Source organism: Schistocerca cancellata, chromosome 3, assembly GCF_023864275.1.
Source record: "Schistocerca cancellata isolate TAMUIC-IGC-003103 chromosome 3, iqSchCanc2.1, whole genome shotgun sequence".
Lineage (NCBI taxonomy): Eukaryota > Metazoa > Arthropoda > Insecta > Orthoptera > Acrididae > Schistocerca > Schistocerca cancellata.
The window spans coordinates 648366486-648438574 of NC_064628.1; the positions used below are offsets into that span (position 1 = coordinate 648366486).

Here is a 72089-nt window from a genome sequence, read left to right on the forward strand (position 1 = left end):
ACGTCTCCATTCGTCCCTCCATTCAAGCCTGTAGCGACACCACTGGAGGCGGGCTGCACGATGTTGGGGCGTGTGCCTAACGGTGTGCGGGACCGTAGCCTAGCTTCATGGAGACGGTTGCGAATGGTCCTCGCCGATACCCCAGGAGCAACAGTGTCCCTAATTTGCTGGGAAGGGGCGGTGCGGTCCCCTGCGGCACTGCGTAGGATCCTACGGTCTTGGCGTGCATCCGTGCGTCGCTGCGGTCCGGTCCCAGGTCGACGGGCACGTGCACCTTCCGCCGACCACTGGCGACAACATCGATGTACTGTGGAGACCTCACGCTCCACGTGTTGAGCAATTCGGTGGTACGTCCACCCGGCCTCCCGCATGCCCACTATACGCCCTCGCTCAAAGTCCGTCAACTGCACATACGGTTCACGTCCACGCTGTCGCGGCATGCTACCAGTGTTAAAGACTGCGGTGGAGCTCCGTATGCCACGGCAAACTGTCTGACACTGACGGCGGCGGTGCACAAATGCTGCGCAGCTAGCGCCATTCGACGGCCAACACCGCGGTTCCTGGTGTGTCCGCTGTGCCGTGCGTGTGATCATTGCTTGTACAGCCCTCTCGCAGTGTCCGGAGCAAGTATGGTGGGTCTGACACACCGGTGTCAATGTGTTCTTTTTTCCATTTCCAGGAGTGTATTTCCAAAGTTTTTGCTTAGCTTTACTGTGACAATATTTCGTAGTGCAGTGAAGTGGCAAACGAACTGAATTTAAATACAAAGAAATGTAAACAGGCAGAATACGGCGCTGCGGTTGGTAACGCCTATGTAAAACTTCAAGTGTCTGGCGCAGTTGTTAGATCGATTACTGCTGCTACAGTAGCAGGTTATCAAGATTTATGTGAGTTTGTTATAGTCGGCGTACGAGCTGTAGGACATAGCATTTCCGAGATAGCGATGAAGTGGACATTTTCCCGTACGACCATTTCACGAGTGTACCGTGAATATCAGGAATCCTGTAAAGCATCAAATCTCCAACATCGCTGCGTCCGGAAAAAGATCCTGCAAGAATGAGATCAACGACGACTGAAGAGAATCGTTCAACCTGACAGAATGCAGCCCTACCGCAAACTGTTGTAGACTTCAATGCTGGGCCATCAACAAGTGTCAGCGTGCGAACCATTCAACGAAACGTCACCGATATGGGCTTTCGGAGCCGAAGCCCCGCTCGTGTACCCTTGATGACTGCACGACACAAAGCTTTACGCCTTGCCTGGGCCCGTCGAAACCGACATTGGACTGTTGACGACTGGTAACATGTTGCCTGGTCGGACGAGTCTTGTTTCAAATTGTGTCGAGCGAACGGACGTGTACAGGTATGGAGACTGCCTCACGAATCCATGGATCCTGCATGTCAACAGGGGACTGTTCAAGCTGGTGGAGGCTCTTTAATGGTGTGGGGCGTGAACAGTTGGAGTATTATGAGATCACTGATGCGTATACATACGAGTCTGACAGGTGACACGTACGTAAGCATCCTGATCACCTGCATCCATACATGTCCATTGTGCATTCCGACGGACTTGGACGATTCCAGGAGGGGAATGCGACACCCTACACGTCCAGAATAGCTATAGAGTGGCTCCAGCGACACTTTTTTGAGTTTAAACACTTCCACTGGCCATCAAACTCCCCAGACATGAGCATTATTGACAATATCTGGGTTGCCTTGCAACGTGCTATTCAAAGGAGGTCTCCACCCCATCGTACTCTTATGGATTTACGGACAGCCCTGCAGGGACTAATATGGGATTCCTGATACGTCTAGATGCGACTCGGACAGGTGATACGTATGTAAGTATCCTGCCTGATCACCTGCATCTACACTCCTGGAGATTGAAATAAGAACACCGTGAATTCATTGTCCCAGGAAGGGGAAACTTTATTGACACATTCCTGGGGTCAGATACATCACATGATTACACTGACAGAACCACAGGCACATAGACACAGGCAACAGAGCATGCACAATGTCGGCACTAGTACAGTGTATATCCACCTTTCGCAGCAATGCAGGCTGCTATTCTCCCATGGAGACGATCGTAGAGATGCTGGATGTAGTCCTGTGGAACGGCTTGCCATGCCATTTCCACCTGGCGCCTCAGTTGGACCAGCGTTCGTGCTGGACGTGCAGACCGCGTGAGACGACGCTTCATCCAGTCCCAAACATGCTCAATGGGGGACAGATCCGGAGATCTTGCTGGCCAGGGTAGTTGACTTACACCTTCTAGAGCACGTTGGGTGGCACGGGATACATGCGGACGTGCATTGTCCTGTTGGAACAGCAAGTTCCCTTGCCGGTCTAGGAATGGTAGAACGATGGGTTCGATGACGGTTTGGATGTACCGTGCACTATTCAGTGTCCCCTCGACGATCACCAGTGGTGTACGGCCAGTGTAGGAGATCGCTCCCCACACCATGATGCCGGGTGTTGGCCCTGTGTGCCTCGGTCGTATGCAGTCCTGATTGTGGCGCTCACCTGCACGGCGCCAAACACGCATACGACCATCATTGGCACCAAGGCAGAAGCGACTCTCATCGCTGAAGACGACACGTCTCCATTCGTCCCTCCATTCACGCCTGTCGCGACACCACTGGAGGCGGGCTGCACGAAGTTGGGGCGTGAGCGGAAGACGGCCTAACGGTGTGCGGGACCGTAGCCCAGCTTCATGGAGACGGTTGCGAATGGTCCTCGCCGATACCCCAGGAGCAACAGTGTCCCTAATTTGCTGGGAAGTGGCGGTGCGGTCCCCTACGGCACTGCGTAGGATCCTACGGTCTTGGCGTGCATCCGTGCGTCGCTGCGGTCCGGTCCCAGGTCGACGGGCACGTGCACCTTCCGCCGACCACTGGCGACAACATCGATGTACTGTGGAGACCTCACGCCCCACGTGTTGAGCAATTCGGCGGTACGTCCACCCGGCCTCCCGCATGCCCACTATACGCCCTCGCTCAAAGTCCGTCAACTGCACATACGGTTCACGTCAACGCTGTCGCGGCATGCTACCAGTGTTAAAGACTGCGATGGAGCTCCGTATGCCACGGCAAACTGGCTGACACTGACGGCGGCGGTGCACAAATGCTGCGCAGCTAGCGCCATTCGACGGCCAACACCGCGGTTCCTGGTGTGTCCGCTGTGCCGTGCGTGTGATCATTGCTTGTACAGCCCTCTCGCAGTGTCCGGAGCAAGTATGGTGGGTCTGACACACCGGTGTCAATGTGTTCTTTTTTCCATTTCCAGGAGTGTATTTATGTCCATTATGCATTCCCCCCCATGAACCATGGACCTTGCCGCTGGTGGGGAGGCTTGCGTGCCTCAGCGATACAGATGGCCGTACCGTAGGTGCAACCACAACGGAGGGGTATCTGTTGAGAGGCCAGACAAACATGTGGTTCCTGAAGAGGGGCAGCAGCCTTTTCAGTAGTTGCAGGGGCAACAGTCTGGATGATTGACTGATCTGGCCTTGTAACATTAACCAAAACGGCCTTGCTGTGCTGGTACTGCGAACGGCTGAAAGCAAGGGGAAACTACAGCCGTAATTTTTCCCGAGGACATGCAGCTCTACTGTATGATTAAATGATGATGGCGTCCTCTTGGGTAAAATATTCCGGAGGTAAAATAGTCCCCCATTCGGATCTCCGGGCGGGGACTACTCAGGAGGACGGCGTTATCAGGAGAAAGAAAACTGGCGTTCTACGGATCGGAGCGTGGAATGTTAGATCCCTTAATCGGGCAGGTAGGTTAGAAAATTTAAAAAGGGAAATGGATAGGTTAAAGTTAGATATAGTGGGAATTAGTGAAGTTCGGTGGCAGGAGGAACAAGACTTTTGGTCGGGTGATTACAGGGTTATAAATACAAAATCAAATAGGGGTAATGCAGGAGTAGGTTTAATAATGAATAAAAAAATAGGAGTGCGGGTTAGCTACTACAAACAGCATAGTGAACGCATTATTGTGGCCAAGATAGACACAAAGCCCATGCCTACTACAGTAGTACAAGTTTATATGCCAACTACCTCTGCAGATGATGAAGAAATAGATGAAATGTATGACGAGATAAAAGAAATTATTCAGGTAGTGAAAGGAGACGAAAATTTAATAGTCATGGGTGACTGGAATTCGAGTGTAGGAAAAGGGAGAGAAGGAAACATAGTAGGTGATTATGGATTGGGGGTAAGGAATGAAAGAGGAAGCCGCCTTGTAGAATTTTGCACAGAGCATAACCTAATCATAGCCAACACTTGGTTCAAGAATCATAAAAGAAGGTTGTATACCTGGAAGAATCCTGGAGATACTAGTAGGTATCAGATAGATTATATAATGGTAAGACAGAGATTTAGGAACCAGGTTTTAAATTGTAAGACGTTTCCTGGGGCAGATGCGGATTCTGACCACAATCTATTGGTTATGAACTGCAGATTGAAACTGAAGAAACTGCAAAAAGGTGGGAATTTAAGGAGATGGGACCTGGATAAACTGAAAGAACCAGAGGTTGTAGAGAGTTTCAGGGAGAGCATAAGGGAACAATTGACAGGAATGGGGGAAAGAAATACAGTAGAAGAAGAATGGGTAGCTCTGAGGGATGAAGTAGTGAAGGCAGCAGAGGATCAAGTAGGTAAAAAGACGAGGGCTAATAGAAATCCTTGGGTAACACAAGAAATATTGAATTTAATTGATGAAAGGAGAAAATACAAAAATGCAGTAAATGAAGCAGGCAAAAAGGAATACAGACGTCTCAAAAATGATATCGACAGGAAGTGCAAAATGGCTAAGCAGGGACGGCTAGAGGACAAATGTAAGGATGTAGAGGCTTGTCTCACTAGGGGTAAGATAGATACTGCCTACAGGAAAATTAAAGAGACCTTTGCAGAGAAGAGAACCACTTGTATGAATATCAAGAGCTCAGATGGCAACCCAGTTCTAAGCAAAGAAGGGAAGGCAGAAAGGTGGAAGGAGTATATAGAGGGTTTATACAAGGGCGATGTACTTGAGGACAATATTATGGAAATGGAAGAGGATGTAGATGAAGACGAAATGGGTGATAAGATACTGCGTGAAGAATTTGACAGAGCACTGAAAGACCTGAGTCGAAACAAGGCCCCGGGAGTAGACAACATTCCATTTGAACTACTGATGGCCTCGGGAGAGCCAGTCATGACAAAACTCTACCATCTGGTGAGCACGATGTATGAGACAGGCGAAATACCCTCAGACTTCAAGAAGAATATAATAATTCCAATCCCAAAGAAAGCAGGTGTTGACAGATGTGAAAATTACCGAACTATCAGTTTAATAAGTCACAGCTGCAAAATACTAACGCGAATTCTTTACAGACGAATGGAAAAATTGGTAGAAGCCGACCTCGGGGAAGATCAGTTTGGATTCCGTAGAAATGTTGGAACACGTGAGGCAATACTGACCTTACGACTTATCTTGGAAGAAAGATTAAGAAAAGGCAAACCTACGTTTCTAGCATTTGTAGACTTAGAGAAAGCTTTTGACAATGTTAACTGGAATACTCTCTTTCAAATTCTGAAGGTGGCAGGGGTAAAATACAGGGAACGAAAGGCTATTTACAGTTTGTACAGAAACCAGATGGCAGTTATAAGAGTCGAGGGGCATGAAAGGGAAGCAGTGGTTGGGAAAGGAGTAAGACAGGGTTGTAGCCTCTCCCCGATGTTATTCAATCTGTATATTGAGCAAGCAGTAAAGGAAACAAAAGAAAAATTCGGAGTAGGTATTAAAATTCATGGAGAAGAAGTAAAAACTTTGAGGTTCGCCGATGACATTGTAATTCTGTCAGAGACAGCAAAGGACTTGGAAGAGCAGTTGAACGGAATGGACAGTGTCTTGAAAGGAGGATATAAGATGAACATCAACAAAAGCAAAACGAGGATAATGGAATGTAGTCAAATTAAGTCGGGTGATGCTGAGGGAATTAGATTAGGAAATGAGACACTTAAAGTAGTAAAGGAGTTTTGCTATTTAGGGAGTAAAATAACCAATGATGGTCGAAGTAGAGAGGATATAAAATGTAGACTGGCAATGGCAAGGAAAGCGTTTCTCAAGAAGAGGAATTTGTTAACATCGAGTATAGATTTAAGTGTCAGGAAGTCGTTTCTGAAAGTATTTGTATGGAGTGTAGCCATGTATGGAAGTGAAACATGGACGATAACTAGTTTGGACAAGAAGAGAATAGAAGCTTTCGAAATGTGGTGCTACAGAAGAATGCTGAAGATAAGGTGGGTAGATCACGTAACTAATGAGGAGGTATTGAATAGGATTGGGGAGAAGAGAAGTTTGTGGCACAACTTGACTAGAAGAAGGGATCGGTTGGTAGGACATGTTTTGAGGCATCAAGGGATCACAAATTTAGCATTGGAGGGCAGTGTGGAGGGTAAAAATCGTAGAGGGAGACCAAGAGATGAATACACTAAGCAGATTCAGAAGGATGTAGGTTGCAGTAGATACTGGGAGATGAAGAAGCTTGCACAGGATAGAGTAGCATGGAGAGCTGCATCAAACCAGTCTCAGGACTGAAGACCACAACAACAACAACAACATGCATTGTGACGAACTTGGGCGATACCAGCAGGACAATGCGATACCCCAAATGTCCAGAAGTGCTACAGAGCGGCTCCAGGAACACTCTTCTGAGTTTAAACACTTCCTCTGGCCACCAAACTTCCCAGACATTATTGAGGATATCTGGGGCGACTTGCAAACGTGCTCTTCAGAAGAGACCACCACCTCTTCGTACTCTCAAGGGTTTATGGACAGCCCTACAAGATTCATGGTGTCAATTCCCTCCAGCACTACTTCAGATATCAGTCGAGTCCATGGTACGTCGTGTTGCGGCACTTCTGCGTACTGGCGCAGGTCCTACACGATATTAGGCAGGTGTACCAGTTTATTTGAGTCTTCATTGTTTACAGGGTGTATTTGTTCAGAGGGCAAACAAGTAATGCGAAGTTGGCACAATGCCTCGAGAATATAAAAGGGCGACTCTTTATGTCACACAAACTAATCGCGAAACAATGGTGAACATTTGGCATAAGGTTTAACAGTTTTTTAAGTTTACTTGTGACATACTACATCGGACAAATTACGACTATTCGCAGCTACACAATACTCGAGGCGTTTGACCTACTTTTCGTACACAACTTTTGCAACTGCTGCAGCAATTCTGAAAGTTTCATTGCGAATTCATTCTTTAAATTACTGCAAACTTCTCGGTCGGTCGGAATACATTCTCGCCTTCAAGTAACTCCTTCTGTAAAAGATTGGCAAAGTGAAAACAGGTGAGCAGGGCGACCGCCCCACACAAGCGGGTTTGGAAATTGTGCGATAACCAGATGCTTCACAAAGAACTTACAAAGTCCTGTTGGAATTGTGGCCTGGCGCGTCATCTTCTTGGAACCAGGTTTTCATAACGAATGAGTGAGCTTGCTTGCAACCTGCTACACCCACGTTCGATGTTCTCGGGAGTTTGGACTGTTGTCCGAGGGCCGATTGACTTTCGATTCGCTGGTAGTTGCACGGAAGTTTCTTAACCAATTCAATATTTAAACTTCCTAAAGTTTGGAAGGTAGGAGACGAGATACTGGCAGAAGTAAGGCTGTGGGTACCGGGCGTGAGTCGTGCTTCGGTAGCTCAGATGGTAGAGCACTTGTCCGCGAAAGGCAAAGGTCCCGAATTCGAGTCTCGGTCGGGCACACAGTTTTAATCTGCCGGGAAGTTTCATATCAGCGCACACTCCGCTGCAGAGTGAAAATCGCATTCTGGCAATTCAATATTGTGCCACGATCAGGAATCCAATGTCACGCCTAACCTTGAAATACTCGCGTTGCACGCTCAGGACAAATACTCCTGTGGGGAAAATAGCATTCAACCGTAAACGCACGATTTTGCTTCGGCCAGTACGACATAATTACTGACCTATTTGTGGGATGAAATTTGACAATGCGTACTACTAATATACGGCGCCACCATTACTGTACCTTCTTTTTAGCGCCTTTTATTCACATTTGAAATAGTCAAAACGTTGTGAAACACCCTGTGTACATTGGTGCGTAGAACATAACGACGAAAATAATTTTCGCACACTGTGTCGCTGCCAAGTAAGATATCTCAATGAAACGTGGACAATGCATGGTAGGAACTGCAACAGTATAATACAGAAGAGAGGCGGAACAAATTAGCAAAGAGACGAACAGAAATGCCACGTTTATTCAAAAACAATATTTACACTGATGACTCCCTGCACATTACAAAGGTGGGACGTGGTTCTTAATAGGGTGTCTGACCACTATGGATGGCGGAGCACGCCCTGCAAAGTGCTCCCACACAGGCCACAAGTTTGATCAGGAGTTTCTGCGGCAGGGAGTTCGAATGCTTCACCAGCCCGATTGACAGCTGCTGGATGTTCGTTGGTACCTGTGGACGTGCCGAAGTAAGTATCCCCAACGCATCCCACACGTGTTCGATGGGATTTAGGACGAGGGAACGGGCAGGCCAGTCAATTCCCCAAATATCTTATTCCGAGAGTTGCTCCAATGCAGTCGTGTATTATCCATATCCATACTAATATTCTAAATGCGATAGTAACTCTGTTACGTCCTTACGACTGAACCGTCCGTCCCCGTTAGCTGAGTGGTCAGCGCAGAAGAATGCCACGCCAAGGGGCCCGGGTTCGATTCCCTGCTGGAACAGGAGATTTTCTCCGCTCAGGGACTTAGTGTTGTGTTGTCCTCATCATCATTTCATCCCCATCTCCGACGCGCAAGTCGCCCAATGTGGCGTCGAATGCAATACGTACTTTCCCTCGGTGGCCGAAGTTCCCCGAATGGGAGACTCTCGGCCCACAATGCCGTACGCTCATTTCCACGACTGAGCCACCGAACCGATTTTGACGAAATTTGGTATCCAGATAACCCGAACGCTGAGAAAGAAAATAGGCTACTCTAGAAAGTGGGTCGTGAAAGATGCTTTTATTTCAAAGACTATAGCGAGAAATATGGGCCAATAATTCCGCTTTGAAAAAGCTATTGGCTTCTGAACTTAAATCATATTTGTGAACATGCTTTATTGTTTGATGATGATGATGAAGTCGTGTGACAAGGGCCTCCCGTTGGGTAGACCGCTCGCCTGGTGCAAATCTTTCGATTTGACGCCACTTCGGCGACTTGCGCGTCGATGGGGATGACGTGATGATGATTAGGACAACACAGCACCCAGTGCCTGAGCGGAGAAAACATCCGACCCAGCCGGGAACCGAACCCGGGCCATTAGGATTGAGCCGGCCGGAATGGCCGAGCGGTTAAAGGAGCTACAGTCTGGAACCGCACGACCACTACGGTCGCAGGTTCGAATCCTGCCTCGGGCATGGATGTGTGTGATGTCCTTAGGTTAGTTAGGTTTAAGTAGTTCTAAGTTCTAGGGGACTTATGACCACAGCAGTTGAGTCCCATAGTGCTCAGAGCCATTTGAACCATTAGGATTGACAGTCTGTCGCGCTGACCACTCAGCTACCGGGGGCGGACTTTAATGTTTGATATCCTCTATTTAATACTATTCAAGTACTTACACAAGGTTCAGCACGTTGAATTCATACTTCTATTATCAGCCACAAGCCCGTCACATTTTAGCTGCTGAGTCATGCGTCTCTTATAGCTACTGAGCCGATTGAAGACTCACGACAGCAACGTCCTTTAAATTCTGTACGATAAACAGGAAGAAGTTGTCCTTTTACATGTAGAACGTAGGAGGCTTTTAGTGAGGCTGTATTTGATTGTGATATGTAAGCGCTGCCGCAGGTAACAGGGAGAAGCGTGAGGGCAGCTGACGTTATTGCACGTACGAATGTTACAAAGTTTGCGCAACACCGAAATACAAATTATTTATTTTTCTTTTTCGATAGTTTAACGCTATTTAATAATTTTATAGAGACCACATTCTATCTTAGAATTATATGTATTAATACCTTCAGCTGCTGACGGGCGTTGATATATACCAACGGGGACAGGTGAAAATGTGTGCCCCGACCGGGATTCGAACCCGGGGTCTCCTGCATAAATGGCAGACGCTCCATCCATCTGAGCCACCGAGGGCACAGAAGATAGTGCGACTGCAGGGAATACCTCGCGCACGCCTCCCACGAGACCCACAGTCTCACTTAGATGTCCACACACTACATTCGTAGTGTCCCTACCCAACACACTCATTACTCATGTAAGACATTCTTACCAAGTCCCGTAAGAGTTCCGGTAATGTGTGTGCATCCGCACAGAAGAAGAAGGTCATAGCAAGTATTTCCAGAACTATATACTTATATATACATGTCCGAAAGAACAGACACCATATCCGTACATTTTATTTTAGTGCCGTCACCATCACTCATCGTTACAAAATTGCTGATGAGTGTCAAAAGGCATTGGTTTTTGGTTACCATTGCTGATGCATAATCATTGGATCACGTGTTCGATTCCCAGTCGGAGGGGATTTCCTCTGCCCGGGAATGTGTGTGTGTGTGTGTGTGTGTGTGTGTGTGTGTGTGTGTGTGTGGCAAAACGTCATTTCTTCTGATGAATCCAGGTTCTGTTTACAGCATCATGATGGTCGCATCCGTGTTTGGCGACATCGCCGTGAACGCATTGTGTATTCGTCATCGTCATTCGTCATCGCCATACTGGCGTATCACCCGGCGTGATGGTATGGGGTGCCATTGGTTACACGTCTCGGTCACCCCTTGTTCGCATAGACGGCAATTTGAACAGTGGACTTTACATTTCAGATGTGTTAGGACCCGTGGCTCTACCATTCATTCGATCTCTGCGAAACCCTACATTTCAGCAGGATAATGCACGACCGCATATTGCAGGTCCTGTACGGACCTTTCTGGATACAGAAAATGTTCGACTGTTGCCCTGGCCAGCGCATTCTCCAAATCTCTCACCAATTGAAAACGTCTGGTGAATGGTGGCCGAGAAACTGGCTCGTCACAATACGCCAGTCACTACTCTTGATGAACTGTGGTATCGTGTTGAAGCTGCATGGGCAGCTGTACATGTACACGCCATCCAAGCTCTGCTTGACTCAATGCCCAGGCGTATCAAGGCCGTTATTACGGCCAGAGGTGGTTGTTCTGGGTACTGATTTCTCAGGATCTATGCACCCAAATTGCGTGAAAATGTAATCACATGTCAGTTCTAGTGTAATATATTTGTCCAATGAATACCCGTGTATCATCTGCATTTTTTCTTGGTGTAGCAATTTTAATGGCTAGTATTGTATGTTCCTTTATTCTTTATTTCATTCTTAGCGTGACTCGTTTCTGTAGCGGTTTATACTTACTGTGTTCTGCAGCCTTCATGAATTCGTTGAACAAGTATATACAATTAACAGCCAAAACATTATGGCTGCGACGTTGGACGCTGCTGGTGGTGTTGCGGGCATGTGACGCCTTAAAAAACTGTATGTAAATGGAGGAGATACGTCGGGGGAACACCCTAGCGAAGATATGGGCTGCAAATGGGGAAATCCATTGAGATAAGCGACTTTGACAACGGACGGCCATTCGTGCACCCAGGTTCGTCGTTGAGTACACCATCGCAGGCGCTCCTGTCTGTGATGCAGCGTCAAGGATAACCGCAGCCATGGTCTCCCAGCTGATAGTCCAAGCTGCTGCTAACGTCGTCGAACTGTTCGTGCAGATGGTTGTTGTCTTGCAAACGTCTCCATCTGTTGACTCAGGGATCGAGATGTGACTGCACGATCCGTTACAGCCATGCGGATAAGATGCCGGTCATATCGACTGCTAGTGATACGAGGCCGTTGGTATCCAGCACGGCGCTCCGAATTACCCTCCTGAGCCCACCGATTCCATTTTCTGCAAACAGTCATTGGATCTCCACCAACGCGCGCAGCAATGTCGCGTTATGATAAACCGCAATCGCGATAGGCTATAATCCGACCTTTATCAAAGTCGGAAACGTGATGTTACGCATCCCTCCCCCCTACACGAGGCATAACAACAACGTTTCACCAGGCAACGCCTGTCAACTGCTGTTTGTGTATGAGAAATCGGTTGGAAACTTTCTTGATGTCAGCACGTTGGAGGTGTCGCCACCGGCGCCAACCTTGTGTGAATGCTATGAAAAGCTAATCGTTTGCACATCACAGCATCTTCTTCCTGTCGGTTAAATTTTGAGTCTGTAGCACGTCATCTTCGTGGTATAGCAATTTTGATGGCCAGTAGCGTATCTGATGCAGTAGTGCTTTATCTTTTAAAACATGCGAAATACCTTGGTTGTTCGTCTTTCTCGACAGCGGGTGGCTATGGAGTTCCGCATACGTCTAGGTGCAACAACATCAGCTCCAAGAATAGAATTTTTTTCTAGATATTTTGATACAGTCACAGATGGAAACACAGCAATATAAATGTTAAGAAAGTTTACTGACGTTTAAAACTTGACACATTTCGTGACGCACCTTGACACGCTACGGGTCGTGGCCTTCTTCCCACTGCACGACTGTTAATATCAGTTAGTGTGACCCCACAGCCGCTTTAAAGCGCTGCACAAGGCGTCACCTGGGTGCACACGTAAGCACGCCGCTTACAGCGCACTTCGCGCCACGCCCATAGGCCACATCCACGTCACTGCATGTTACAGCACGTGGCAGCAAATCAATGCCACCACCATTAACATCTCATGCTGCACACTCTGGCTCTCCGCTGCAGCTTAATCCGTAACGAGTTGGCCACTCTCTGCGAGAACACCGGATCGGCGGCCGCACCGAATCCAGGCCGGCTATAAACTTCACGCGCACTATACTGGGTTACAGTCGATGAATCAGGACTTTTGTGTCTGGATTTAGGTGACTAGACTCGTTGTGCTGGAGGGAGTTAGCACCACGGTTAGTTACCTACGAAGTTCCGCACGGTCGTTGAGTAATCAAAAGTGCGTGGTTACTAATTATCACCGAGCGAGATGGCGCAGTGGTTAGCAAACTGTGTTCGCATTCGGGAAGACGACGGTTCAAACGAGCGACTGGCAGTCCTGATTTAGGTTTACGTGGCTTGCATAAATGGCTCCAGTCAAATGGTTGCATTGAAAGGGCACGGTCGACTTCCTTCCCCATCCTTCCATAATGCGATGGGACCGATGACCTCGCCGTTTGGTCCCCTCTCCCGAAATCGACCAACCAACCGACTAAATACTGGAGCAGCATCATGAGTTGATTGAACTTTCTCATGTTGAGAAATCGTAAGAAGCGATCTGTTTTACTTGATAAAAACGTTCTAAAGCCAAGACCGCATAAATATTTCTTCATTTACAACAAGGTTTCGACAGATTTTGCTGTCGTCTTCAGGTCCTCAAACATTTTTGTAATAAAACGTGTCCATTCTGAGTTGAAAAATCTCACGCCAAGTTGTATGTTAGTGGATAATATGTAGCATATTATAGAAAAGTTTATCATAAATAAAACATTTAAAATCAAAAGTCACATTGTGCATACGACCATGTCCATATACGAGGGTAAGTCAATTATTATCCGCAATTTAGTTATATTCTTGTTTATGTTGATAGTACTGCTGTTTTACGTTGATGAAGCATGCTTTGTTTATTTGTTGTTATATCTTTGCAATTTTCAAGGTGCTAGGTTAGTTTCGTTGTCGCTGCCGTGCTGTTAATCAAGGCTGCTGCGCTGTTTATTTGCACCAAAGAAGAGCAACGTTCAGTGATCGGTTTTTTGTGGTCGGAAGGCGTATCAGAGGCTGAAATTTCGCGAAGACTTTCGGTACAGTACGGGAACAGTGTTTTGCCACAACGGAGTGTCTGCGACTGGATTGAAAAATTCCGCCGGCCGCGGTGGTCTAGCGGTTCTGGCGCTGCAGTCCGGAACCGCGGGACTGCTACGGTCGCAGGTTCGAATCCTGCCTCGGGCATGAGTGTGTGTGATGTCCTTAGGTTAGTTAGGTTTAAGTAGTTCTAAGTTCTAGGGGACTTATGACCGAAGATATTGAGTCCCATAGTGCTCAGAGCTATTTGAACCATTTGAAAAATTCCGAAATGGTCGCAGAAGTGTTACGCACGATGAAGGAGATGGGAGACCGTTTACCGCCACAAATGGAGAAACCATTGAGTGTTCACGTGAAATTATTCTCTTAGACAGACGATTAACTATTGACGAAGTGGCACATCGTCTGCAAATTCGTCACGGTTCAGCCTACGAAATCATCCACAACAGATTTGGTTTCATAAAGTTTGGGCAATATGGGTGCCAAAACCAGTCTCACAGTTGCATAAACAAACGCGATTCAACATCTGCATAAAACATTTGGATCGCTATGGTAACGAAGTGCACAACTTCTTAGACAGGATCATTATTGGTGACGAAACAGGGATCCATCACAACGAGCCGGAGAGTAAACGGCATAGCATTGAATGGAAACATCCAAATTCGCCGTCCAAGAAAAAGTTCAAGACCCAACCGTCCGCAGGAAACTCATGCTTACGGTATTCTGGGACGCAAAGGTCCAGTATTGGAACATTATGGGGAAAGAAGCACAACAATAAACATTACACATTAAAGTGAGACGCTTACTGCCAGGCTAAAGCCTGCAATTCGAAGCAAAGGCCGAGGACTGCTGTCAAAAGGTGTTGTGTTGTTGCACGACAATGCCCATCCGCATATTGCTGCCCACACTTCTGAAACGCTCCAGAAACTCAAATTTGAAGTACTGGATCATCCTCCATATAGTTCCGATCTTGCCCCTTCTGACTATGACTTGTTTTGTCCACTCAAACAAGCATTAATGGGCCGTCGATTTGCCTCGGACGAAGCAGTGAAAGAAGCGGTGCATTCCTGACTAGCAGCTCAATCGAGAACCTTCTTTTATGAGGACATCAGTAAGCTTGTACAACGATGGACCAAGTGCGTTGAAACGCAACTAGACTATGTCAAAAATGATGTTCTTGTAAGTTTCCTATTTGATTACAATAAAATTTTATAACTATTTTGCGGATAATAATTGACTTACCCTCGTATCTTTGGCTCACAGATGATTGTAACGTCATAAAGATGACAGTAGTACATCTCTTTACGTTAGTTGGACATGTTCGTTGCAACTTATACCCTGCATAAGGTGGATCTTCAGTGGTTACAACATGTCCATCTAACGTAAAAGATGTGATACTCTTTATTTTATTGTTCACTGTGATTTTTGTGTCGTAACAATCATCTGTGAGCGCTACACATGTGGACATGGCTATATTATTTCAAATATTTTAACTGCAAATTTTTCTATAACTTGCTACATTTTATCCACTAAAATAACTTGGTGTGAGGTTCCAACTCAAAATGAACACCTTTTAAAAAAACCGAAGATGACAACAAAGTCTACCGAAACCGTTTGTTGTAAGTAGAGAAATATTAATGCGATCTTAGCTTTAGTAAGTTTTTATCATGAACTGATTCAGGACTTTTTAACTGATAGAATTCAATATATCGTCCTTAATGTGAAAAATCATCAATGTAAAATTAACTTTCCGAATTCTTCAAGTAAGTGTAATAGGGATATTTCTGTTCATGATATACACGAAGTGACTTCAAAAACTAAATAAAATATGTAGCCCCACACTAAGAGCTTTCCACAACGAGAATGGCTCGTTATCAGAAGAGAAGACATGTTCTGGGTTCCCTGCAGCCACATTTCTGCTGCCTTGCGAATAACATGCGCTTCACAGTAGCGGAGTGAAATGGGGTGGCAAGTGGAAACGTAGTTCAAAGCCGAAGTACGCAGGACAGAACTGTTTTTGCTATCAAAACGTCTAAATAGCACACAAACTCACTGTGATATTCTGATGGTATATGAACAAAACGCAGTGTCGCGAACAGCTGTAGCGAAATTGTGCCAACAATTTAACCGAAGCCGCATGGACGCGGGTGATGCTGATCGGGAATGAAGACCATCGACATCGACGACAGACGATTATGTCGAAGCAATCGGGGAACGAATTCGCAGCAGGTGCAGTTCTTTCCACGATGAGGACGTTCATGCCACGGTTCTCTAGTGGCTCCGCGACCATGGAACGAGTTTCTGTCGTTGAGGAATGGAACGGCTGGTATATCGTTTCGATCGTTGTTAGAGACTCGGTGACCGTGTAGAAAAAAATCATGGATCTGTTTGAAGGATAATACAGCATTCAGTAAAATTTACTTGGTCTGCTACGTTTAGAAGCTCTCTTGTGTAAATAAAGGCAACGGCCTTGCCGCAGTAGATACACCGGTTCCCATCAGATCACCGAAGTTAAGCGCTGTCGGGCGTGGCCGGCACTTGGATGGGTGACAATCCGGGCTGCCATGCGCTGTTGCCACTTTTCGGGGTGCACTCAGCCTCCTGATGCCAATTGAGGAGCTACTCGACCGAATAGTAGCGGCTCTGGTCAAAGAAAACCATCATAACGACCGGGAGAGCCGTGTGTTGACCACACACATCCCTCCTATCCGCATCCTCAGCGTCCGCATCTCGTGGTCGTGCGGTAGCGTTCTCGCTTCCCACGCCCGGGTTCCCGGGTTCGATTCCCGGCGGGTTCAGGGATTTTCTCTGCCTCGTGACGACTGGGTGTTGTGTGCTGTCCTTAGGTTAGTTAGGTTTAAGTAGTTCTAAGTTCTAGGGGACTGATGACCATAGATGTTAAGTCCCATAGTGCTCAGAGCCATTTCGCATCCTCAGCAGAGGAAGACACTGCGGTCGGATGGTCCCGGTGGGCCACTTGTGGCCTGAAGACGGCGTACTTTGTGTAAATAACCTGGCGTGTAACGCTAGAAGCTCCCTTAGACTGTTCGCCGATAACTAGTTATGTACAAGGTGTTTCCATAAGAGCGTGCAAAAATTTAACAGGACACAGAGGATGCTCCACTGAACAATTTGAGGTAGGAAACCTGAGGTCGGAGAAGCCAGCTGAAGGAGATAACAGGAATGAAAACACATTACTGTGTACTTTTTTATTTATATTAGTTACAGTTACTGTTATTAACACAATAAACGTACCATTCGTATTGTACCTTACAAAATTCGCTGAAACTGAGCATCACACCAGCAAACAAGCTTCTGACGCACCGTGACAAATATCTCTAGCGCGTTTCGAATCACAGTCCGGGCAGCTACTATTCTGACAACTAATTCCATTTCTGCACCCACTGGGATGTCATACGCAAGTGACTTTAGATACCCCAGAGTAAAGAATCCAGCGCATTCATGTCAGGTGACCCTCGCAGGCCATGGAATAGGACCACCCATTCCCATCCGGCGACCAGGAAATAAAGCACTCAGACGGCTGCGGACATCCACACTGAGTGAGGCGGTGCACCGCCATGTTGTATCCACATCCTCTCACGAACAGCGAAGATCATGTTCTCAAACAACACAGGTAGAACTCTTCGCACGAACGTCAAGTACAGGTGGACGTTCGGACGGTCAGACAGACGATATGGCCCAATGAGTTAGTCGCCTACAATGCCGGTCCGGATATTCACAGAAAAACGTAATTTATGTTGTGATTCTACTGCAACGTGAAGATTTTCCTCATGCAACACATGGCTATTCCTGCTGTTCGAAATACTATCACGTTCAAATGAGGCCTCATCAGCCAACAGCATGATCTGAAGGAAATCTGATCGATCAATCCATTATTGGAGCAACCTCCGACACAATGCGACCCTTGGTTCATGTACTCGTTGTGGCTGATATGGGTGTAATTGTTGTCCGTGGGGCACTCACCGCACGCTAGTATCGTCAGCGCCCATTTCACGTGCTGTACTTCGAGCACTTGTAGTGGTTCAAATGGCTCTAAGCCCTTTGGGATTTAACATCTGACGTTATCAGTCCCCTAGAATTAGAGCTACTTAAACCTAACTAACCTAAGGACATCACACACATCCATGCCCGAGGCAGGATTCGAACCTGCGACCGTAGCAGCAGCGCGGTTCCGGACTGAAGCGCCTAGAACCGCTCGGCCGCAGTGGCCGGTACTTATAGTGGGTTCTGCTGCAACACGTTTCAGCACCTCTTCTTCAAAATCGGGTGTGCGAGTGGTCTTTATGTTGCCAAGTCCCTCGTTTCTTGTTTCCAGTGAACCAGTCTCCCGATTCAAGAGAAATAAGCAGTACTCGTGACGGATGATGCCTGTTAGAAAATCGTTCCCTGCACAGCCTTTCAGCAGCGAGAGCATTGCAACATGTTCCCCCATATACAAGGTGCAAGTCAATGAATTCTGCGAAACTGTAGCTGTACTGCTCTATCGTACTGTAGTGTACGTCTCTGAATAGCACTGAGTAATGAATGGGTCCTCCTCTGATTCATAGCACGTTCTGTACAGGGACAATGTAAACTCGATACAACAGAGCGACCTTACGGGTGTACATGTAAATAAACAGTACATGTAAATAAACTTGTATGTGTGTTAGTTGTAAATAAACTGGAAAACAATAATGGTAGACAAAGCGGTAGACGGGTTTAATTCTGTATCTCCTTAATCTGGCTTCTCCGACCTCAGTTCCCCACCTAAAATTGTTCGGTGGAGCATTATCTATGTCCTATTACATTTTTGCATCCTCTTACGGGAACACCCTGTATATGGTAGTCGCGATGAAAGTATACTGTTGCGAAATACGTGAAGACCGGGAGACGTCGTGGTTGGTGCAACAATGGCAGCTGTCAACGTCAGCAGGTTCAGTGTATTACACATAGAAACGCCCATTAATAACCCTAAAATTTTAAGGACTAGTGTCTCAAGTGGCAAAGTGAAGAGGTCACAAAAACAAGCTGAAAGAAGTATGCATTGCTGACAAATTGTTTCGAAGAATCCTCGGGAAATTTACTGTACTCACAAAGAAGGTAACTTCGCGACCTATATTTGACCGATTCATAGTGATAGTCGTTACGGTAGCGTACTCATATTGTTGTGACTGACAATCCGCAATTTTTCACAAACACAACTTTTTTTTCTGTAAGTTTTCAAGGTTGATGACTGAACAGCAAAAGAAAGGTAACAATAACGATGCCAGTAAATGACTCCTAATTGAGGCAAACAAAAGTTCACTTCTAATTTTCCACAACGGTTGGTGGTAACACACACACTAGTAAAAGTCTAATTTAGAGACGAAGACGTAATCTTCAGCAGTCGAACTCCGTGGGGTCGACATCCAGAGTGAGCTGAACTTCGGGGCTGGTTCTAGCCCCTAAATAGCTGTCTCCATCCAATCAGGTTTTGGCGTAGTGATACTTCCTGCAGGCCGTGGCTCGAGCTCCCCCTACAGGAAGTAGTGCTCGGAATGTCTATTTCCATTATCTTTTATGTATATAGTCAGTGTTTACCATGGTGCTTTTGATATGCCTTGGACATAGACAACGCCGTCCTCTCTGGTGCAGTATGGGTTGCGGTTCCTCAGGGGCTACCTTGGCTCTGGCATAACACATATAGAAATAATAGGGGAGATGCAGACTCCGATCAAAAGCAACCACACACATATTAGTGAAAATTCACGTGGAGTATGTTCACCCTTCGGCCTTGTGCTGCCTTAAACTCTATTGCGAACACTTTCAATGAGGTGAATTAATGTTTTTGGTGGAATGGTAACTCATTCTCCTTCAAGAGCCGTAACCAGAGAAGGTAGTAATGTTGGGCACTAGGTTCTGGAGCAAAGTCAACCGTCTAGCTCATGCCAGAGGTTTTACATAGCGTTCAGTTCGGGACTCTGGAGAGCCCAATCCATTTCAGGAGCGTTGTTGCCCACAGTCTACTGCCTCGCAGAAGTTACTTTTTGACAGCATGCATTATCAAATGGTTCAAATGGCTCTGAGCACTATGGGACTCAACTGCTGTTGTCATAAGTCCGCTAGAACTTAGAACTACTTAAACCTAACTAACCTAAAGACATCACACACATCCATGCCCGAGGCAGGAGTCGAACTTGCGACCGTAGCGGTCGTGCGGTTCCAGATTGTAGCGCCTAGAACCGCTCGGCCACATCGGCCGGCTCATGCATTATCATTCAGATGCAATCAGTCATCGTTTCCGTACTGATTATCTTCTGTATGCAGTACACAATGACGTAGAATAAATTCACACATAGCCACAATTAACATTTCCTGAAGCGCAATAAGAGGACAACCCCATAACAGCGAAAAATACTCCCTTGCCGTGATGTCAGTTCATCCCCACTTCTCCGGCCTGAGTGACCGATCGGTTCTAAGCGCTGCAGTGTGGAGACGCGCGACCGCTACGGTCGCATGTTCGAATCCTGCCTCGGGCATGGATGTGTGTGATGTCCTTAGGTTAGTTGGGCTTAAGTAGTTCTAAGTTCTAGGGGACTGATGACTTCAGAAGTTAAGTCCCATACTGCTCAGAGCCATTTGGACCATTTGAACCTCCCCACTTCACTCATGATACTACGAATAATGATACATTCACCAAACCCAAATGCTTCCACCTGACTGCCCAATCACGCAAAATCACTCGTTACCGGTCGTCCACTCTCCAGTGGCGTCGCTCTGACACTTCCTCAAGCGTCGCTTTGTTTCGACTGGTGAAACTGTGGTTTATGAGGAGCTGCTCAACCAGTCTACTCCGTTCTTTGTAACATCCTACGCATAGTCATTATCTAGCTGGGCCACTGTAACGTTTTGGAACTCGGAAGTCATTGCTTGCGCTGATTTCATGCGATTTTTCACAGCCACCGTCCTCAATGCTAGATGGTCCATGACCATCTATGCCATAGGTCTGCCTGGTCTCGGTTTAGCTCTGGTTGTCATTCACACTCACATTCCAGAATCATATCACTAACAATCGACTTAAGCAGCTATACAAGGGTTTAAATATCCTTGGTGGATTTGTCACTCAGGGGACATTCAGTGATCAGTCCACGATCGAATTCGTTGTGCTCTCGTGACCGAAACACCCTTCTCTACTAACGATATTTCCCACCTTATTTTTAACCGGAGATTCCACCTTTCATGACATCTAGTGGTCAGTTCCGCATTACACAGCTGTATCCGGATACATCTGATTTGATAATGTTGAAGATGGTCCAAAGGAGATTGGCTCATTTCGTTACAGCATCATTTACTTAGCACGAGTGTGACACCGATGCTTAGTAAACTCGAGTGGCAGACACTATAAATAGTGAGGTGTATGATACAGAGAGTTTATTGTTAGAAGTCTGAGAACAAAGGTTGCGAGAACAGTCATGTAACATGTTACTTCTTTCCAAATACTTCTTTCGAAATTTCTGTGCAGGGTAAATCAGAAAATTTCGTGCTCTTGTGGAGTGTTTCCCGATTAATGAAATTACAGTTAAATCCAGATCTTTGTATCTGCTTGCGTGCGTTGATAAATATCAACGTGGCCGGTTGAAAATGTAATTTCATTTTTCAAGAGCTGCAAGATCACCGGTGTCTGTTCTTTCAGACACCATATTCGTATAGATGAGGCTTACCGGTCAATGATCATCTGTAGAGCGGATGCTTTCACATCGCTCAAACTTTTACGGGAGGTGGCTTACAAAACACTCGTTCGACCTATACTTGAGTATTGCTCATCAGTGTGGGATCCGTACCAGGTCGGGTTATCAGAGGAGATAGAGAAGATCCAAAGAAGAGCGGCGCGTTTCGTCACAGGGTTATTTGGTAAGCGTGATAGCGTTACGGAGATGTTTAGCAAACTCAAGTAGCAGATTCTGCAAGAGAGGCGCTCTGCATCGCGGTGTAGCTTGCTGTCCAGGTTCGAGAGGGTGCGTTTCTGGATGAGGTATCGAATATATTGCTTCCCCCTACTTATACCTCCCGAGGAGATCAGGAATGAAAAATTAGAGAGATTCGAGCGCGCACGGAGGCTTTCCGGCAGTCGTTATTCCCGCGAACCATACGCGACTGGAACAGGAAAGGGAGGTAATGACAGTGGCACGTAAAGTGCACTCCGCCACACGCCGTTGGGTGGCTTTCGGAGTATAAACGTAGAAGTAGATGTAGATTCGGTAGATCGACTTCCGTGAGTAGTGAGTATAGTGGGCAGGGGCACTACAAATTAGTATATGGACAATAAGTTGGAAATATGGGTCTCACGGTGAGCGCGACAAATGTAAGTCCTCGCAATTGCTCTAACACCTGTGTCCTCGATGGCTCAGTCGGATGGAGCATCTGCCATGTGAGCAAGAGATGCCGGGTTCGAGCCCCAGTTGGGGCACAAGTTTTCAACTGTCGCCATTGATATTTATCAAATCCCGTAAGCAGCTACAAAGATCTCGATTTCACTGTAATTTCATTCTTCGAGAGCTGCAATATCACCAATGGTGTCTGTTCTTTCGGACACCATATTGATATGTTTCCCGATTGTCGTTCTCCCAGAGTTTCATTGGCGAATGGCACAGTGGAAGGAGTGGGGAGGGGGCGAGAGGAGGAAATGTTAATGCCACACACGTAATGCCACACATCGTATAGAGTTTCTGGAGGATACATGTAGGTGTAAATGCAGGTAGGTGGGCGCTGATACAGGGCACAATTTATAATCAAATGGTTCAAATGGCTCTGAGCACTATGTGACTCAACATCTGAGGTCATAAGTCCCCTAGAACTTAGAACTACTTAAACCTAACTAACCTAAGGACATCACACACACCCATGCTCGAGGCAGGATTCGAACCTGCGACCGTAGCAGTCCCTCGGTTCCGGACTGCAGCGCCAGAACCGCTAGACCACCGCGGCCGGCTAATTTATAATCACCACATTCGGATTACATAGTTGATAAAACCGAACGAAGTAAAGAGCAGATTTGTACCAAATTCCCTTTAATCACCAGGTAAGACGCACTCCGATTGTTCCCACAAGTGAGTTAATTTGTCTTCCTGTAGCTGGCAAGTAATCCTTTTATTGGATATTGTGCGCAAATTCTGCATTCAAGAGGAAATTTTGTAGGTACTAATTACATTCAGTAACCAGACAATTTAGGCATTAATTATATTCCGTTGTAAAAATGTCAAATAAAATGCTTAGGTATGCCAGCTACAGGGATGTAATTAATTTATATTATTATAGCTATTATTTCCATAGTATTTATGCACTTCAGATCACAGCTAATTTGATAGCATTTACCATTTACAAAAATTAACACCGTAAACGTTATCTGTTCAACAAGTGCACTCAACGAATGGATCACTATTATACTACAACGCATATCAATCAAACTTCATAGATGATGTGTATCTAAGGGTTAAATATAAATGCTGCAAGTACAAAACTGTTTGCAAATGACTTATTACTAATTTCCTGATGCACTGTCATCTGCATGTCGTTTGATACATATAATTTCCTGCAGATATAATCTCTCCATAATAAACGACATGTAGCTCTCAAAAGTCTATATCTGCATCTACATCTACATGGATACTCTGCAAATACATTTAAGTGCCTGAGAGAGGATTCATCGAACCACCTTCACTATAATTCTCTATTATTCCGTCCGCCGCTCGTGGTCTCGCGGTAGCGTTCTCGCTTCCCGAGCACGGGGTCCCGGGTTCGATTCCCGGCGGGGTTAGGGATTTTCACCTGCCTCGAGATGACTGGGTGTTCGTGTTGTCCTCATCATTTCATCATCATCCAGGAAAGTGGCGAAATTGGACTGAGCAAAGACTGGGTAATTGTACGGGCGCTGATAACCACGCAGTTGAGCGCCCCACAAACCAAACATCATCATCATCATCATCATCTATTATTCCAATCTCGTATAGCGCGCGGAAAAAACAAACACCTATACCCTTCCGTGCGAGCTCTAATTTCCCTTATTTTAATACGATGATCGTTTCTTCCTATGTAGGTCGGTGTCAACAAAATATTTTCACATTCTGAGTATAAATTTGTGGTTTTAAATTTCGTGAGAAGACTCTGCCACAACGAAAAACGCCTATGTTGTAATAATGTCCACCCCAAAATATGGATTATTTCAGTGACACTCTGTCCCCTATTTCGCGATAATACAAAACGTGTTGCCATTCTTTGAACTTTCTGAATGTACTCCCTCGATCCTATCTGGTAAGGATCCCACACCGCTCAGTTAAAACTAAAAGAAGACGGACATGCATAGTGTAGGCTTTCTCTTCAATAGGTCTGTTACATTTTTTAAGGTTTATGCCAATAAAAAGCAGTTTTGTGTTTGCCTTCCCCACAACATTTTGTATGTATTCCTTTAGACTTAAATTTTTCGTAATTGTAATTCCTAGGTATTTAGTTGAATTTACGGCCTTTAGATTTGACTGGTTCATTGCGTAGCCAAAGTTTAACGGATTTCTTTTAGCACTCACGTGAATCACCTCATAATTTTCGTTATTTAGGGTCAATTACCAATTTTTTCACCATACAGATATCTTTTCTAAATCATTTTGCAATTTGCTTTGATCTTTTGACGACTTTACCGGTGTATAAAAGACAGCGTCATCTGCAAATAACCTTAGTCGGCTGCTCAGTTTGTCTCCTAAATCGTTTATAAAGATAAGTAACAGCAGAAGGCCTATATCACTACCTCGGGGAACGCCAGAAATCACATCTGTTTTTCCTGGACTTTTTTCCTGTCATACAGGAAGCTCCGCTTCTAACACGTAGTGTCCCATCCAATTTCTCGCAGGTGTTACATCTACGAACGAGATAATTCCTATCATCACAACAAACAGTAACGATGGGGCAGTAAAGTTATGTGAGCCGTCTGACTGAATTGTATTCTTCGTGTGCAGTTGCGTTCACCCTTCCAAGGCAGAGACAGGGAACCAGCCCTATGCAGAATTGTTGTAAATCACCTGAAAACGGAATTCAAATTGGTGATTGTGACAGATGAAGAATCATTAATTCGGCAACTGGATCCGATCGTCTCGCAACCTAGTTGTAGCTGCTTGTTGAGCTATAGGAGGACGTCACAGCTCACGAAAACTAAATCTACGTATAACATATATGAGATACAGTGCTAATTTAACAAATTAATCATACCATCTCAAAAAAAAGGTTGAAATGGCTCCAAGCATTATGGGACCTAACATCTGAGGTCATCAGTCTCTTAGACTTAAAGCTACCTAAACCTAACTAACCTAAGGGCGTGAAACACATCCATGCCTGAGGCAGGATTCGAAGCAGCAGCGTGGGTCCGCACATAAGCGCCTAGAACCGCTCTATACCATCTCATTTTATTTAAAATAAGAATATATTACCCTTATAATTTATTACATATTTTTGGTATATTTGTCTTATGATTTAGCAGACTTTTAAATGATTTAGAATGTAGCACAAATTTCATTTACACTGATGAACCAAAACATTATGACCAACTGCTTAATAGCTTGTGTTTCCGTCTTTAGAACGAAATCCTGCGTATCACGGATCTGACAGTTTATTTTTAGGTTTGCGGGGATATGTGGCAGCAAATGTTTACGCATGGGTCATGTAATTCGCGTAAATAACAGGCCGCCAGTTTGTGTACTGAGTGATAGCGCCCGATAGCGACACGGTGGGTTCCGTACGATTTACATCTGGCGAATTTAGTCACCGAGACATCAAACGACTGTAGCACGGTTCTGGCTCCGGGTCACGGATAATTATACTGCTGAATGACGACATCGTCGTCGGGGAAGACATCGAGCTTGAAGAGGTACAGTAGCTTCGCGACTGTCAGCTTGTCTTCGACTACTACAAGTCCCGTGCAAGCGCAGCAGAATGGCTCAAACCAGCCTGCGTTTGTGGCGCGCAGAAACGTTTCGAGCCGCCGTCAAAATCGATTACGGCGTTTGTGGAGACGACCATCGACCTAGTCCAGCAAAAATGTGATTCACCCGAAGAGCCGACACGTTTCCATTGACGCACAGTCGAATCCCGATGCTCCCGTGGCCAAGCAATCGTAGTTGACGACGCCGTTGTGTCAACATGCGAACACGTAGGGGTGCTCCTGCTGCGGAGCTCCATGGTCAACAATGCAAGATGAACGGTGTGCTCCGAAACATTTGTTCGTGCTCCAGCATTGTGCACTTTCGGAACAGATGCCATAGATCCTCACCTGTCCTACTATACATAGCAGACAAGCCTCCGAATCCCACGTCCTGTGGAGAGTCATGGACGTCCAACCATATAGCGCCTAGTGGTATCTCTTTTCATAGATGGTCACGGCAGTAGAACGTGAACATTCGGATTGCACGTTCACAGGTTATCTAGCCTTTGTCAAAATCGCTTATCTCAGTGGATTTCTCCATTTGCAGCCCATATCTGCCCTGTCTGCTCCGCTTACATACTTTTGTTACGGCGTCACGTGCCCACAAAGCCGCCAGGCAGCATCCACTGTCGCGGTGCACAGTGGTCTTTTTGTTTTGGCTTATCAGTGTGTAAGCTTATTACTTCTTGTAGAGAGTATGCAGTTTTGAATTTGAAGCGTCCTAGTAGTAATTCCTTATACGCACCATTTGGTGACGGCATTGTGGACTAGTGTTGTGTCGGCAGATTAGCCAACACAACGTACACTAATTTATAGAGGAGGCCGAAATGCACGCGTCAACTCACGCAGGTGGACGGTAGGTCTGAAACAGGATACGTAATGAATGCTATAAAGAAAAGTACGTAGCTGGTGAAATACTTAACTTTAATCCATCATTTGTATACAGCATTCTGGATGATACAAGTGAGACTCTCTCTAGAAATGGTTAATGGCGCCTTGCTAGGTCGTAGCCATGGACTTAGCTGAAGGCTATTCTAACTATCTCTCGGCAAATGAGAGAAAGGCTTCGTCAGTGTAGTCGCTAGCAAAGTCATCCGTACAACCGGGACGAGTCCTAGTACGTCTCTCTAGACCTGCCGTGTGGTGGCGCTCGGTCTACAATTACTGACAGTGGCGACACGCGGGTCCGACATGTACTAATGGACCGCGGCCGATTTAAAGCTACCACCTAGCAAGTGTGGTGTCTGGCGGTGACACCACAATTAGTCCGAACATTTCTTAGTTAAAATTGACTGATGGAGATAATAAACTCATGAAGACGTAATTTTAAACATGATTCATGACCGGATAAGGTTATAGCGGTTCCTGTGGGCTCAGGAGCGCCATGATAACTGTCATCTGCTGTTTAGGACTGTACAGTGTGCGAGTAGAAATCATGTGGACAATTTCACTTCACCGAATTTTGTCCGCTGAAAGCTTAGTTCGCATTCCCTGAAATATTTAGAGGACGTGACGCAGATTTACGACGATAAGCCGATTATTTCAGTGTTGACCATAAGAAGATTAATTCGTAGCGGCCTATAAGAAACATCTGTGACTGAAAAACGTTAAACGTACAAAATAATTTCCTGTCGCCACGTAAGCAGACCATGAAAAACGAATGTGCACAAATCCACGGACTTTTACCCCGGGTGACGACAGTTAGCTTTGCAATATGGTAATCAGAAATCGAAACAGTCGGCAACAACAAATAAGGTGCGCAAACTTGGTATAAAATATCGTGGCTTAAAATAGTACCGCTTGTGTTTCTGTTTATCAAACGTGACGACAACTATGGCTGTACCATTTTGACCAACATTTCGTTCCCTCCCACAATGTACTCTGTCCAGATGTTAAGGACAGAAAAAGGTAGTTACACTCTGACTTCCACGAATACATAGAAGCCCGCTGTTAAAACCATGAAATTTGCACACCAAATGACTATCATTATGTTGACATAAAGTCTACCTCATGCACGGATACACTAATCATTTGCATCACTGGGCAACCACATAAAACAGGTAGGAACAATGCCACCTACGTTCCGTATGGGGTGTGGGGGAAGGGGGGGGGGGGCCAAAATCCGCGCTTTGTTTAGTCTTCCTAATGCTGTGCTCATTGAGGGGTAGATCTTCCAGCGATTTCAAGCTAAAGTCATAGCTTGGTTTGTTTCCATTAAACCATCCAAATTGCAGCCCTGTCTCATAATTAATCACAGACAGGCGTAGTCCGCTTGAATGTACACATATCGTCTGGTTTATGACGTGTTTGTGGGAAGACAGAAGTAGGGAAAAAAACCACCACACTGATTTGTTTACATACTCTGAAGAGCCAAAGAAACTGATACACCTGCTTAATATCCTGTAGGACCCCCGCGAGAACGCAGAAGTGCAGCAAAACGATGTGGCATGGACTCTACTAATGTCTCCAGTAGTGCTGGAGGGAACTGACCCCTTGAATCCTGCAGGGCTGGCAATAAATCCGTAAAAGTAAGAGGGTTGCAGATCTCTTCTGAATAGCACGTTGCAAGGCAATCCAGATATGTTCAATAATGTTCATGTGTGGGGAATTTGGTGGCCAGCGGAACTGTTTAAACACTGAAGAGTGTTCCTGGGGCTCTGTAGAAATTCTGGAGGTGGGGAGTGTCGCATTGTCCTCCTGGAATTGCCCATGTCCTTCGCAATGCACAATGGACGTGGATGCAGATGATCAGACAGGATGCTTACGTATGTGTCACCTGCAGACGTATCGGGATCCCGTATCATTCATACTTCACACGCCCCACACCATCACAGAGTCTCCATCAGCTTGAACAGCCCCTGCTGACAGGCAGGGTCCATGGATTCACGAGGTTGTGTCCATATCCGTACACTCCATCCGCTCCAAACAATTGAAACGAGACTCGTCCGACCAAACAGTCTCCTCAACAGTCCAATGTCAGTGTTGGGCCCAGGCGAGGCGTAAGGCTTTGTGTCGTGCAGTCATAAGTGCACACGAGTCGGCCTTCGGCTCCGAAAACCCATATCGATAATGTTTCGATGAATGGTTCGCACTCTGACACTTGTTGATGGCTCAGCATTGAAATCTGCACCAATTTGCTGAGGAGTTGCGCTGTTCTCACGTTGAACGATTCTCTTCAATCGTCGTTGGTCCCTATCGTTTTGGATCTTTTTCCGGCCGCAGTGATGTCTGAGATTTGATGTTTAACCCGATTCCTGATATTCAGGGTACACTCGTGAAATCGTAGTACGGGAAAATCGCACCTTCATTACTAACTCGGTGATGCTGTGTCCTATATCTCGTACGTCCACTATAATACCACTTTCAGACTTACTTAAAACTTGATATTCTGTGGTAGCATCTTTGATTCATAATCAATACGTCTTCGGTCCCGGGTTCGAATCCCGCCGCTGCTTAAATTTTGATTAATAACCAGCATTGGCGGCCGAGTACTTCCAGCATAAGAAGTCACCCCTCATTCTGCCGACGGCCTTGTCAAAGAGAGCGGAGGAGTAGACATAGGGCACTCTCTTGTCCTAGAGATGGGAAACTCCCCCTAAAGACGAAAAAATCAGCAGTAATCGACGACATGAGGATGCAGAAGAAAATGGAAACCATACATTAAAATACACGTAACTTGTATCCATGTGTGGCCTGTAATTGATGAAGTGTCATGATGATCTCTCCATTGGCAAAAGATTCCGGAATAGTCCCCCCATTCAGATCTGCGGGACGGAGCTGCCAACGGGGAGGTTACCATGAGAAAAAGATTGAATAGTCAACGGAAGGATAACGTTCAAAGAGTCGGGGCGTGGAATGTCCGAAGATTGAACGCAGTAGGGAAACTAGAAAATCTGAAAAGGGAAATGCAAAGGCTCAATCTAGATATAGTAGTGGACAGTGAAGTGAAGTGAAGTGGAAAGAAGACAAGGATTTCTGGGTCTGATGAGTATAGGGTAATATCAACTGCAGCAGAAAATGGTATAACGAGAGTAGGAATCGTTATATTGACAGAAAGTGTGTTACTTTGAACAGTTCGGTAATAGGGTTGTTCTTATCAGAATCGACAACAAACCAACACGCACAACGACAGTTCAGGTATACGTGCCGACTTCGCAAGCTGCAGACGAAGATACAGAGAAAGTGCATGAGAATATTGAAAAAGTAATAAAGTTTGGAAAGAGGGATAAAAATCCAATAGTCATGGGGGACTGGAATGCAGTGAAGGAGTAGAAGAAAAGGTTACAGGAGAATATGATCTTGGGACAAGGAATGAGAAAGGAGAAAGACTACTTGAGTTCTGTAACAAGTTTCAGCTAGTAATAGCGAATACCCTGTTCAAGAATCACAAGAGGAGGATGTGTACTTGGAAAAGGCCGGGTGATACGGAAAGGTTTCAGTTAGATTACATCATGATCAGACAGAGATTCCGAAATCAGATACTGGATTGTAAGGCGTAACCAGGAGCAGATATAGACGCAGATCACAATATGGTAGCGATGAAGAATAGGCTGAAGTTTATGACTTCAATCAGGAAGAATCAATACGCAAAGAAGTGGGATACGGAAGTGCTAATGAATGACGAGATGCGCTTGAAGATCTCTAAGGCTATAGAAACAGCAGTAAGGAATAGCTTAGTAGGCAATACAGCTGAATAGGAATGGTGATCTCTAAAAAGGACACTCATAGATGTTGGGAAGGAAAACATAGGTATAAAGAAGGTAACTACGAAGAAACTATGAGTTACCCGAAGAGAAACTTCAGTTGACTGATGAAAGGAGAAAGTACAAAATGCTCCAAGAAACTGAGAAATACAGAAATACAAGTCGCTGAGGAGTGACATAACTAGGAAGTGCAGAGAAGCTAAGACGAAATGGCTGCAGGAAGAATGTGAAGACATGGAAAAAGAAAAGATAGTCGGAGGGAGAGTCTCAGCGTACAAGAAAGTCAAATAACCTTCGGTGACATTAAAGCAAGTGTGGTAACATTAAGAGTGCAACGGGAATTCCACTGTTAAATGCAGAGGAGAGAGCGCATAGGTGGAAAGAATACACTGAAAGTCTCTATGATGGTGAAGATTTGTCTGATGTGATAGAAGAAGAAACGGGGTCGATTTAGAAGATATAGTAGAACCAGTATTGGAATCAGAATTTAAAAGAGCTTTGGAGGACTTGAACGTCAAGTGTCAACCTCTGTGGACGAGCGGTTCTAGGTGCTTCAGTCCGGTACCGCGCTGCTACTACGGTCGCAGGTTCGAATCCTTCCTCGGGCATGGATGTGTGTGATGTCCTTACGTTGGTTATGTTTAAATGATTCAATGTCTAGGGACTGATGACATCAGATGTCAAGTCCCGTAGTGCTTAGAGCCATTTGAATTTAATGTCAAGTAAGGCAGAAAGAATAGATAACATTCCATCAGAACTTCTAAATCGTTGGGGGAAGTGGAAACACAACGGCTATTCACGTTGGTGTGTAGAATGTATGAGTCTGGCGACACACCATCTGACTTTCGGAAAAGCATCATCCACACAATTACGAAGATGGCAAGAGCTGACAAGTGCGAGAATCATCGCACATTCAACTTAACAGCTGATGCCTCCAAGTTGCTTGCAAGAATCATATGCAGAAGAATGGAAAAGAAAATTGAGGATGCGCTAGATGACGATCAGCTTGGCTTTAGCAAAAGTAAAGGCACGAGAGAGGCAATTCTGACGTTGCGGTTAATAATGGAAGCAAGACTAAAGAAAAATCAAGGCACGTTCCTAGGATTTGTCGACCTGGAAAATCGTACGACAATGTAAAACGGAACAAGATGTTTGAAATTCTGAAAAATGTAGGGGACAACTGTAGGGAGAGATGGGTCATACACAATATGTACAACAGCCAAGAGAGAGTAATAAGAGTCGACGAAAAGGAACGAAGTGTTCGTATTAAAAAGTGTATAAGACAAGGATGTAGCCTGTCACCTCTACTGTTCAATGTGTACATCAAGGAAGCAATGATGGAAATAAAAAAAAGTTTCAGGAGTGGTATTAAAATTCAAGGTGAATGGATACCAGCGATACGATTCGCTGATGATATTGCTATCCTGAGTGGACGTGAAGAAGTATTACATGATCTGCTGAACGGAATGAACAATCTAATTGGTACACATTATGGACTGAGAGTAAATCGAAGAAAGACGAAGGTAATGAGAAGTAGTAGAAATGAGGCCAAGAGGAGTCTACTAATATCAAATATCGGCCTTAATTTGAGGAAGAAATTTCTAAGAATGTGCGTCTGGAGTACAGCATTGTATGGTAGTGAAATATAGATTGTGGGAAAACCGGAACAGAAGAGAATCGAAGCATTTGAGATATAGTTCTACAGACGAATGCTGAAGATTAAGTGGACTGATAAGGCAACGAATGAGGAGGTTCTATTCAGAATCGGAGAGGGAAGGAATATGTGGAAAACACTGATAAGGCGAAGGGACAGGATTATAGGACATCTATTAAGACATGAGGGAATTACTTTCATGGTACTAGAAGGAGCTGTAGAGGGCAAAAACTGTAGAGGAAGACAGAGATTGGAATACATCCAGCAAATAATTGAGGACATAGTTTGCAACTGCTACTCTGAGTTGAAGAGGTTAGCACAGGAGAGGAATTCGTGGCGGGCCGCATCAATCAAATAAACAAACAAACAAACAAAAATCTGCTATTGTAGCGGCAGTAACAGGTTGTCAGCTGCGCCAGACAGCCAGACACTTGTCTTATATAGGCGTTACCGACCGCATCGCCGTAGTCTGCCTGTTTACATATCTCTGTATTTGAATACGCTACCTACACCAGTTTCTTTGGCGCTTCAGTCTATGACGGAACCACACATAAAGGCATCTGCACTTATATCCGTTACTCCCTGTATGAGTGACACCACACTGCCTTTTGTCAAGAATGTCAGTTCTGCGTAAGGTTGCATGAAGGACTTCGAAGTGTGTGGAATTTCTGATTAGCGCAAATGTTGCCAAATTGCACTTGCCATTTAGGCTGTACCAAAAATGTAAAGCCTAACTTTGAGGAAATATTCCTCACACTTAGAGAACAGATGCCACACATATAATAGCAACATGGAGCCTAAGCCATGCCGTTATTTCACGTGCTCTTGCATCTCGTGTGAGATGCTGCAAGCAATGAGGAAAATGGACAAAGAAGCTGCCACAGAAGTAGTGTGCGATAAGTTAGGAAATAGGATCGGATAGCCGAAGTTGTAAAGGCGACCGCACGCGTAAAACGAGTAATCCTGTTTCGTGTTCCGGTCCGGCACAAATTTCCATTTGTCGCCATTGAATTATTTCAGTGCCCTCAGCGACTGACGTCGGAATTTCTCTTTCATCAACACTACTTGTTGCCGCTAATTGTTTTACGCTAACACTAGGCTCGCCGCTAACAGCAAGACGTAGTCCCTCCTCCAGTGAATGTTTCCCATCCTTCTAGGGCTTCCCCAGCCGCGAGTAGTAGGCTTAAGCGTCCCGTGCTCCGTAAGACGACAGTAAATTACTTCAAACCTCCTCCTGTCGCAGCACTGTCATTCTGGAAATCTCTCCCGTTACAAACGTTGAGCCCCACGGCCATTACCATTTGCTAATACGTACTGAGAATCGGCAGTCTGCCAACTCCCCATTTGAGTACACCTCCATTGCACGCACCCGGAAACCAAGACCGTGACGAACACTAAACGTTCGATACTACTCTTGTGATGCTAGTAGAGCAATGAAGTTAGTCGTATTTCAACACAAGCAACGAATTGAGACACAAGTCAACATTTCATCAACATCTACACTCATGCTCGTAAATTAAGGATAATTGCAAAATGTGGTGCCACACAACGTGCCTCTACAAAAAACTGGCGCTAATAGCATAGGCACATATCGAATACACACGACACAGATCTGTAAGTCCACGGTATTGGTGATAAGTTGAGAAAACCACCCAGAAACACATGTCCTATACAACGCCACTGTTTCCTGCGCATGTACCCCGACATCAGTATGGGATATGATCAAAATGCACACGTACACAGGCCGCACAACGGGTTGGCATACTCTAGATCAGGTGATCGAGCAGCTGCTGGGGTATAGCTTCCCATTCTTGCATCAGTGCCTGTCAGAGCTCCTGAAGTGTCGTAGGGGTTTGAAGACGTGGGGCTATACGTCGACCTAGAGCATCCCAGGCGTGCTCGATGGGATTTAGGTCTGAAGAACAGGCAGGGCACTCCATTCGCCTGATATCTTCTGTTTCTAGGTACACCTCCACAATGGCAGCGCAGTGGGGCCGTGCTTTATCATCCATCAAGAGGAAGGTGGGACCCACTGCACCCCTGAAAAGGCGGACATTGTTGTACAAAATGACGTCCCGATACACCTGACCTGTTACAGTTCCTCTGTCAAAGACATGCAGGGGTGTACGTGCACCAATCATAGTGCCACCCCACACCATCAAACAACGACTTCCATACAGGTCCCACTCAACGACATTAAGGGGTTGGTATCTGGTATCTGGTTCCTGGTTCACGCCAGATGATGATGATGTTCAGATGTTCAGATGATGTTAAGATGTGTGTGAAACCTTATGGGACTTAACTGCTAAGATCATCAGTCCCTAGACTTACACAATACTTAACCTAAATTATCCTAAGGACAAACACACACACCCATGCCCGAGGGAGGACTCGAACCTCCGCCGGGACCAGCCGCACAGTCCATGACTGCAGCGCCTTAGACCGCGTGGCTAATCCAGCGCACGCCAGATGAAAACCCGGTGAGAATCACTTGGACTCGTCCGTGAACATAACCTGGGACCACTGTTCCAGTGACTATGTACTTTGTTCTTGACACCAGGCTTTACGGTCTCTCCTGTGACCAGAGGTCAGTGGAATCCACCTTGCAAGTCACCGGGTGAGTAAACCATGTCTGTTCAGTCGTTTGTAGACTGTGTGTCTGGAGACAACTGTTCCAGTGTCTGCGATAAAGTCCCGAGCAAGGCTACCTGCAGTACTCCGTGGCCGTTTGCGGGCACTGGTGGTGAGATATTGGTCTTCTTGTGGTGTTGTACACTGTGGACGTCCAATACTGTAGCGCCTGGACACGTTTCCTGTCTGCTGGAATCGTTGCCATAATCTTGAGATCACACTTAGTGACACACGGAGGGCCCGTGCTACGACCTGCTGTGTTTGACCAGCCATAACGTCATCACTATGTGTTCTTTCAGCCATTTTCAACACACAGTCACCATTAGCACGTCTGAAAACGTCTGCACACTTACTCGCTGCACCGTACTCTGACGTGCACCAACACACCTCTGCGTATGTGGACTCCTGCCAGTGCGTTTCGTGTGCGACGACCGCAGGTCAAATGCACCGCATGGTCATACCTCGAGGTGATTTAAACCCGCAAACCACCCACCAAAGCGTTGTTTCTATCAGAATTATCCTTAATTTATGAGCATGTGTGTACATGATTACTTTGGAGTTCTAACTAAGTGCCTGGCAGAGTCATCGAACCACTTTCAAGGTATTTCTCTACCTTACCACTCAATAACAACGTACGGGAAAACGAACACTTAAATTTTTCCGCGTGACCTCTGATTTTTCTTATTTTATTACGCTGATCATTTCTCACAACGTAGGTGGGAGCCAGTAAATTATTTTCACGCTCCGAAGAGAAACTTCTTGATTGAAATTTCGTGAGAATATCCTGCCACTACGAGAAACGCCTTTCTTTTAATGTATGCCTCTCCAATTCGCGTGTCATATCCATGCGACTCTCTCCGCTATTTCGCGATAATACAGAACGGGCTACCATTTGTTTAATTCTTTCGAAGTCTGCCGTCAGTCCGATCTGATTCGAATCCCACTTCCCACAGCAGTACTCTAGAAGAGGGCAGCAATCGTAGTGTAAGGAAACTCTTTAGTAGATCTGTTACATTTTCTAAGTGTTCTGCCAATAAATCGGAGTCTTCTATTTCCCCACAACACTATCTATTTGATCGTTCCAGTTTAACTTATTCGTAATTGTTACAGCTAAAACGGCCTTACCGAATTGGTAACACTTGTTCCAGTAAGATCACCGAAGTTAAGCGCTGTCAGGCTGGGCTAGCGCTTGGATGGGTGACCATCTGGTCAGCCGAGCGCTTTTGGCAAGCAGGGTGCACTCAGCCCTTATGAGGCAAACTGAGGAGCTACTTGATTGAGAAATGGCAGCTTCGGTCTCGTAAACTGACATATGGCCGGGAGAGCGGTGTGCTGACCACATGCCCCTCCATATCCGCATCCGGTGATGCCTGTGGGCTGAGGATGACACGGCGGCCGTTGGTACCGCTGAACCTTCTGGCCTGTTGGGTTAAGTATTTAGTTGAATTTGCAGCCTTTCGATCTGTGTGATTTATAGTGTAAGTGAAATGTCTCAGATTCCTTTTATTACTCATGTAGATGAATTCACTTTTCATTGTTTACAATCTATTGCCACTATTCGTACCGTACAGATAACGTTTGTAAGTCATTTTGCATTTCCTTTTGATCTTCTGATGGCTTTGCTAAACTGTATATGACAACATCATCTACAAACAATCTAAGAGGGCTGACAGAAAATCACGAAACCAGTCGTACAACTTGAGACGGCAGCCCACAGGCATGCAATTTGATTAAGTCGCTTGTGAGGAACGGTATCAAAAGATTTCCTGAAATCTAAAAATGTGGAACCAGTATGACATCCTCTGTCGATAGTACTCATTACTTCGTGACCAACTACAGTCCTGGTTTGAGAGCTGTAACTGCAACATCTCTGGAATGGAACTAACACGGAAAACATGGTCCGCATTAAATCGAATACGTACTGGACATGGCAGGTCTGCGGATTCACTACACAAATAGGGAAGAGCGACGTCACCAGAATGCGACTGCGGTGCCCCTAGACAGACGATCCAACACATCCATGGTGAATGCCCCTTGCGAGCATATGCAGGGAACTGGTCCGACTTCCTGGAGGCCCCCATCGGCGCTAGAATGGATCTCAAACCTCGATATAACCTTTTAACTGACCAATATAAACATAAATTATATTCATGATTGTTATAAGTTTTTAATGTCTAACACTTGATGTATTAATGTTGCATGTATAGCCATACGCTAAATAAATAAATAAATAAATAAATACTTCGTGAGAATAAAGAGCCAATTGTGTTTCACAACAACGACATTTTGCTGGATCCGTGTTGGCAGTTTGTCAATAAATCGTCTTCTTCGAGGTAATTCATAATGTTCGAGCACAGTGTATGTTCCAGAATCCCATTGCAAATCGACGTTTGTGATATGGACACGTAACTAAGCGGATTACTAGTATGACCTGTGCAGTTTTCCAGTCTTCAGGTACGGATTTTTCGATGAGCGAGGGGATCTATAGGATTGCTCAGTATGGAAGTATTGTATCAGCATACTCTGAAAGGAACCTGACTATTGTACCATATGGTCCTTGGCGCCTTGATTTATTAAATGATTTGAGATGTTTCACTGCACAGAGTAAATTTACTTCTACGTTACTCACGCTGGCAGTTTTTCTAACGGAAAACCGTCCGCAGCTCGTGGTCTTGCGGTAGCGTTCTCGCTTCCCGCGCACGGTGTCCCGGGTCGATTCCCGGCGGGGGTTAGAGATTTATCCTGTCTCGAGATGACTTGGTGTTGTTGTATCGTTTTCATCATCATCATTCATGTCCATTACGGTCGGAGGAAGGCAGTGATAAACCACCTCCGCTAGGACCTTGCCCAGTACAGCGGTGTGGCTCTCTCGCATCGTCCCCTACGCTCCTCGGAGTATGGGACCTCATCATCATCAAAGGAAGACAAGACAATTAAAATTTAACCAATGTCGACGGCTATGTCATTAGAGACGAAGCATACCTCGGACTGACAAAGGACGAGCATTTTCAACGGAACCATCCTGACCTTTGCCTTAAGCGACTTTTTTGTTTTTTTTGTTTTTTGGTCGACAGTCTACTGACTGGTTTGATGCGGCCCGCCACGATTTCCTTTCCTGTGCTAACCTCTTCATCTCAGAGTATCAATTGCAACCTACGTCCTCAATTATTTGCTTGACGTGTTCCAATCTCTGTTTTCCTCTACAGTTTTTGCCCTCTGAAGCTCCCTCTAGTACCATGGAAGTCATTCCCTCAGGTCTTAACAGATGTCCTATCATCCTGTCCCTTCTCTTTATCAGTGTTTTCCATATATTCCTTTCCTCTCCGATTCTGCGTAGAACCTCCTCATTCCTTACCTTATCAGTCCACCTAATTTTCAACATTCGTCTATAGCACCACATCTCAAATGCTTCGATTCTCTTCTGTTCCGGTTTTCCCACAGTCCATGTTTCACTACCATACAATGCTGTACTCCAGACGTACTTCCTCAGAAATTTCTTCCTCAAATTAAGGCCAGTATTTGATGTTAGTAGATTTCTCTTGGCCAGAAATGCCTTTTTTGCCATAGCGAGTCTGCTTTTGATGTCCTCCTTGCTCCATCTGTCATTGGCTATTTTACTGCCTAGGTAGCAGAATTCCTTAACTTCATTGGCTTCGTGACCATCAATCCTGATGTTAAGTTTCTCGCTGTTCTCATTTCTACTACTTCTCATTACCTTCGTCTTTCTCCGATTTACTCTCAAACCATACTGTGTACTCATTAGACTGTTCATTCCGTTCAGCAGATCATTTAATTCTTCTTCACTTTCACTCAGGATAGCAATGTCATCAGCGAATCGTATCATTGATTTCCTTTCACCTTGTATTTTAATTCCACTCCTGAACCTTTCTTTTATTTCCATCATTGCTTCCTCGATGTACAGATTGAAGAGTAGGGGCGAAAGGCTACAGCCTTGTCTTACACCCTTCTTAATACGAGCACTTCGTTCTTGATCGTCCACTCTTATTATTCCCTCTTGGTTGTTGTACATATTGTATATGACCTGTCTCTCCCTATAGCTTACCCCTACTTTTTTCAGAATCTCGAACAGCTTGCACCACTTTATATTGTCGAACGCTTTTTCCAGGTCGACAAATCCTATGAAAGTGTCTTGATTTTTCTTTAGCCTTGCTTCCATTATTAGCCGTAACGTCAGAATTGCCTCTCTCGTCCCTTTACTTTTCCTAAAGCCAAACTGATCGTCACCTAGCGCATTCTCAATTTTCTTTTCCATTCTTCTGTACGTACAGTAACAAAAAATTCTAGACCTCCATTGCCGGACTGGAATTCCTATCGCTCTCTTTCGGAACACGAGTGCAGTTGATTATCGCTGCGCCATTTCATTTGTTTCGGCCTCATTAAGTAATCTGTTGAAGTGATTGCTATTTCGAATGCCTCAACATGTAGAGGTTGATATCATTCCTTGTATCTAATGACGTCGTACAATATTACACCTGGCTTATGCCCTTTATGCCATTCAGTTAATCGTGTTAATAAAATACATTCGCAACGGTGACATTTTGTTCGTAAGCAGACATCACTGTAGCTCAGGTGAAGAAGGTTTGCTGACAGCGTTCACATGCCCTTTCTAAACAAGAAAAGCCGACATGCGGTCCATGTGTCCAACATCCATCAGACAGTTCTGATGTCCCATATGAAAGTGTAACAGAAATTCTAGGGGAGCTTAAGTGGGAATCCATGAAAGGACGTCAACGTAGTTCACAGGAAACACTTTTGTCTTCGTGTACGGATTATCTGAATAAAATGACAGCAACTAGGACGCGCGCAGACGTATACAGACAGTAATATATTCCTCGCTCAGTACGGGAATGGAATAGGACAGAAAATCAATAATGCTGGTGCGACGTACCCGCTATCATTGACTGTACAGAGTGTTGTGGACTATAGATGTAGATGTACATTGCATGACTGACGCAGAATAACACAAAAACGACAAAGTGTCACTAGCTTCTAGAGATACGTTCACAAAGTTCATCGAATGTCTTGGGTATCGCAGATATGCAGGCATTAAAAATCATTAGTACAGGACAACGAGATACAGGGGACGGCGCCAAACGAGTGGTCAGACTGATGACACAAAGAATTACAAATACAGCTGTGTGGCAAACTGGCGTGCTATGAAACGCGGGAGGGCTGGGCGTTCGCTGTGTGAGCGCCATCCACCGCGACCGCTAATGACCCGCATGGCGATGGCGGTCCGGCATCCACTCTTCGCCACCGCAGCGCGCGCGCACACACACACACACAAACACACACACACACACACACATACACACACGCGCAGTTACGTGGAGCGTTTTTCTCTCGTATCACGCACATCGCCTCTACAATCACTGAAACACTCATCGTTACTTGCGAATCAGGCACCCTCCTGTACCGCTCCATAATTACGAGGGCCGCCCAGTAACTAATGCAACACATTTTTTTTTCTGAAAGCAGGCTGGTTTTATTCTGGATTCTAAACCATCATATTATTTCCCACTCTTTTCGCTAAAAAACCCCATTTTTCAACGTAATCTCAATGCGACGGCGTTACGCACCTTACTGAGAGGGCCTTTATGCCCACATGGTACCACTCCACTGGTCGACGTCAGAGCAAACGTCTTGCTGCATCAGTAACGTCCCCATCATCCAAGTACTGCTTCTCGCGGAGCGCATCCTGCATTGAGCCAAACAGATGGAAGTCGGAAGGAGTGATATCCGGGCCGCAACGTGGTCGAGGAAGCATAGTGCAATAAAGGTTTGTGAGCGCCTCTCGGGTGCAACAACTCGAATGAGAGTGTCCACACGTTCCAACACTGCAGAAAACTGTGTGCGGTCTGCAGGCGTGCGTGGGACCGACCAGATTTGCGAGACCTCGTTGCCTTTGTGGCAGACGCCTCGTTCACTGACTCACCGTGGTTTTGTTCACTCTCAGGTCTCCGTACACAATCAGTTAGCGCCTATGAATACCTGCGACAATCTGGTTTCCCACCAAAACAAACTCATTGACAGCTCTCAGCTTGGAACACACCTCCGTTACAGAAGCCATTTTGAAGGTTACGTATAGAGCCACCACCAACCGAAACTTCATGAAACTCTAGGGGCTGAAACGGGAACATTCCACGATGTTGCACAAAAAAATTCTGAATGTTTCAATCGAAACTGGCGGAGAAAAAATGTTTTGCATTACTCATTTAACGTCTCTCCTATTTAGCGTGCTACAAATTTGGGTTTAGAATTAGAGCTATTCTTTGCTCTCTGAAAGAACCGTTTGTTTCTGCTGTAGGAAACCTACCTTTACCTTTTGGCGACCGACATATTTCTTGGCATATCTTTCTAAGCTTCTACGCCCTAGCCCGTCCAGCTGGACAGAGGAAGTATGAGTCGCTGCAGGAAAGGGCAGAACAACTACACCAAAGACACTGCTAGGAAACAGCGACTGTACTTCCATAATGCTTGAAAGCTGCTAAGGAACAACGGACACTTGCTAGGAAACAACTGCCAATTGCTACGGAACTCCCGACCAATGATAGTAAAAGGAAACGTTAGAGGGCAGGACCTGTTAACTGCACCGAAGCCTGTGCACGAACAGTCTATACACATTCGACTGCTCTTGCAGTACAGTATTTGATTAAGGTTAGTGCGATACTCCTTGTTGTACAGCAAGATGTCTGCAGAAGCTGTCACTACTGTGGCCACAGTAAGGTGTGTACAAAAGTGTCGCCTCGCAAATAAAAAAAGCGAAAGCTTGCCGGTGATCGTAAACGCACCACCATCCCGTTACAGGATCGATACGTAGCCCTAATGGTCAAAAGGAACTGACATTTCTCTCCTAGGCAGATCGCTGCAGACTTTGATACACATCTGGGCAGGCATTATGCACAGTGGGCGAACACCGCCTCATATCTTTGCGCGAGGGACCGTTAGAGCGTAACGGTATTGCAGTAAGATTATTCTGGATCGTCTCCGTCTGTTTAGGGGTGCTCTAGGTGCCGACTCTCATGGAGGATGTCTGGGATGCTTTTAGCAAACGTGTTTCCCGAAGAACAACACTTCCCCGAACCATGTAACAACTGAAAACCGTCGTGAGAGAGGAGTGGGACAATATTCCACAAGGACACTTCAACAGTTTGGCACCCAACATGAATAACAGCTGAAAAATGTGCGTTAGTTCCTTACTAAGCATCGATATAGACCGTTTCTGTAGAGCACTCAACAACCAAAACAACGTAATGCGTTCTATCAGTGAAAGTTCCTCGAGCCATTCACGTATTTACGAAAAAACTTGACAAGCATTACATATGTCCATGTGAACCTTACCGTCGTGGAAGGAGCTTTGTCGTGCCAGAAGCACGTGGCAGCCGAAGGTGGAGATCCAATCGCAACGTGTTAATGGGAAAATCTGTTTGACGGACGAAGGTAGCGCCACCAAAAGAGTTTGTGAAACCTACGTGTTTGTAGCTTCACATCCTACTGGCTGGAGCACGTACAACGGACGAACCAGTTTCGAGTGAACTGTGGAGAAAGAAGAGAAAGGGCGAGAGAAATATTACACAGTTAATCATAGAGAACTGCATTTACGATGGCCAAGCGGTTCTAGACGCTACAGTCTGGAACTGCGCGACCGCTACGGTCGCAGGTTCGAATCCTGCCTCGGGCATGGATGTGTGTGATGTCCTTAGGTTAGTTAGGTTTAAGGAGTTCTAAGTTTTAGGAGCCTGATGACCTCAGAATTTAAGTCCCATAGTGCTCAGAGCCATTTGAACCATTTTTCTTTACTGGAGTGAAGTCAGTGAAGTCTCCCGCCGGGAGATGCGTTTTTTTTTGTTTTTGATTTTTTTTTTTTTTTGCGCAGTACTGCTGTATTGGAACCTTGGAGAACAATACTTGAAACCGGAGTTTTGTTTTGTTGGAATCTCGGAGGAGTCAAGATTCCCCAGTAGCTGCTGCTGATTAGATATTGAGATATTGTAGCCGTGACAACGTGTGCCACAGGATCCTGGCCCCAGCGGTACTAGAAACGTGGACGCAAACACACACGGGCTGTCCCAGTCATCCCTGCAGAATCGCTGGCCGTTCCACGGGTTCCATTGTCTGCCTCTGTACAGCGTGGCGGCAATGCCTTGCTTCTCTTGAGTCTCACCTATTCTCATCTAGCTGCAGATAAAAAGTTTCAATCCCATAAAAAGTTGCAATCCCATAAATGCGTCTCTGGTGTAACCCAAGTAAAAATACCAACAGCATGATGAAAAGTAATGCCTTCTAAATTTTTATTCTGTTCTGAATATCGGTTGACGCATTACATATCAGCATATTACTCGATCAACTTTCCCGCTTTCGTGACGCAAGTTGCAACCCTCTGCCATTAGAACGCTCCAAATTGTAGAGTGTAATGTTGGCGGTGGATAACGTTACTATGTTGGGGCGTGAGAGACAACGTGCCGTAATCGAGTTTCTAACCGCAGAGAACGTTGTTTCAATTGAAATCCATTAAAGAATTAAAGACTTTGCACGGTGATGATATCGACATCAATAACGTGCGACATTGGGTTGATCGTGCTCGTTATGGGGGAATAATGGTGCTAACCTCAGCATGTATGACAGAGCTCGAAGTGGACAATAATGTAGGCAACCGACGAGAATCGTCGAAATCGGGTTGATGAACTCATCCGTGAAAATCCCTGCTCCTACTGTGCACAAAGTTTCCTGGACCCCAGTTCTGCAATTATGGCCTGTACTCGCTCTCGTGATATGTCACACTTTCCTGAGAGCTGTGTTTGTGTTATCCGACTATTTTCTCTGATGAGTCCACCAGTCCGGTGATTCGTATGCTTATGTCGGTATCCCAAAGGCCAGATCTCAGAACCACGAACACACATGGAATTCACTACAAATTAATTTGTGTCACCCGAAATAAATTTGCTATTTTTCCCTCTCTAGGGCATGCCTCGTGCTTGCCATGTAGCTGAGAACTATGGTTTAATAGCGACCTTTGTTCTCCGCATTTGATCCAAGTGACCTTAAACGAATAGGAGAAAAATCCGACGGTTAGCTATATCACGAGAGTACGAGTACTATAGACTCCTTTTGGATTCACTACGTACACAATTAACCAAATTTTCCACAGCTTTGAAGTCTACTGAAAAATGTGCCTTAAATACTGACGCAAATGTGGGTGATGCGGAAAATAGCAGTTGGTCTTTCGATGTGATAGGTCTCTTAATGTACACTTAAATCGCAATTTCTCCCGATGTAGAACACTAGTTTGCTCACGTAAATGCCAAAGTCTGTCTTCTTTAAGTGCCAAAAACCACAATATTGGCATAAACTCTCTTTTATGAAATCGCCTTAGCGTCAAGCTGCATTTCCCTGGAGCTAGGCCGGCCGGAGTGACCGTGTGGTTCTAGGCGCTACAGTCTGGAACTGCGTGACCCCTACGGTCGCAGGTTCGAATCTTGCGGCCGGCCGCGGTGGTCTAGCGGTTCTAGGCGCTCAGTCCGGAGCCGCGCGACTGCTACGGTCGCAGCTTCTAATCCTGCCTCGGGCATGGATGTGTGTGTTGTCCTTAGGTTAGTTAGGTTTAAGTAGTTCTACGTTCTAGGGGACTTATGACCTCAGCAGTTCAGTCCCATAGTGCACAGAGCCATTTGACCCATTTGAACCAGGAGCTAGTTGCCAGCATCCCGTCACGCCCACTTCGCCATTAAACGATCATGTAGAAAAATGGCGGACTGTGACTTCAGTTGCGCAACCGCAGATCATTAATTGCCTCTTTAATCATAATTTCCAAATCATATCACTTTAGTACTAAAGGTAATTTTTATTATGTCTCTAAGTTTATATGTTATAAGTCCTATAAGGGGCCGAGCTTGCTCGCTCAACGCAGCAGGAAAACTGCGTTTCTACACCTGTTAACTCGTAACTGGGTGTGAATGTAGAAACGAGCATTGCATTTTCTTCTGAAATCGATTATTATGGAATCTCACTGTTATGAGTCATACAATGACGGAAAGTGCATAGGCCTACTAATTATTTGTTATGGCTACACTGGGGTACAATAAAATTAAAATCGTGTCAAAATGATTTTCAGCTGCATAAGGCACCACATCTTGTATTAAATGAGGATAGTTACGCAGACAGACTAAATGCGACAAACTAGCCTTTATACTATTTATGTAGAGAATTGATCTTAAATTTTGTTGTACGAATAGTAATAAGGAAGACTTCATAATAGCAAATTCTTGTAGAAGATGCAATTATCGTTAATACTCACACGCCCAGCTGCGAGTTAACACGTTTTGAAACGTATTTTGTCTGCTGAGCTCGGCGAGCGAGCGAGCTCAGTTCTACCTTCGTGACGTATGGGCCGCGGCCTGTCTTTCTCGTGGGCCAAGGCTCTTACCACGCACACTTTGACGTATTATCTAATCTAAAAACATAAGAATTACAGTACGTATAATTATTGGTCTGCTAGTGACGTAATGTTTTTCAGTACATCGCCCTCAGTCACTAATAGAAATACTTGCACTTACATCCGATACATACTGTATGTCGGTGATACTAAGCTAAGTTCTCTGCTTATACAGGGGTATGGGAATCGTCATCATTGTTCGCTGAACTATCAATGAAAAGCAGGAGTGACAGTGGTCAATATATTTTCTCTGAAATTCTGAGTCATATGTGCGAGTGTAGAATGGCATTTACGTTGGTATATAAGAGACAGAGAGGGTCAGAAAAGTGGGTTCGTGAGTGTTCTGTTGAAATTTTTGCGTTTTCTTTTCTCCTCAACGAATTATTTCCCTCAGAAATGGTCAGTAGCCTTTCATTATCGGGAGTATGAGTTATTGTGCCTGCTTAACTACTTGCCAGTCGGATTAATTTTTTCGTGCGTGAGCTCCAATAACGAGGTACCCAATCAGCACGCATGGATTACACCTGGTGTCCCTGATCTTTACGCGGAAGACACATACTGAGTAAAACGGAAAAAGAAATTTATATTCTCCTATGTGCGTTTTCGCTTATTTGCTACGTCTGCATACTCTACATTTGTAAAAGAGAAGCTTGTTGTTTCATCCGTTATGAATGCTCTCAGACTTGGATAATTCCTAAGTTAGTTAGGTATTTTCTTGAAGCAGTTTAATTACATCGACAAATTGATTGAAAACGTTGCATCTACATTACACTGCGGTGTGTTCTGTATTCCGGAACCGTGTTTGAGCCGTGTGTCGACTTATACCAACCGAAGATTTCCCTATATCGTGTCTTTGACTCATACATTTGCCAAAAATTGACCTCTCGAGCTAGTGTAGCCGTCTCATATTAAAGTCGCCATTTGCAGGGCAACGCTGTGTTTGCTGCTAGCAAATGATGCTAAATGTCTGATAAATCGATGCATACATAGTGGCTTAACAGAGGCAAATAACATTCATAAGGTCTCTATGCCCGAGTTAGAAACAAATCTGAAAATGAAGTTCAGATTGTATTGGAGACTACAGTTATTCAAGTCCAAGATAGTTGAAGGAAAAATGCTATAAAACTGTAGAAAGGAAGGCGGATAAAGTGTGATATACAAAAATAAATTAAAGGTTGAAATATAAGCGCGAAAGATAGAGACAGAGGATGTTCCAGGAAATATTAAACAAGAACCGAAAGTGAGTAACTTAGTGAATGATAACGTAATCTCACTATGTGATACTTCTTAAGTTTCATGAAATTATCTTGATAAACTGCTTTCTTGTAATAAACGAATTCTATAGTCTTGAAAAGTTATCTATAGTTTCCTGTATTCTGATGTGTAGACCTATGAAGGCGTTCAATCAATAATACGACTCATTTATTTGTAATAGCAGGTTGGTTTCATTCAGTATTCGAATACACCATATCATTTCTCATTCTTTTAGCTATAAAACCCTATTTTTCAACGTAATCTCCGTTCATTATGGTGACCCTACACAACCTAACTTTTATTTTATACTTCGGTTTCCTCTGCTCTCTCATACCTTCAAATAACTAGCCCAGTTTTTAATTCTGCCCTACAAATGGCGCCTTTAATCCCCCCTTCTGAGTCCTCTCCCTCCGTCGGCCACCCCTTTCGTTTTTCCTCTCCTCCCCCCTTTTGTCCCCCCTTCATCTGTCCTGCCCCCCTCCCCCCATCAGCCCTTGCCTGTGGTGTGTCATCTTCGTGCTGACTTTTTAGTGCAGTGTTTCCATTGATTGTTGCGTGCTGTGCGTCTTTTCCGAAGTGTTGAGAACGGTCATCATCCTGTCGCTGGGTGTGACTTTATATCTCTTGCGAACAGAAACCACACTGTCGCCGTGTTTTTTTAATTGTCTGTCTACTATTTTCCCTGTCTGCTTCCTGTGTATTTTATTATCATCACCAACCATTTGTTTTGTGTTTTAACTTCCTACAAAAATGGTTCAAATGGCTCTGAGCACTATGGGACTTAACATCTGTGGTCATCAGTCCCCTAGAACTTAGAACTACTTAAACCTAACTAACCTAAGGACATCACACACATCCATGCCCGAGACAGGATTCGAACCTGCGACCGTAGCAGTCGCGCGGTTCCGGACTGCGCGCCTAGAACCGCTAGACCACCTAACTTCCTACAATTTTCCGCCGTTTTACAATTTACGTCACCGTTTTATCGCCTGCTTTTATTGTTTCTTATGTTTTAAAAATTCTGTAGGCTGAAGAGCAGCGTAGTAAGCTGCTGCCAGCCCGTCCCCTTTGGGGGGAATCGAAATCCAATAAAGGAAAACTAAATGGCGCCTTTAAATCGGGCATCGCAGTGGTATGCTTGCACTATATACCCAGCAACAAATGCTACGGTCTGCCGCCAGAGTGCGCCATTCGCTCCGCCTCCCTGCTTTTAGAGGGTGGTCCGTGCAGGCTCACTCTCAATCTACTTTCTAGTTTTGGTGATGCAGCTGATCAATGGAGATGCCGTCTTCGAGCCATCTAGGTACTCACTCTATCCCCGTCCGCACTAGCCCGTTGGAGGAGACGCACTTCTTGTACACTACTGAGGGGACGTGCTGCAGTCCGAAGCGTCGGGATGGTTAAAAAGGCCAACGTCAGCCGTACCTGACCAACTAGCTATTGGCGACTTCGTCCACTGTACCACCTACGGACCAACCGAAACAATTAACCTGGTGTCATGCCTTGTAGAACACACGCTTCCAGTTGCCTGTGTACCATGATGTGTTGATGGTTGATTGCGTGCCGAACTTCAAATAACCATGTAACTGTTCCAGCTTCATTTGATTTCCATATCGTGGCTGTGTGGTCTGCCTCTGGCTGTCATCTCATGATACTTCCTCCAATGCCAGAGAGTTAAAAGGCGTTGTAAATTACTGCCACATTATTTAAGAAGTTTTTTACGTTGTGCTTTGATATCAACGTTGAAAAATAAGATGTTGTGTGGCGAGGGCCTCTCGGCTGGTAGATCTGATCACCTCGTATAAGTCTTTTGAGATGACGCCACATTTGCGACTTAAGCGTCGATGAGGATGAAATGATGATGATGAAGACGAAACAAACACCCAGTCCCTGAGCGGAGGAAATCTCCAGACCAGTCGGGAATCGAACCCGGACTCCCACCATGACAAGCCGGCTCACTGTCCAGTCAGCTACGGTAGCGGACGATATCAACGTTAATTACTGCACTTCGATTGGTTATTGAATGTTAATGAACCTTTCACTAAACAAAGAAAAGTGTGAGGTCATCCACATGGGTACTAAAAGAAATAGGATAAATTTTGGGTATACGATAAATCGCACAAATCTAAGGGCTGTCAATTCGACTAAATACCTAGAAACTACACTTTCGAGCAACTTAAATTGGAAAGACCACACAGATATATTGTGGGGAAGGCGAAACAAAGACTGCGCTTTGTTGGCAGAACACTTAGACCATGCGACAAACCCACTAAAGAGACAGCCTACATTACACTTGTCCGTCCTCTGCTGGAATAATGCCGAGCGGTGTGGGATCCAGGTAGGATTGACGGAGGACATCGAAAAAGTGCAAAGAAGTGCAGCTCGTTTCGTGTTATCGAGCAATAGGCGTGAGATAGTCACTGACATGATACGCGAGGTGGGGTGGCAGTCACTGAAACGAAGGCGGTCTTCTTTGCGGTGAGATCTACTTTACGAAATTTCAATCACCAACTTTCTCTTCCGAATGCGAAAATATTTTGTGGACACCCACCTACGTAGGGAGAAATGATGATCATAATAAAATAACAGAAATCAGAGCTAGAACGGAAAGATTAGGTGTTCCTTTTTCGCACGCGCCATTCGAGAGTGGGATGGTAGAGAAGTAGTATGAAAATGGTTCGATGAACCCTCTGCCAGGCACTTAAGTGTGAATTGCAGAGTAACCATGTAGATGTAGATGTAGATTATCATATGTTTATTAACTTTTGTCTAAAGCTTAGATATGGTCTTGTGCAGTCTGCGAGAGTCTCTTTTCATATTTTTATCATTGCGTATCTTTTATTCACTTCCATGTTTATTGAGAATTGCCTTGTAACACATTTCCTAAGGGTAGCACAATACACTTCTGAGTGGATGAGAATTGTCTTTTAACACATTTAGCACTATACCCGTACACAACACTGGCGTGCGTGTATCGGTCGTGAGGACGGTGCCCGTATCACGTAAGGCTCAGCTTTTCGATCCCCTGAAATGTGTTTTCCCGCACGCTACATGACTGCCAACTGAAGCACAGCTGTAGAAGATCATATTTTGTCAACTAGATGCTGCAGGAGTCATTTCACAGGTGTGCATTTACTGAACACATTGTAGAAGCATCTTTTTAGGAAGGGTCCTATTCAAGCTTTCAAATGGAAAAATAAACGTGATGTATGTTGCCTCTCCACAAAACCTGACGTAACCACCAAGAGTTCATTGCGGGTTGGAAAGGTGGTTTTGTGAGAACAATATAAAGACAAAAATTGTCATAGATTATAACATGAACAAGACTGACATAGACCGCGTCAGTCAGCTTTATAACTACTACCAGTTCAGAAGCAAGGCAATGAAGTGGTGGAAAAAAACTATTGTTCGCGTTTTCATATTGTCAACTGTGGATGGTTTTATTTTGTACAAGGATGTCACCAAGCAAGAAATATCACTAGTGGAACTTATAGAAAAGGTTGCACGGACTTGGCAGCTGCAGGACACCAACCATTATTCTATTTTGAGATTTTGGTCACTATTCACCAGTAAAGGTACCACCCACAGTGAACTAAATAAACGTCGCTTGCTACTCTGACGTTTTCTCTGACAAAGGAAAAAGGGAGAGTCATGAGCGGATAAGGAAAGAAATCAGATGGTGGTGCAAAGACTGCAATATTGGGCTATGTGTATCACAGTGTTTTCAAGAAGACAACCATCTGGATGTAAATTATGTATAAATTACATGAAATACTTATGCGCTTCTGAAATTTATTCTTTTCCCTGCTTAAAAGTTTTGTGGGGAAATGTAAGACTTTTTCCTGGGGGGTAGTTTCTTCAGATTTTTGGCAACTGATGCGAACATCCAGATAAGGAAGAATATCTGCTAATCTATAAGGGATGGGGTTTGAAATGATGCTAGATGTGTACCTATAAGATGCTTGACTACTGTGTAATTATTCCTTAAATTTTTCAAAAAATCATCACTTAATATGCGCATTCGATGAGCAGATATAGCAGGGTTGAATATGTTAAATGTTCTACTTTTTCATGTACGACCAGTTACAGAGTATAACTGTCTCATGTACTAGACAGAATGGGCATCGAGTCATGATCACAGAGATTGTTAACTGGGTGCATCGAATAGGCAATAAACTCTTTAAGTGCCCTTGCGGCATATGATGAGTTCCTTGTAATTATTTTTAAGCCTCAAGATCTCTGTGCAGAGTTTATTGTTTTAATGCAGTACTAGGTTCATAAATACGTTAAATCGTTTCTTTGACGTAGATACCAGTGTTGGTACTTTAATAGTGGCAACTATTTACTTACAGCTCGTAAAAAATAGATACGTGTTTCAAAGTTTTACTGACCATAAAGGTAGTCACGAGCATTGCGAAAAACCGGTCCCAGCGATCTGGAAGTCGCAGGATACTCTTAGCAGTGCCAGTTGTGTTGACAGTTCGAGCAGCGCGGTATATTGCCCGACGAATTAGTAGCAGTTCTGCTGCGGACGCTGTGAAGTGTTTCCTTCAGTTTAGAAATCGAGTTGAACTCACGAGGGCTTAAGTCAGTGGAGTGCTGTAGCACTTAGCAGTCCCATCAGGAAAACAAATCAGTAACAGCTTCCACTGTACGTGCTTGAGCACTGTCCTGCAAAATGATGGTCAGGTCCTGCAGAAAGTTCTGTCTCTAAGCTGACGGTAGGTTGTGTTCCAAAAATAAACAGCATAGAGACAGAAGTGATGACACGTAGTCGGTGCTACCAACAGAAACTGCAACGTTTAACTTCACCATGCAATTTTGACTCTACAACTGCCAACTGCTAAACATAGCATTTTTGTAAATTTTATCCGTAGAGGATGCTGTTGAACTCCGTGATTGTTCCTTTACAGGGTGTAGAAAAATTTCCGCTACCAGTCACGATAAAAGGTTATTTATTTGTCACACGAACGGTTTCGGACTTGCGCCCATCTTCAGGTGTTAATACATTGATGTACATGTTTATATTGCTGTAGATGACTGTATAAATACAAAAAAATTATTTGCTGGTGACTAAACAGATGTAAGTGGGACTATTGTAAGTTGCAAGGCAGTGTTTGTCGAAAATATATCTGTACTCACATAAAGATGAAGCATCATTTTTGGTATTTGCAGAAATGAATAAACAGGGAATTCGACACGAAGCGTTCCAGAAAAATCCAATATGACAAAGCCGATCGACGGACCCATTGGACACCATTCATTGTGCCACTTACCTGCAATCACCATTGTTACCAAAGTGATTATCGTTAAACGTGAAAGTGCAATGTTTTCCTTTCAGTTCTTACTCTAAGGGGGATAAGCATGCTGCTGGCTTGTCGATGTATAGGATATCAAATAATAAATAAATACTTAAATACGCAGTCCTAAAACTGGCAGTATATTCACAATGTGCTTCCGAAATTTTTTATTTTTTTATTTTTTTTTATTTATTTATTTATTTATTTTTGGCTGGTGCATCGATGTTATATTCTTTGACATATCGATATGTCGATAATGTTTCCTGATATATCGGTAACATTTAATTATATTTTTAAAATATCGCTTTATCGGATTGGTGATGTTTTTAAAAACTCAACAGTCCTGTTAAACACCCCACATGGATAATAGCAACAGAATTCGAGGTTACCGTGATACGACAATAGTGGTCGTGCGGGATCCAGCAGAGCCAATGGAGTACGCCCAATCAGCCACGCCTCCACCGTCCTGGTGCCTCGAGCGCCATCTGCCGCTGCAGTACACGAGGGCAGGCAGCAGCGGCTCAGCCCATTTACACTCTGAGCCACTTCTTCACTGGCCGCGACCCAGATGCCTTCTACTCGCTGCTCCGACACCACAGCTGTGCTTTAGTGCAGAGAGACTCTTCCTTGTTGACACTGTGATAGCTGAACCATTCTTCTAGTTGTATCATCTATAATTAGTCTTGGTACATTGCGAGGAATAAAAGTTAAGTAAATACTCTCTTCTCTGTTCACTAATTGTTCCTGCTTCTGTCCAGTTTTCCTACGACGACATTTGTGCACCATTCTGTAGCCCACCGTTCCTTGGCGTTGTGCTTGAAGGCAAAATTAGCTAATTATATGATTACACTTGTAATCCAAAGATATATAGAGAAAAGTGAAATATTTAGTGCAATATAAACAGATGCAAAAATTACATCATGTGTCCTTCACAGGCAATTTCACAAACAGCAAGATACAGCTCGCATTAAGTACAGCAACAACAACGCCAACAACAACAATGGACATAAATTTCTGCGCACCTCCGTTTTTACTCTAACTTCCCATTCTCTCAGAAGAAGAGACTGCAACATAGTTCTATTATACATAACTTTTAGATGATGAAATTGTCAATTAAAATTATTTCAATAATTTCTGTTTTCATATACGTGATATAAAAAATACTTCATAAATGAAAAGTTTTTGAAATTCAAACAATGTATCAAACTAAAAATTTAATAAATGAATAATCAGAGTATAAGCAGAACAAAACAAACAATTTTAAATGTCTTCCATGTTAACCATTTGGATCGTGCTATAATAACATAACTGTAAGTGAAAAACACAATCTAATGCATGTTATGTAGAACGTACACAATATTGTTTTTCTAAATGTTTTTAGTTATAGCCCATAGGATACCGGACGCGTGTCAATTTTTTGAAATTATCGAAAACAGTGTGCAATACTATGCCACAGGTGGAGGAATGTCTAATCCCCATAATCGTTTAAAATAGTGCCATAATTTTTTATAACGGTGAACGACCAATAATAACAACTTTTGGGAAGAAATTATTCTCTAAAATATGTACTTTCGGTTAGGTTTTTCGGATGTCCTAGTGGTAGGGTGAATACTCAACACAGAATTTAATGCTTTCGTCAACAATAAAATCATTTGTCTAGATAGGGATAGTCGACGTGTTTCGCCCATCTGAAGCTTCCTGTGATGTAAAATGGAAACCACGCCAGCATAGGTCAGAAGCGTTGGCACATACACTAAAGTTCATTTAATTTATGTTGCTCCTCAAGTATTCAGCATCAGAAACGTATGATATCAGAGGAATTTCGCCAATATGTACCTGAAGATGGCAGCGCGGGATAGCCGCGCTGTGTAGGGCGTCTTGTCATGGTCGGCACGGCTCCCCTCGTCGGAGGTTCGAGTCCTCCCTCGGGCATGGTTGTGTGTGTTGTCCTTAGCGTAAGTTAGTTTAAGTTAGATTAAGTAGTGTGTAAGCTTAGGGACTGATGACCTAAGCAGTTTGGCCCCGTAAGATCTTACCACAAATTTTACCTGAAGATGGCCGAAATATTACGGACATCGAGCACTTTTCCAGAAATTTCGTGGAATATTATCAAACTAGTTGACACACTGACGATTTAAAGGTAAAAATGTAAATGTGTATGTCATGTGCCGTGTTACATTACACATAATCGGTTTACTTCTGCTTTATTTTCAGACAACTAGAATCCTGTAATCCTCCCTCTTGCATTCAGATAAAAATTAATCACAGAAATTAAACGCTGTTCATTTAGTAATAGAGAATTAGGTGGAAAATTGAGACACAGAAAGAATAATTCAGTACACGTGTATGAATGTGTTTACAACATCAGTATTTATTGCCTCATGAGTTAGTCATTATTATACACCACCATAGGCTGCACACATACATAATAAAGATGTTTACTCTGATAGGTTTAGAAATTCATGTGTCACTTAATGGTTCGGGTTTATACTTCACATCTTATCCTTGTACTCTGTGCTGCAGCCAGCTTCTACATTTGTTTTCTTTTGTTCCCACAGGATTCTGAAAACTATCCAAAAAGTTTCCCCTTCCACTAATTCCTGCCTAGAAGGTGAGCGGCAATTAATTTACGTCAACCTTGAGCTGGGCCGCCAGTTTTGGATATGAGGGCGGATGATTAATTTGTTAGGAAGACTTCCTTTACCGAGGAGACTTTCATTTAGTGCCCCGATATTAACTGAAACGTCTCTCACCGTAGCCATCCAGCTGCAGAAAATCAAATTGGTCTACCTACGTACCGTTTTCCGACATTACATAAAACAAGACAGAAGCATGCTACTTTCTTTGCACTACAGTATGCTGAAGTTATTAGCTTTTTTTGTGATAAATATGATTCTTTGTCATCTGTCGTAAGACAAACCTCGTTATATCGAACTCTGAGCTTAGTTGTCACTTTCCATCTCGATACCTCATTTCTCAGTAACAAAAAGGAAGATAAATGTTCAACATATCGTTGACGACAAGACCATCAGAGGTGGAAGGTGATGTCAGACTAGGAATAGAAAGGGGAAGAAAGTTGACCATTTCTTCGTCCAAGGATACATCCCAGCATACGGATTAAGCAGTTTGCAGAAACCGCGAGATACCTATACGCGGATGGCCAAATGGATATTTGGTCTACAGTCGTCCTGAATACCAGCCCCGTCTTACAAGCACTGTGGCTTCTTGACTGACTTCACGGAAGCGCCTTTTCTTCATACCTTTCGTTGTTTCATAAGGAATATACGGAAAAACAAAAATTAAAACAAATGCAGTATAAAGTATTATTGAAAACAAATACATTATAAAGTATTATTTAAAAAACAACTACCATCTCTGTTTCAATTTCATGTGAGTTAATTAAGACAGCCTACAAATGAATGTCAAATATTACGTAAGTAACAATTTTCAAATTTTACCGAAGAATTTCGTTTAGGAAATCTGCACTGTCAGCGATTCATATTGCACCTTCAGGAACGTTTGCAAAAAACCTAAATCTTACTTAGCGGTAGATTAAAATACATGGTAAATTTCTAGGTAATTTGTGGCTCTGAGTACTATGGGACTTAACATCTATGGTCATCAGTCCCCTAGAACTTAGAACTGCTTAAACCTAACTAACCTAAGGACAGCACACAACACCCAGTCATCACGAGGCAGAGAAAATCCCTGACCCCGCCGGGAAGCGAACCCGGGAACCCGGGCGCGGGAAGCGAGAACGCTACCGCACGACCACGAGCTGCGGACGGGTAATTTGTGACGGGGTGAGAAATTTAGTATACAGAACTTCCAACGATAGCAGCAACTGTGGCTCTAACAGGGCTGAGTATCGAGTTCTGCTGCCTTGCGTGAGAGATGCAGTGGGCCAATACAGGGAAACACCAAAAACACATCACATTATCATATCTAACATGGTGTAGGGAACCCGTTGACGTATGTGGTCTCTAGGTTTGATGTGGCTTGCCGCGAATTCCGTTGCTGAACAGGTGCCAACATTTTCATCCCTAAGTAACGCTTCCAACCTACGTCCTCAATTATTTGTTGGTTGTATTCCAATGTCTACAGTTTTTACCCTTTACATCTTCCTACAGAACCATGGAAATACTTAAGTGATGTCTTAACAGATGTCCCACAATACTGTCACTTCTTCTCGTCAGTGTTTTCAATATGATCCTTCCGTCGCCGATTCTCTGGAGAACTTCCCCATTCCTCAATTAGCAGTCCTCTTAATTTTCAACACCCTTCTATAACACCACAACTAAAACAATTAATTCTCTTCTTTTTCATTGCCCATGTTTCACTACTAGGCAATGCGGTGCTCCAAACCTATATTCTCAGAAATTTCGTTCTCAAATTAAGTCCTATGTTTGGTAGTAGTAGACTTCTCTTGGTCGGGAATGTCCTTTTTCCAATGATAGTCTAGTTTTATGTCCTCCTTGCTCCGACAATCATTAGTTATTTTTCTGCCTAGGTAGTAGAATTCCTTAACTTCATTAATTTCGTGATCACCAGTCTTGATGTAAAGTTTCTCGCTGTTCACATTTCTGCTATTTCTCATTGTTTTCGTCTTTCTCCAATTTATTCTCAGTCCATATTCTCTACTCTTTAGACTATTCATTCCATTCAAGGATCCTGTAATTCTTCTTCCCTTTCAATGAGGATGTCAGTGTCATCAGCGAATCTAATCATTGATATTCTTTCACCTTGCATTTTAATTCCACTGCCGATCCTTTCTTTTATTTCCGTCATTTCTTCTTCGAGGTATACATTGAACAGTAGGGGTGAAAACCTACGTCCCTCTCTTACACTCTTTTTAACCCGAACACTTCGTTGTTGCACTCTTATTGTTCCCTCTTGGCTTTTTTGCTGTCTATTAGCCGTCTTTCCCTACAGCTTATCGCTACTTTTATCAGAATTTGCACCATTTGACACTGTCAAATATTATTTTCCCGATCGACAAACCCTATGAACTTGTCTTGATTTTTCTTTAGTCTTGTTCCCACTATCAACCGCAGTGTCAGAATTGCCTCTCTGGTGCTATTCCGAGGCCAAACTGTTCGCCATCTAACACGTACTGTTCTGCATCCTTTTGCATATTATTCTAGGCAGCAGGTTGAATGCATGAGCTGTTAAGCTGATTGCGCGATAATTCTCGCACTTGTCGTCTCTCACAGTCGTCGGAATTGTGTGGATGATGTTTTTCTGAAAGTCAGGTCATACATCCCCAGATTCATACATTCTATACAATAACCTGAATTATCGTTTTGTTTCCTCTTCCCCCATCGATTTAGAAAATCTGATAGACTGTTATTTATCCCGTCTGCCTTATTCGATCTTAAGTCTACCAAAGCTCTTTTAAATTCTGATTCTTATACTGGACCCCCTGTCTCTTCTATATCCAGTCTTGTTTCTTCCTCAGTCACTAGACAAGTCTTACCCTTACTTAGGCCTCCAGTGTACTCCTTCCACCATCCGACTCTCTCCTCTGAATTTAACAGTTGAGTTCCCATTGCCCTCTTAATGTTACCGCTCTTGCTTTTAATTTCGCCGAAGGCTGTTTTAATGTTTCTGTTTTCTGAGTCAGTCCTTCCGACAGTCATTGTTTTTCGATTTCTTCACATTTTTCTTGGAACCATTTCGCCTTAGCTTCCGTGTACTACCTATTTATTTCATTTCTAAGTGGCTTGTATTTCTGTATTCCTGAATTTACCGAACAGTTTTGTATTTCCTTCTTTCATCGATGATGTTAAGTATTTCTTCTGTCATTGACAGTTACATTCTTTGTACCTACGTTTTTCTTTCCAACTTCCGTGATTGCATCTTTTAGAGATGTCCATTCGTCTCCGGCTGAACTGCCTTTTGATCTGTTCCTTATTGCAGTATCTACAGCTTCAGAGAACTTCAAGCGTATGTGTTCATTGATTGGTACATCCGTATCCCACTTTTGTGCGCAGTGTTTCTTCCTGACTAATTTCTTTAACTTCAGCCTACTCCTTATCACTACCACATTGTGATCCGAGTCTATAACTGCCCCTGGGTACACCTCACAAGCCAGTATCTGATTTCGGAATCTCTGTCTGACCATCATGTAATCTAACTGAAATCATCCCGTACCTCCGGAGCTTTCCTAAATATACCTCCTCGTGATTAATGAACAGAGTACTCGCAGTTACTAGCTGAGATTTAGTATAGAACTCAATCACTGTTTCTCCTCTCTCATTCCTAGTACCAAGCACATATTTTCCCAGAACCCTTTCTTCTACTGCTTCCCCTACAACCACATTTCAATCTCCGATGACTATTAAATATTCATCTCCCTTTACATACTGAATTATCCAATCAATATCTTCAAATAATTTCTCTATCTCCGCTTGCAACGTCGGCATGTATCGCTGAACTATCATTGTTAAGTGCTGGTTTGATGTCTATTCTGATGAGAAAAACACAGTCATTGAATCGTTCGCAGTTGATAACTCTCTAGCCTACCTACCTATTCATAACGAATCCTACTCCCGTTATATCAATTTCTGCTGATCTTCCTCTCATGGTCAACTTTCCCTTGGCAGTCCCCTCCCGAAGATCAGAATGGGGGACTATTCCTGAATCTTTTGCAAATGGAGAGATCATCATGACACTTTTTCAGGTATAGGCCACATGTCCTATGGATACAGATTATGTGTCTTCAATAAAGTTGTTTACATTGCGTTCTGCATCCTCATGCTGTTGATCATTGCTGATTCTTCCACCTTTAAGGGCAATTTTCCATCGTAAGGGCAAGAGAGAGCCGCTGTTCGCTCCTCCGGCTTCTTGACAAGGCCGTTGGCTGAATGAGGATGACTTCTTATGCCGGAAGTCTTCGGCTGGAATTACTGCTGATTTTTATTCTAATGTTATGCTGTGGCGCAGTTCGGAACCCGGACCGAGGGCGTTTTGATTACAAATCAAAGGCGCTACCCCTAGGTTGTTGAAACATATCATCAGCTCTAAGATCACATCCAGTGACATAAATCAGTCATAAATGTAACGTGTGATGTTCAAATTACCAGCTACGCCTAATGAAATGATCATATTGTGTCGTCAAAAAAAAAATGGTTCAAATGGCTCTGAGCACTATGAGACTTAACATCTGTGGCCATCAGTCCCCTAGAACTTAGAACTACTTAAACCTAACTAACCTAAGGACATCACACACATCCATGCCCGAGGCAGGATTCGAACCTGCGACCGTAGCGGTCACGCGGTTCCAGACTGAAGCGCCTAGAACCGCACGGCCACACCGGCCGGCGTTGTGTCGTCAGTCGCGCCTCAAACCGTCACTCCAGGTGCTGGACCGATATGACGGTGACGAATGCAATGTGACAACGTTACGTCACGTTGTAGCCTCCGCACACGATTTCTCCTATCGTCATGTTGAACGCATAACCGCGACGTGTATAAAAACACGACGTGGTGTCACTATTGTGCCCGATGTTGCCTCTGGAAACACCGTTGTCGGCGCGTCTCTCTCTGTTACCGCGTCAGGTGAGTCCATTACAGTGATCGCCAAGCTGACAGTTCATGATGCTCCAGACGTCGAAAAATGTTCAGATGTGTGTGAAATCTTATGGGACTTAACTGCTAAGGTCATCAGTACCTAAGCTTAGACACTACGTAGCCTAAATTATCCTAAGGACAAAACACACACACACCCATGCCCGAGAAAGGACTCGAAACTCCGCCGGGACCAGCCGCATAGTCCATGATCGCAGCGCCTTAGGCCGCTCGGCTAATCCCGCGCGGCATCCAGACGTTGACGCAGTTTCCATGTGGATACTTGTCTTGCGGTAAAGAGGTACATTTCCTTACCGAAGGTACGTGACTTGGTTGTACGGTTTTGCACGGTAGATGAACGAGGGCGCCAGACGCGCAGGACCACTGAGATTCAGCTTGGCGTTGAGCGTGGACTTCCGGAAACTACTGATTCCACATTCGGATGACAGTCGTGAGACACGGACAAGCGTGCAACTTCATCGAGTAATTACAAGGGGCGTTCAATAAGTAATGCAACGCTTTTTTTCTGAAAGCTGGTTGGTTTTATTTGGGATTCGTATACATCATATTAATCCTCCCTCTTTTGGCTAAAAAACCCTATTTCCAACATAATGTCCGCTTAACGCGACAGCCTTACGCCGCCTTAATGACAGAATCGGCATTCCTGCATGGTGCCACTCTACTGGTCGACGCCGTAGCGAACGACTGGTTGCATTAATAACCTCCGCATCACCACGTACTGTCTCCTGTGGAGTGGATTATTCATTGGGCTAAAGAGTTGAAAATCGGAAGAAACAAGATCAAAGCTGTAGAGTGGATGAAAAAAAGAGCCCAGTGATGTTTTGCGAGGTTCTCTCAGGTGTGCAGACTATTGTGAGGTCTTTCGTTGTCATAGAAAAGGAGAGATTCATTTGAACATGTGTGGCGACGAACACACTGAAGACCTATCATCAGTTTCCTGAGGGTAGCGCAATACACTTCAGAGTTCAGAGTTGCACCATTAGGGAGGACGTCTGAATAACAACTTCACAGTATCAGAAGGCTGTTCTCATGACTTCACCGACTGAGGTTGCGGCTTTCCATGAACTGCCGTTTCGTTTCCAGTTCGAAGTGATGAACTCACTTTTCGTCGCCTGTGAAGCTATACGACAAAAACTGCCACGATAAGTCTTGTAACCCGCAAACAATTCCGTTGGTGGTCTTCTGTTAGACGGCACCGGCCGGTGTGGCCAAGCGGTTAAAGGCGCTACAGTCTGGAACCGCGTGGCCGCTACGGTCGCAGGTTCGAATCCTGCCTCGGGCATGGATGTGTGTGATGTCAAAAAAATGGTTCAAATGGCTCTGAGCACTATGGGACTCAACATCTTAGGTCATAAGTCCCCTAGAACTTAGAACTACTTAAACCTAACTAACCTAAGGACATCACACACACCCATGCCCGAGGCAGGATTCGAACCTGCGACCGTAGCAGTCCCGAGGTTCCGGACTGCAGCGCCAGAACCGCTAGACCACCGCGGCCGGCTGTGTGATGTCCTTAGGTTAGTTAGGTTTAAGTAGTTCTAAGTCCTAGGGGACTGATGACGTTAGAAGTTAAGTCCCATAGTGCTCAGAGCCATTTGAACCATTTTTTTGTTAGACGGCGAGCAACCCAGCGAGCAGACATCTGTGACTACCCCAACTGGTGGACGAGTGTGTCAGCTCTACCAACCGAGGCGTCCAGTTGAAATGCGAGGTGTTTCACTACGAGCCCTAGGTCACCTCGAATAGGAGTTCCCGCACCGTCCAACAATTCAGTAATCACAGAACTATGCGACCAGCCGTCACGTGGGAAACTGGCGAGGGTTGCGCGACCTTATTGCGATAATGAGACATCTCGCCCCATCATCACGTGCTTTGGTTCACTGCCAGGTCTTCGTAGACATTCTGCAAGTGCCTACGAATATCTACGATGTTCTTATTTTCCGCCAAATTAAACTCAGTGCTAGCTCCCTTAATGGAACGCACCTCCGTTATAAACGTAATTTTGAAGGCTAGCTATAGCGCCGCTATCTATTGGAATTTCATAAAAAATGGCTGAAGCGGCAGTATTCCACGATGTCCCGCAACAAATTCCGTATTTTTTCAACCGAAATTGGCCGATTGTTTGCATTACTTATTGAACACCCCTCGCATAAATCGTTGTCACAGAACGCCACAATCCTGCCGCTGTGGAATTCCATCATGTGTTGACAAGCGTTTCTGCTTTCATGTACCTGATACAAAACGATTTTCTCGCAAATAAAACAACATCCAAATGCAAATTTTGAATGAAAAGTACGCTATGAAACTTTAATACAGAATGTAGATTGTCTTACGTGTCTACTCTGTCCAGTTCCGCTGCAATGCTAAGCATTTTCAGATCCCATTGTGTAGTGAACTCCTTTCCATTTGCTGTTTGGTGTGGGGTGGACTGCTGTGGCCAGTTACGGGAATGTGTACCACTGAGGGCTACGGCGGGATGAAGCCTCTCTCGTTTCTAGGTCCTCGGTTTAGTACAATAGAATACAAGTATGTAGCCAACTGTGGAGGGGTGATGGACTGCATATTGACCAATGAGTCCACATAGGGCGGAAAAGGAATCCAGCATTACTTTGTCCAGAGAACGCACCAACTTCGACTTCTTTTAAATTCTACAAAGATTCAAATTTTGCTGTTTCTGACAAATTGTAAGCAACCCACAGGTACGAGGAGTAAAGGATAATGGCCTCTCCGTTTGATTTAGCTCAAGATGGATACGTAATGAAGGGACACCTGCACGTGAAAAAAGAAAGAAAAAGAGAGAAACTGATTTATGCCCGTTTTGCACTTCAAAATCTTCCTTATTGCGGTGACTGCAGGCGGGATAACTAGCCTACATTACGTAGCTTCACTTGCTCTGTGACATAATCTTTTGGGGCATTGCATCTAAGGAGAAAAAATGGGATCTCCCACAGAAGTGCGCAGTAAAAATATTATGTGGAGTTTGTACCTGTATGTCTTGCAGAACACATTTTCAGTGTTCTCATACACTCTTTAAGTGAGTCGACCTTAAGTCGTCACAAGTTGCGCTGACTTGAACGCCATGCTCATTGCACCTCGGAACTGCGAGCAGCGTCAATGTGAAGCCGTCTAATAGCAGCTGTTTCATACCAAGCACATTGTTAGAGTGGTTTTCTGCGTTCACCATTCAGCCTGGAATTATCAACTATTCGGCTCGCTCTTCCTGTGGAATGCTGCTTACTCATTGCTGCAGAGTCGTGTACTTAGTCCATCAAGGACGTAGTATTTTGTCAAAGGGGTCTTCCGATTCGTTACAGAGGACTTTAAGAAGACTCATGTTTTCCACTTATTGTGAAAACACAGATATTTATTTTTTTAATTTTATGTACACAGTTTGCTTTTATGAGGCCTTCATACAGTAGTGCCTGACATATAAAATTAAGCAAGAAAAGCTTATCTTAAAAACGTAAATATATTCCAAAAAATTTAATACTTCATTGCTTGGCAGTATGATAATTTCACTCTATTGCCAGATGGGCGGAAATTTTAATATGAAGTGTTGCCTGTTTGTAACAAAACAGAGCTCAGTCTTCTAGTATCAGGTTCACTATTACCGAGCTGTAAAGCTTAACTTTGCACTGAATTGTTTAAGTTTAGCCAGTACAAATACCTTCTCACAATAACTATCTTTCTCCTACTACAATCTTGCACTTACAGCTACACCATACCTCAAAGCGAGTCAGAAATCCTTCAGCACGTCAAAGTATCATAGGTTCCTCCATTCAGTCTCAGATTTTATTAAAGTATCTATCATTTCATTAAAATTCATCAGTTTCCTTGTGTGATAAAGACTTTCATTTACTATAACATTACAGAAAGGGCAAATGGATTTCGGACGAAAGAAGAGGAGAAAAGGGGGTGCAGGGCGCAGATAGCTCGGACGAATTCAAGCAGCCCACTGGAAAAAATCTTTTAGAAACGAATTATTGTGGTTCATGGTGTGGGTTCCTGTAGTCATGTCCTAGTTCATGAACCACGGGCAACGTATGAGCGGTCAAGTAAGTGGTCCCGACAGTCGGGATACCAGTTACTTTGGAATGAGGCTGGGCATCTCGGACATATTCTGAGTCGTGGTCACATTTGTGCTCATACGGCAAAGACTACCAAATCCACCGGTCAGTCCCTCAACCGTTAGGGGTAAAACCCAATGGGACTCGGGGCAAGTAAGGCTAGCAACCTGCTCCCCTGGTACTTTAAATGTGATGCTGGCAACAATCAGAGCAAAATGCCTCGGACCTTTGGAGGTGACGGAGTCCCACCTCTAACTGACAAACCAGGGACTCCTAAGATACGACTTGGCAAACAAATGGTAATGAGATGGGGAGCTATTAATATCAATGGGGCCTACTCTGGGAAGAAGGTAGAGCTGGCAGAGGCTGCAAGTAAGATGGGGCTGGACGTTTTAGCTGTTAGTGACATTCGGGTAAGGGGTGAGAAGGAAGAGTAAGTGGGATGATACAAGGTCTACCTGTCAGGAGTCAAAGCAGGAACAGCACAATGGGGTGTAGGGCTTTACATCAAGATAGAAATGGAACCCAGCGTAGTTGCAATAAGGTATGTAAATGAACGACTGATGTGGATAGATTTGACAGTGTCTAGCAAGAAAATTAGGACTGTGTCAGTATATTCGCATTGTGAAGGGACAGATCAAGATAAGATGGATCGTTTTTATGAGGCACTCAGTGATGTAGTTGTTAGAGTAAATGACAAGGACAGTGTTCTGCTCATGGGTGATTTTAATGCCAGAATTGGAAATCGAACAGAAGGGTATGAGAAGGTTATGGGTAAATTTGGAGAGGATATGGAGGCCAACAGGAACGGGAAACAACTCTTGGATTTCTGTGCCAGTATGGGCTTAGTAATCACAAACACTTTTTTTAAACATAAGAACATTTATTGGTATACTTGGGAAGGCAGGGGAACCAGATCTGTCATTGACTATATAATAACAGATCAGGAATTCAGGAAGGCTGTGAGGGACACACGTGTATTCAGGGGATTCTTTGATGACAATGAATATTATTTAATCTGCAGTGAAATTGGTATTGTGAGGCCGAAAGTGCAGGAGGTCAGGTCCATATGTAGGAGGATAAGACTGGAGCAACTTCAGGACAAGGAAATCAGGCACAAGTACATAACAGTGATCTCAGAGTTAGTTGAATGTAGTCAATTACAGTCATTGGAAAAGGAATGGACAAGGTACAGGGACACAGTACTAGAAGTGGCTAAAGAATATCTTGGAACAGTAGTGTGTAAAGGTAGGATGAAGCAATCAGCTTGGTGGAATGACTCAGTCAAGGCAGCCTGTAAAAGGAAAAAGAAGGCGTATCAAAAATGGCTACATACTAGAACTCAGGTAGACAGAGAAAGTTAAGTTGAAGAAAGAAACAAAGCCAAACAGATAATTGCAGCATCCAAGAAGAAATCTTGGGAAGACTTTGGAGACTGGTTGGAGACTTTGGGTCAAGCTGCTGGAAAACCATTCTGGAGTGTAATTAGCAGCCTTCGAAAGCGAGGTAAGAAGGAAATGACAAGTATTTTGGACAGGTCAGGAAAACTGCTGGTGAATCCTGTGGATTCCTTGGGCAGATGGAGGGAATATTTTGAAGAGTTGCTCAATGCAGGTGGAAATACGATCAGTAATGTTTCAGATTTCGAGGTTCAATGGGATAGGAACGATGATGGAAATAGGATCACATTTGAGAAAGTGGAGAAAATGGTCAATAGATTGCAGTGCTATAAAGCGGCTGGGGTGAATGAAATTAAGTAGGAACTCGTCAAATACAGTGGAATGTCAGGTCTTAAATGGCTACACAGGATAATTGAAATGGCCTGGGAGTCTGGACAGGTTCCATTAGACTGGACAAAAGCAGTAATCACACCAATCTTTAAACATGGAAACAGAAGAGATTGCAACAACTACAGAGGTATCTCTTTAATCAGCGTTGTGGGTAAAATCTTCTCAGATATTGTTGAAAGGAAAGTGCGAGTATTAGCTGAGAACCAATTGGATGAAAATCAGTGTGGGTTTAGGCCTCTTACAGGTTGTCAGGACCAGATCTTTAGCTTACGGCAAATAATGCAGAAGTGTTATGAGTGGAACAGGGAATTGTATCTATGCTTTATAGATCTAGAAAAGGCATATGACCGGGTTCCTAGGAGGAAGTTATTGTCTGTTCTACGAGATCATGGAATAGGAGGCAAACTTTTGCAAGCAATTAAAGGTCTTTACATAGATAGTCAGGCAGCAGTTAGAGTTGAGGGTAAATTGAGTTCATGGTTCAGAGTAGTTTCAGGGGTAAGACGAGGCTGCAACCTGTCTCCACTGTTGTTCATATTATTTATGGATCATATGTTGAAAACAATAGACTGGCTGGGTGAGATTAAGATATGTGAACACAATATAAGCAGTCTTGCATATGCGGGTGACTTAGTTGTGATCGCAGATTCGATTGAAAGTGTGCAAAGTAATATTTTAGAGCTAGATCAGAAATGTAAGGACTGTGGTATGAAGATTATCATCTCCAAAACGAATGTAATGTCAGTGGGAAAGAGATATAAACGGATTGAGTGCCAAATAGGAGGAACAAAGAACAGGTGGACGGTTTCAAGTACTTAGGATGCATATTCTCACAGGATGGCAACATAGTGAAAGAACTGGAAGCGAGGTGTAGCAAAGCTAATGCAGTGAGCGCTCAGCTACGATCTACTCTCTTCTGCAAGAAGGAAGTCAGTACCAAGACTAAGATATCTGTGCACCGTTAAATCTTTCGACCAACTTTGTTGTATGGGAGCGAAAGCTGGGTGGATTCAGGTTACCTTATCAACAAGGTTGAGGTTACGGATATGAAAGTAGCAGGTACTAGCAGATGGGAACAATGGCAGGAGGGTGTCCACAATGAGGAAATCAAAGAAAAACTGGGAATGAACTCTATAGATGTAGCAGTCAGGGCGAACAGGCTTAGATGGTGGGGTGATGTTACACGCATGGGAGAGGCAAGGTTACCCAAGAGACTCATGGGTTCAGCAGTAGGGGGTGGGAGGAGTCGGGGCAGACCAAGGAGAAGGTACTTGGATTCGGTTAAGAATGATTTTAAAGTAATAGGCTTAACATCAGAAGAGGCACCAATGTTAGCACTGAATAGGTGATCATGGAGGAATTTTATAAGGGGGACTATGCTCCAGACTGAACGCTGGAAGGCATAATCAGTCTTAAATGATGATGATGATGATGATGATGATGATGATGACGAATTATAAGAAATGTTGTCATCACACACTCCCTCCGCTCTCCACAAACCCCTCCCCATCGCTCCGTATCGGTACTGGTTTTAATAACTGAACACCGCCCTGGTGTCCACAATGGACGATGTTTTGCCGTTTGGCCTAATAACATATAAATTTTTTCTAAAAAATGCAACCATTACCGTTTGGGCGATGTTTTTCGTGATCAACTAGAATTTTGGGCGAAACAGGCAACGTCAAGTGTACTCCTAAGCATTATTTTAATTTAATGTTATTTGTAATGCCGTTTACCGCTCTACTGCCTTGTGAAATAGTTAAATACTGCAACTGCAAGATTTTACCAGTTTACAAAAAACTATTGCAGTGCGACTATTAAGGTGCTATAAACAGATAAGTAGGCTATTGTAATAGTGCGTATATTATTATAACTTAACGTAATTCTAATGAGCAAATCAAAATCCGTTTTCCTCTTCTCTGTTATTACAAATCCAGAATTAGGATTTATCACAATAGCACACAGCAAAAAAATAATAAATGGCAGCTCTTCCAGGCGAGTAAGGATTGGACTAATGAACAAAATAACTGAGCTCAAGTAAGGCCAACATTGTACACTAGTTGGTCTTAGTAAAGTAGAAATGGGCGATAGCCGATAGTGCTATCGATAGCTTAAATTTATCGGTGACGTTGTTGAGTCCCGATAGTGCACATCCCTTTATGACTGAAAACCAGAATATTTTTCCAGTTTCATTACACGGTAACTAGGTCGTGTGTAATTTCATTTATACAGTAGGTGAGGGGGTCGGACACCCCCGGTCCCCTCCGCCCTTTGACTACGTCCTTGAGTCCGTATCGGTGACAGTGGCGACTACCATCAAACATTAATGATATTTGTGTACTAGTTAGCGCCGATGATTATGAAAGCTTATATGCTATTGTACGAATTTGTTGGTTGCCGCCAGCCGGGGTGACCGAGCGGTTCTAGGCGCTATAGTCTGGAACCGCGCGACCGCTACGGTCGCAGGTTCGAATCCTGCCTAGGGCATGGATGTGTGTGGTGTCATTAGGTTTAAGTAGTTCTAAGTTCCAGGGGACAGATGACCTCAGATGTTAAGTCCCATAGTGCTCAGAGCCATTTGAACGATATTGTCAAAAGAAGAGTAAACTCTGTGTCAGTGTAAGAAAACTTCCAATACAGAAGTTGTATTGCCCAGATTGCAGTTCATACAATCCTGATTACTAGTTTCAGCAAAGTTATATTGCCATCATCAAATCTGTAAGTGCTACAAATGTTATAAGTTTTATAATTATCATACGTAATTTTGAAGAAAACGGTAACCCAGTTTTACATACCATCGACATTATAACGCAGTAGGTTTGGGACATTGCCATCTGGCCATCGAAAACATGGAGGTAAACTGTGAAATTAAAAAATACTACTTAAAAGGAAGAACTAAAACAGTTTATGGTGACTCCACCGTCATAAACTAAAATAATCTTTACCTCACAAAAAAGATACTCCAACACAACACTAAGTACGCTAAATTAAAAGCCGTAACTATATTATCAAGGCCAGACGCGTCAAATAGAACGGATACAGCACTGCTGTCGGATGTGTGTATGTTGATAACGAGCTCCGTACTGCCGAAAACTTGTCAAAAGACCTACATAATACTACAGAGTACCACCAGGTCATCGCATTATGTAGTTATTTTGAAAACTTTCCGGCAGTACTGAGCCGGTTATCAACATACACTCATCTGACAGCAATGAATGTGCTCTATCTGATGTATTTGACACCTCTGTGCCTTGCTGATACAATTACGACTTTTGTTTTAGAGTACTTGTAGAGTCGCCTTAGACTGTTGCCTCTGTAGGATTAACATTATTTTAGCCTATGATGGTAGAGTCATCATAAACTTTTTTAACTATTTCTTTTACGTAATATTTTTCATTTCATAATTTACCGCCACGTTTTCATACGCCAAATGGTAATGTGGCACTCTTATAGATTTATAACTGCATTTTCGATGGTATTTAAAACTGAGTTAAAGTACTTTCCAAAATTACGTATGATAATTATTAACGTTGTAACGTATTTTGTAACATTTTCAGATCCGAAGAAAACAATATAACCTTGCTGAAACGAGTAATCGAAATATGTATCAACTGCGACCCCCGCAATAAAACTTCTATTTTTGAAGCTTGTTTTTGACGTGCACATAGAAGCTTTTCCATATGTAATGGATTAGGAACGGGACGTGGGCAGAGGTCAAACAAGTGAGAGAGGCACACAGTTGATTTTACTATTAACCGCCGCTTACACAGTTTGTTCAATATGAGCACCGGAGACGTCGACGAGACGCTGGAGAGCGCCTGGTTTGCATCTGGTGGACAAAATTGGAACTAATTTTTTTTCAGTGTAAATCGGTTTCGCATTAACGCATTAGCGTATCTACTAAGTTTCGCTGCCATACGATACTTACAAACAACGCTGTACCTCTGTGAGTAGCTACAGAAAACACCCAGTGTTTCATGCCTAGAAGTGTGTACTCTCTAAAATCGTTTATGTTATGTCTCTAGCTTGGGTAACCAAGTCATAATATTATACCAGAGTTATCAATTACAATTAAGTGTTTTAAAAATCTGTCATAGCATGTGTGAGAAACCATTGCAGTTAACATTCACTATTTTTTTTTATTTGTTAGTGGAGGCTTTCAAATTATTTTAAAGAAATGTGTTTGTTGTATGTTGAAGCTGTAATAAAGGCAATGCGTTTTAAAGGAATATGTCACTTCGTCTTCCACTTAGCCTCTCTACTCACTAGGATAGTTATACGAACCAGAGGTGCCTGGCACAAATATTTGTGGTTAGTAATAAAACAGCATTTGGGATGACTTGTCAAATTCACAATCAAAATACTGAAGCCGAAAATATTTTCATACAATTTATCCCCGCCTGAACTGTAGAACTGAATTTTTCTGATCCTAATTTATGTAATAGCTTGCCAAGAGACAGCAAACAGCAGACTGCAAGTCTCCAGATAATTAGAATCAAAGAATAAAAAATTCTTATAATTTGCATAATATTTAGACTCAGATTTGTAACTTCCGCTCAACTCGAGTGCCGTATAAATTGGGCTTTGATTTTACCGTGCATGGACAGGTGACAGTGTAGAATTACATAAATGCTTACTTTGAAATATTAGACAAGAGCAATGAATGAATAGCTTCTTTTTCAAATAATTGCTTTTCATCTGTTACACCTATGTATATACCCAGGGTGACCCAGGAGGACTGGTCAGTATTCAAGGATATGACAAGAACGATCATTTGAAGCAAAAATCTTCATATGGACATTCTGAATGGTTTCTGAGATAGAACACATTTAATGTGCATTCTTATTTATTTTCTGTGTTCTTCAATACATTGTCACGTTTAACGAGACAGTAAACTTTACAACATACGTTTTGCAAATTATCAACTGCAAATTTGTATTTTTAACACATTCACCTCTAAGCATTATCCTGCACGTCGCATTACATACGCTGTACAATTCAGAACAATTCTTCGAATATCCCACCCTCAGCTTCAGTACATTTAGGTACTTTAAGCTGAATGTGTTGTATTGTATGTCTGGTTGCTGCTGCACGTTCCTTAATGGGATCAGGAGCATACATGATGGGACCAGGCAGTTCATCTCGCATATTCACCTTTCATTTGTATACATCATTTTTCATTCAGTCCTATAAAGTAAAATGTAATAGCGCAAAGTTCCTGCACAGGTTGTTAAACTACACGTCCTGAAGAAAAATGGGAACTTGGAAGAAAACCTGTTTCCCGCGGTATGCTGACAACTCTGGTAAACACTCTACGACTAGGAATCGACATCTCGGAAAGCGGTGACGGTACATTTCGACAGCAGCAGGAGCACTACCATCTCAGAATCCGTAAACACACACCGTATCTACATGTTCTTCGTTAGTATAGATGTGTGACATTTTAGCCAGCGCATGTACAAACTCAGTTAACCAACGCTCCTCTCTGATATATTGTCAATTCCTGGTAGTCTCGTGCTACTTCACTCACAAAACTCCATGGGCAACTGCGCATTCAACGGACCAGTTCTAAGGCAGAGAGATACACCGAGCAAAGAAATTAAAACCAGTGAGACAGTCTGCGGTAGAATAAGACGTCGGAGATGATGGGTCGGTAAGACACGTACTCGAGCGCCACTAACCCAATAATAAATGTGCATAAACTGTGTTCGGTCTCAGAAACCATTCGTAATAAGACAGATGTCGACATGTACGAGTAAATTCTTGCTTCGCGTCATTCCTGTAATATCCTTGAATATTGGTCATTCCTTCTGGGACACCCTGTGTAAAATGATCTGTAAATAATACCCATAACTATAAGTGTGGATGGATTAACAATAGTCATATCTTCTTGTTGGTATTTTCAGAAACTGCCTGCAGTAGTAATGCTATGTTTCTGTTCAATTAACAGTAATGTCCTCAAGTAAATGAGGCTCCTGAGAACCATTCCCGTCTATTTCTACGAGTTGCCAATATTTTCAACTGTAACTGTACACAGAATGGACACTCGTGCAAGCGACCATGGAAAATTACTAGCTGATTACAGAAGTGTTGAGTATCACTGGTCATGTACATTCGGCAAGATGCCATCCTCCCGTCAATAGATACAGCGTTCAGAGCACTGGCTAAATTAGCAATCCACCTCTGCTTAAAATTGTAACAGACCTCAATCATAGTGCCTGATCTACGGAGGTGTCTTTTATTAGGGAATGTAGTTTTCAGCATATTTCTACTGCAGTATTTCCACACATCTGTATTGAATTTATACACACGAGAGTAAAACTTCAGAGCAGCATTTTGCTCACTGTGAACCAATACAGTTTTCAGATGGGAACCATTTTCCAACATAATGTGTGCTGGCACTGTTATTTTTCGGTCGTGCACTGAGCCATTATGTTCCAGCAGCGTGTGTCGTATTTGCTACATGAAATGTTTCGTGCCATGTGGCCTACGCACGAGAGGAAAGGGTCGATTCTCACAGTTTGCTGTTTACAAAATGATTAAAAAAAAGGCTCGAAACGTGTAACGTGTATCACTGGGAGTAATAATGTATCCCTTAGAAATATAAGAAATTACAGTGTGTAACTATGATTAGAGCGTACGTTTCAGAATTCTCCGTTTTTACACAAATATGGGATAACTCGTCTTACGGCTACAGTGTGTCGTAATTTTTCATTACGTCTAACTGAAAATCTACAAAACTGTTCTAATGCCTAAAATAAGGCTCACTCAGCTATAGCTGTTTATTCGTTTATTTTTCCGATGTATAATACGCCTGCTACTTTGGATATAAAAAGAAACGCTCTTTTTAACAATTAT

The 72089-nt window shown here is 43.9% G+C and overlaps 1 non-coding gene and 1 pseudogene across 1 annotated transcript; one reads left to right on the top strand and one right to left on the bottom strand.

Moving 5' to 3' along the window:
* Nucleotides 1-10082: 10082 nt before the first annotated feature.
* Nucleotides 10083-10157, bottom strand: Trnak-uuu (transfer RNA lysine (anticodon UUU)). Its single transcript has one exon. It is a non-coding gene; the product is annotated as a tRNA-Lys (tRNA).
* Nucleotides 10158-16308: 6151 nt separating this feature from the next.
* On the top strand, nt 16309-16426 carry LOC126177561 (5S ribosomal RNA; annotated as a pseudogene).
* The last annotated feature ends 55663 nt before the right edge of the window (nt 16427-72089 follow it).